We start from the raw sequence: 72,089 nt of genomic DNA, 5'->3' as shown, positions 1-72,089 counted from the left end.
GACAAATGGGCAAGCTGAAGTCTCTAATAGAGAACTAAAAAGAATCCTAGAACGGACTGTAATTACCCGTAGAAGGGATTGGGCAAAAAGCTTGGATGATGCTCTGTGGGCATACAGAACAGCATTTAAGACTCCTATAGGAACCTCTCCATACCAGCTTGTGTATGGCAAGGCCTGTCATCTGCCCGTGGAACTGGAGCATAAGGCCTACTGGGCAACCAGATTCTTAAACCTGGATGCTAAGTTAGCTGGAGAGAAGAGATTGCTCCAGTTAAATGAGCTAGAGGAATTCAGACTCAAATGCTTTCGAAAATGCAAAAATTTACAAGGAGAAAGCAAAAAGGTGGCATGATAAGAAACTGTCATCCAGAGTCTTTGAACTAGGACAAAAGGTTCTGCTGTTTAACTCTAGGCTCAGATTATTCCCCGGGAAACTGAAATCCCGGTGGAGGGGACCATATGTGATTACAAGTGTGTTAGCATATGGCTATGTGGAGCTTCAAGACATTGATTCTAATAAGAAGTTCATTGTTAATGGACAGAGAGTCAAGCATTATCTTGAAGGCAATGTTGAGAAAGAATGCTCAAAGCTGAGATTAGATTAAAAGCTCAGTAAGGTCCAGCTAAAGACAATAAAGAAGCGCTTATTGGGAGGCAACCCAATTTTTACTTATCTATGTTAATTTTCTATTTTCCATTTTTATTTTATGTTTTCTTTAGGATGATGATCATGTGGAGTCACAAAAATCAAAGCAAAATCAAAAACAGCATTAAAAATAGCTCACCCTAGAGGAAGAGCTTACTGGCGTTTAAACGCCAGTAAGAAGCATCAGACTGGCATTTAACGCCAGAAAGAAGCATCAAGCTGGCGTTAAACGCCAGAAACAAGCATCAACTTGGCATTAAACGCCAATAAAGGGAGAAAAGTTGGCGTTAAATGCCAGAAACAAGTAGCAACCTAGCGTTTAACCCCAGGATTGCACTCTATGGGCATTTTGCACGCCTAAATGGAGCAGGGATGATAAGTCCTTGACCCCTCAGGATCTGTGGACCCCACAGGATCCCCACCTACCCCACCTCTCTCTCTCTCTCTCTCTCTCTCTCCCCCACCTTTTCATAACACTCTTTCCCAAATACCCCTCACCACTCCTTCATTTTCACACATTATAACCACTACTTCTACCCCTTGGCCGCACCACATATCTCCCTCCATCTCCTCTGTTTTCTTCTTCTTGTACTACTTTCTCTCTTCTTTTGCTCGAGGACGAGCAAATCTTTTAAGTTTGGTGTGGTAAAAGCATTGCTTTTTATTTTTCTATAACCATTAATGGCACCAAAGGCCAGAAAAACCTCTAAAAAGAGGAAAGAGAAGATAATTGCTTCCACATCCGAGTCATGGGAGATGGAGAGATTCATCTCACAAGCCCATCACTAAGAAAAGGATGGAGCAAACAAGAGAGCCCACTCATGGACCTCAACAAGAGCATGAGAAAATTTCTCATCATGAAATCCCTGAGATGCCTTAAGGGATGCACTTTCCTCCACAAAGCTATTGGGAGCAAATTAACACCTCCCTAGGAGAATTGAGTTCCAACATGGGACAACTAAGGGTGGAGCACCAAGAACATTCTATCGTCCTCCATGAAATTAGAGAAGATCAAAGAGCTATGAGGGAGGAGCAACAAAGGCAAGGAAGAGACACTGAGGAGCTAAAGCACTCCATAAGATCTTCAAGAGGAAGAACTAGCCGCCATCACTAAGGTGGACCCGTTCTTTAATTTTCTTGTTCTTTATTTTTCTGTTTTTCATTTACTATGCTCTATGTTTATTCATGTTTGTGTCTTTATTACATGATCATTAGTGTTCAAGTGTCTATGTCTTAAAGCTATGAATGTCCTATGAATCCATCACCTTTTTTAAATGAAAAATGATTTAATTACAAAAGAACAAGAAGTACATGAATTTTGAATTCATCCTTGAGATTAGTTTAATTATTTTGATGTGGTGACAATACTTTCTGCTTTTTGAATGAATGCTTGAACAGTGCATATGTCTTTTAAATTTGTTGTTTATGAATGTTAAAATTGTTGGCTCTTGAAAGAATAACGAAAAATGAGAAATGTTATTGATAATCTGAAAAATCATAAAATTGATTCTTGAAGCAAGAAAAAGCAGTGAAGAACAAAGCTTGCGAAAAAAAATAAAAAAAAATAAAAAATAAAAGAAAGAAAAAGGAAAAGCAAGCAGAAAAAGTCAATAGCTCTTTAAACTAAAAGGCAAGAGCAAAAAGCCAGTAACCCTTTAAACCAAAAGGTAAGGGCAATAAAAAGGATCCAAGGCTTTGAGCATTAATGGATAGGAGGGCCCAAAGGAATAAAATCCTGGCCTAAGCGGCTAAACCAAGCTGTCCCTAACCATGTGCTTGTGGCGTGAAGGTGTCAAGTTAAAAGCTTGAGACTGAGTGGTTAAAGTCATGATCCAAAGCAAAAAGAGTGTGCTTAAGAACCTTGGACACCTCTAATTGGGGACTCTAGCAAAGCTGAGTCACAATCTGAAAAGGTTCACCCAGTTATGTGTCTATGGCATTTATGTATCCGGTGGTAATACTGGAAAACAAAGTGCTTAGGGCCACGGCCAAGACTCATAAAGTAGCTGTGTTCAAGAATCAACATACTAAACTAGGAGAATCAAAAACATTATCTGAATTCTGAGTTCCTATAGATGCCAACCATTCTGAACTTCAAAGGATAAAGTGAGATGCCAAAACTGTTCAGAGGCAAAAAGCGACTAGTCCCGCTCATCTAATTGGAGCTAAGTTTCATTGATATTTTGGAATTTATAGTATACTCTCTTCTTTTTATCCTATTTGATTTAGTTTGGTGTTGTGATGAGCGGATAATTTATACGCTTTTTGGCATTATTTTTAGGTAGTTTTTAGTAAGATTTAGTTAGTTTTTACTATGTTTTTATTAGTTTTTATGCAAAATTCACATTTATGGACTTTACTATGATTTTGTGTATTTTTCTGTGATTTCAGGTATTTTCTGGCTGAAATTGAGGGACCTCAGCGAAAATCTGATTCAGAGGCTGAAAAAGGACTGCAGATGCTATTGGATTCTGACCTCCCTGCACTCGACATGGATTTGCTGGAGCTGCAGAAACCCAATTGGCGCGCTCTCAATTGCGTTGGAAAGTAGACATCCAGGGCTTTCCAACGATATATAATAGTCCATACTTTGCCCAAGTTTTGACGACGCAAACAGGCATTCAAACGCCAACTTCTTGCCCTATTCTGAAGTTAAACGCCAGAAACAGGTTACAAACCAGAGTTAAATGCCACAAACAGGCTGCAACCTGACGTTTAACTCCAAGAGAAGCCTCTACACGTGTAAAGCTTAATGCTCAGCCCAAGCACACACCAAGTGGGCCCCAAAAGTGGATTTCTGCACTATCTATCTTAGTTTACTCATTTTCTGTAAACCTAGGTCACTAGTTTAGTATAAAAACTACTTTTACAGACTTACTATGTACCTCATGACATTTTACATCTGAAATTGTATCTTCTATGGTATCAGTTTCTAAACTCCATGGTTGGGGGTGAGGAGCTCTACTGTGTTTCGATGAATTAATGCAATTACTACTGTTTTTCATTCAATCACGCTTGTTTCTATTCTAAGATATTCACTTGCACTTCAACATGATGAATGTGATGATCCGTGACACTCATCACCATTCTCAACCTATGAACGCGTGCCTGATAACCACCTCCGTTCTACCTTAGATTGAGTGTGTATCTCTTGGGTTCCTGGCTCATACGTTTGATTGCATCTCCTGACAACAGAGCATTCAAATCTGTGAGATTAGAGTCTTCGTGGTATAAGCTAGAATCAATTGGCAACATTCCTGAGATCCGAAAAGTCTAAACCTTGTCTGTGGTATTCCGAGTAGGATCCGGGAAGGGATGACTGTGACGAGCTTCGAACTCATGAATGCTGGGCGTTCGTGTGGTTGACGCGATCGTGTGAATGGCATATTTTGTAAAACGACGCGGCCGCGTGGGGCACCCAGTCGCGTGGTAGGGCTTGTGCTACCAGCACCATTCCAGCCACACTCCATCATAACTCTCTGCCATACACCTCTTTACGTCGATTTTGCAGGGCCACGCGGTCGCGTGGGAGGCTCTTTTTCAAAATGACGTGGTCGTGTGGGTGACGCGATCGCGTGGGCATGCTTGTGCCTAAGGCATGCCTCCAGCCGCGCTTTCGCGTGACTCTCTGCTTCTTTCTTCCTTTTCACGAATGCACATATGACGCGTACGCATCGCGTGCATTTTTTTTATGCAGAATGCAAATGCAAATGCAGATGAATATGCAGGAATTATGAATGAACACTAATAAAAATAAAATAAAATAAAAATAAGAAATCAACAATTTAAAATAAAACTAAGACTGAAAGAGAACGATCATACCATGGTGGGTTGTCTCCCACCTTGCACTTTTAGTTAGAGTCCTTAAGTTGGACATTTGGTGAGCTCCTTGTCATGGAGGCTTGTGCTTGAACTCATCCAGGAATCTCCACCAATGTTTGTAATTTCAATGGCCTCCGGGATCCCAAACTAGGCGTAAAGAGCCTTCAAGAAAGTTAAAGCAAGTGACAAGGCCCCAAGAGTGTTGATTGCTAGAATGAATTCTGGGATCCTAGACTTTGCTTTTACACCTGTCTTCTTGTTGATCATCATTTTTCCACTTGGGTGGTGAACAGACTGAATTCTTACGGAGACATCCAAACAATTTTCTAAACCCATTCAGTTGAGCTTTACACCAACCTTTGCATTTAAACTTTGAGCTTTCCACCATATTGAATCTTGCATGACGACTCCTACTACTAACCATCTCCCTCTTACTCTTAAAGCCATAAAGAGCTCTAAGTTGACCATCTGTCTCAAGTAAACCATATTCAAGTGGAATGAGAAAGCTAAGGGATATGAGTTTTACCCACTTGAATGTTGTATTGGATGGTAATGGCTTTGGGGGGAGGTCTCCAACAACTTTGGCAAGGTGATTTCCAGCTCCATTCCCTTGAGCTCTTCCTTGACAACTTCCAACTCCTTGCAAGCTTCTTCAATTTCAACCTCTTCCTCTTGGTAGCTTTCTTCCAATTCGATCTCTTCTTCATTACTTACCAAGGGCATGGGAGGTTGTGCTTCTTCTTCTTTGATCTCCATGTCTAGTCCAATGGGAGAAGGTTTAATTGTAGATAAGAATTCCTCAATGATTGAATCCATCTCTTGATCATCCCCTTCAAAGTCTTCAACCATGATATACCTTGGAGGTTGTACACCCTCCTCAACATCAATTTCAAACGTCTTGGAAGGAGGCTCTTGGACTTGACTTTCCCATGGAGGTTCAGCATTTCCTAAGTCTTCAACCGCTTCTTCCTCTTCAATAATTATGGCTTCCTCCAGTTGTTCTAGTACAAAATCAAACTCCTCCTTGATGTCTTCCATATTGGGTGGTGGTGCACCAGAGCTTGAGGACTGAGTATTCGAGGTAGAGGATTGGTCCATGCGGGATATAAGAGATTGAAGAGTAGAGGTGAGACTAGTGATAGAGGCAAGTGTGGTATGAAGCTCTGTTTGCCCTTGGTGAATAACACCAAGGGTGTTGTCATCCAGTGGAGGTTGGGGTGGATAAGGACTAGGGTCATGTGGAGGTGAATGGTGTAAAGGGGCTTGTGAGTATGGTGGTTCAAAGCTATCTTGAGGAGGTGGTTCATTGGCATATGATGGGGCTTGTTGGTAACTACAAGGGGGTCGACCATATCTATCATCTTGGTACGCACCTTGGAATGGCTCTTGACCATAGTAATTTGGTGGAGGTTGGTTGTCACGGAAAAGTCCACCATAAGTATTGTCTTGGCATGCATTGTAAGATGGTCATTGTCCATGGTACCTTGGAAGGTGTTGTTGCCGAAAGGGTTGATCAGATCCTCGTGGCTCCTTCCATCTGTGATTATTTCGACCTTGACGCATGTTCTTGTTACAGCTTCCATTCCTTACAACAACATTAGAACCAAACTCAAAGCGACGGGGGTGAGAACTCATAGTAACTAATAAAAATTAAAAACAAAAAAATAAAAAGAAATAAACAAGCAAAGTAAAATATTTACAATAACCAATAATAAGGCACACATTTGTAATTCTCCGGCAACGGCGCCATTTTGACGAACTGATTTCTATCGGTAAAGAATTTTATAAAATATAATCGCATTGTAAGTATAGTTTCTAAACCAACAGAGAATCCTTTCGTACAAAAGTTTTTGTTGTCACAAGTAACAAAACCCAATAAAATTTATAACCGAAGTATTCAAACCTCGGGTCGTCTCTCAAGGAATTGCATGGAGGTATGATTTATTATTGGTTATGGAAAAGGTATAATTTTGTTTTGGGTTTTTAAAATAAGGAACAAGTAATTTAAATGACAAGAAAAATAAATTAATAATTAGAAAATCTCTTGGCAAGGTATGAGAACTGGAAATCCTATCGTAGTTATCCTTATCAGGTGTGATAAGAATTGGATTTTGCTCCCACTTAGTTAACCCTTACTAAATAAAGGAAAGTCAAGTGGACTAATTAACTTGATTCCTCAAGTCCTAGTCAACTCCTATGGAAAGACTAGCTTTAGAGGAATCCAAATCAATCAGCAATCCCAATTTCCAATCAACTGCTGAGTTTGATAACTCAAGTGTCACCAATTACTCAACCAAAGCCAAAAGGGAAGAAAATCTACTCGAATGAAAATAATTTGGATTAGTTAGAAGCATCAATAACATATATTAAAAAAAGCAATCATAAATCTAAAATACCTCAAATTATATTAAATAAAGAAATCAATTCTAACATGGAGTTCATAAACCAATATTAACAAACTAAAATAAAATAATAGAATAAATAAAAGTAGAAGAGAAATTAAAGTAAAGGAACATTGAACCTATAATTGAAGAAAAGTAGCCTAATCATAACAGAAATCCTAATCCTAAATCCTAAGAGAGAGGAGAGAGCCTCTCCTCTCTAAAAGCTACATCTAAACCTAAAATTATGAATTATGAATGTTGTATCTCTGTTGAATGAATGAATGGATTTTCCCACTTTATAGCCTCTAATCTGTGTTTTCTGGGCCGAAAAATCGGTCAAAAACTGCCCAAAAATCGCCTTCAACGATTTCTGGTACGTACAGGTCGCTGCAAAGTCACGCGGAAGCGTCGTCCACGCGTTCGTGCGGATTGGATTTTTGCCAGGTCACGCGTCCACGTGATCCACACGTTTGTGTCGCCTAGCTTTGAGGCAGCTATGGCAAATTATATATCGTTGCAAAGCTCCGGACGTTAGCTTTCCAACACAACTAAAACCGCATCATTTGGACCTCTGTAGCTCAAGTTATGATCGATTTAGTATAAAGAGGTCAGGCTGGACAGCTTTAGTAGTTCCTTCAGTTCCTTGTATTCCTTCCACTTTTGCATGCTTCATTTCCATCCTCTAAGCAATTCCTGCCCTATAATCTCTGAAAACACTTAACACACACATCAAGGCATCGAATGGTAATAAGAGAGGATTAAAATTAGCAATTTAAAGGCCCAGGAAGCATGTTTTCAATCATAGCACAAGACTAGGAAGGAATTGTAAAATCATGCAAATCATATGAATAAGTGGGCAAGGACTTGATAAAAACAACTCAATTGAGCACAAGATAAACCATCAAATAGTGGTTTATCAATTAGCTTTTAATTTTCTATTCAATTAATAAATAAAATAAAAACAAAAATATTTTAATTTAGTTTCTCTTTTTACTTCTTAAATTTTTGAATTCTTTTTCTCATTCCTCTATCTTCATTCTTCTTTCTTCGTCACATCTCACAAGGATTTCTCTATCCTTTGATATAGAAACTCCCATTTTCTTTCCTTCTTGTTCTTCTTTTTCTTTTTTATGAGCAAGAACACAGAAAATGAACTGCTCTTTGATCCTGATCCTTAACCTAAGAGGACCTTAAGGAAGCATTTGCAACAAGTTAAAGCACAACACTCCAGAAGAGACCTCATAGAACTTTTTGAACAAGAAATAGAAAATACAAACATGGCAGCCGAATAGAACAATGGAGGAGATGTAAGAAAGGCTCTTGGTGACTTTACTGCTACTGCACCCACTTCTGACTTCTATGGAAGAAGTATCTCCGTACCTACCATTAGAGCAAATAACTTTGAGCTTAAGCCTCAACTAGTCTCTCTAATTCAACAGAATTTCAAATTCCATGGACTTCCACTGGAAGATCCACATCAATTCCTATCTGAATTCTTGTAAATATGTGATACTGTTAAGACCAATGGAGTGGATCCTGAGGTCTACAGACTTATAATTTTCTCTTTTGCTGTTAAAGCCAGAGCTAGGATATGGTTGGATTCTCAACCTAAGGAAAGCCTACACTCTTGGGAAAAGTTGGTCAATGCTTTCTTGGCCAAGTTCTTTCCACCTCAGAAAATGAGCAAGCTCAGGGTGGAAGTTCAAACCTTCAGACAAAAAATAGGTGAATCCCTCTATAAAGCTTGGGAAAGATACAAGCAACTGATCAGGAGATGTCCTCCTCACATGCTCTTAGAATGGTCTACCTTAGGTATCTTTTATCATGGTCTATCTGAGATGTCCAAAATGTCATTGGACCATTCTGCTGGTGGATCATTCCACTTGAAGAAAACGCCTGAAGAGGCATAGGAACTCTTTGAAATGGTTGCAAACAACCAAATCATGTATACTTCTGAGAGAAACCCTGTGAACAATGGGGTAGCTCAGAAGAAAGGAGACTTGGAAGTTGACACTCTGAATGCCATATTGGCTCAGAACAAGATCTTGACCTAACAGGTCAGAAAAAAATAGAGCTCAACACCAAAGCTGTCAATCTGCTAAATTGTGCTGTCAGCTTCGAAGAATACTGACGGGTATCAAGATGCACAATAGGAAAGAAAATCTGGGACAAGCTCCAAGTTACTCATGAAGGCACAACACAAGTCAAAAGATCCAGAATAGACATGCTAAACAGAGAATACAAAATGTTCTCAATGAAGGAAGGAGAAATAATTGATGAAATATTTAAAAATTCAACATTATCATCACTGGCTTGGATGCTATGGGAATCAGACATTCAGAATTTGTGCTTATGAGGAAAATCTTGAGATGTCTCACTAAAGAGTGAGAAACCAAGGCTATAATAATAGTTGAGAGTAGTGGCATTGATGAAATGACCTATGATGATCTGAGATGAAACTTACTTGCTTTTGAAAATACTTATTTGAAAAAAGATACAAAAAATAAAGGAGTTGCTCTCAAATCTGTCACTGAACCTCTGGATGGTTAATCCAGTGATGATTTATCTAACGATCATTTTGTTTTGTTTTCTAAGAAATCCAGGAGAATGATGAAGTAAAAGGAACAAAACAAAGGAGGCAATTCAAGGAAACCTAAAAGGGATTTAAGCAAGGTCATTTTTCACAACTGCAGAGAAGCTGGGCATTACAAGTTTGACTGTCCAAAATAGAAGAAAGAGGACAAGCCGAAAAGGAAAAAGAAGAAGGGACTCATGGTATCTTGGGAAGACTTGGAAAATGACTTTGAAGATGAAGATGAATCTGAGACTAAATCCCAAACTTGTCTCATGGCCAACCACATTGATGAGGTAACCTTCAATGAACCCTCTAAGGAAGACCTTCATCTTATGATAATTCATCTCAATGAAAAAATCTGATGCATCTTAAATGAAAACTATGATCTTGAATCTCAAGTTACCATTCTAAAGGAAGAAAATAATTTTCTCAAAGATAAATTAAGCAGTTAAAGGCTAAAATTAAGAGCTATGAATACCATCATTCTGTGATTACAAATCTAAATTATTTTGAGGAAAATGAAATGTAGCATAAAGAGGTAAAAAGACTAAAAGAAGACCTAGCTAACTTTGCTCAAAGTTCTAAAAAGTTGAATCAACTTTTACCTAGTTATGACAAAGCTGGTTTGGGTTTTCATAAAAATTCAAAAACTGTTTTTGAAAAATCTCCTTTTGATAATTGATGAGCGGATATTTTATACGCTTTTTGGCATCATTTTCATACAGTTTTCATTATGTTTTATTTGAGTTTTATCATATTTTCATAGGTTTTAGTGCAAAATTCATATTTTTAGATTCTACTTTTAGTTTGTGTTTTATGATGATTTCAGGTATTTTCTGGCTGAAATTGAGGAGTTTTGGCAAAGTCTGATTCAGAGATAGAGAAAGGACTGCAGATGCTGTTAGATTCTAACCTCCATGCATGCGAAGGAGCATTTCTAGAGCTATAGAAGTCCAAATCACATGCTCTCAATGGCTATAGAAAGCTAACATCCAGGGCTTTCCAGAAATATATAACAGTTTATACTTTGCTTTGGAAATAAAGGCCCAAAACTAGCGTTCAACACCAGCCACCATCCCCATTCCTGGCGTCCAACGCCCAGAAGGGAGCAGCTAGAATCCAAAGCCCATTCAGAGTCTAAAGCTAGCGTTAGATGCCCAAAAGGGAGCATTAGCTCGTGGCTTCACTCAAGCTCAGCCCAAACACTCACCAAGTGGGACCAAAAAGTAGATTTTCGCACTACAAGACTAGTTTATCTTATTTCTATAATTCTTAGTTGCTAGATTAGTATATATAGACAAGAGCTCACCCATGTTAAGAGCTCTTTCCCACACTATACAATTTACATTACCTTTTTGTATAGTATGAGTCACTAAACTCCAAGGTTAAGGTTAGGAGCTCTGCTGATTCTTATGGATTAATGATATCACTATTCTTTTTCAATCTATTCTTGATTCTATTCTAAGATGTATCTTTGTTCTTCATCCTAATGGATTGGGAGTGTAACTTGACTGTCATCCCTATTCATATGAGTTCTTGCGAGTCCTTGACGGGATAGTATTGAACCACAAGCTTGATTATACATCTCTTAGACGGCTAATCTACGACTTCATTGGGGACTTCTCGAGACATCAGTTCAGTCGAGGTACGGAGCGATTAGGGCTTTGTGGTATAGGCTAGAACCAAAGAAGCAGCATTCTTTGATCCGAAAGATCTGACCTTGTCTGTGGCGTTTTGAGTAGGATCACCAAGGGAATGGACTGCTAGAGCTTCACCCCCATTCAGATTGGATGACCGCTGAGCCGGCGTTTGATCTGAAGCAGAGGAGATTAATTACCCCTGACCCGGCGTTAATCATTTACAGCCTGCTATGGAAAGAATCAAATCGGAAGTTAGAGTAGATGGTGAGAAAAGTTGATCCAGAAGGAAGAAGTATCTCTGAAGCTTCAACCGTTCTCATACCATTGATTTCACACCTATCTAGTAATGTTTTATTTATTTGTTTGTTTTATACGTTTTCTCGTGGCAACTATATTTTCTATCTGCATGACTAAGATCTAGATAACCATTGCTTGCTCAAACCAACAATCTCCGTGAGATCGATCCTCACTCACCTGAGTAATTATGATCTCTCAGCATCTGATTAGAGTGCAAGCTGTAGCTGGCAGCACTCAAGACACCTCCTATGATGGAGATGCCTATGATCTAGATCAACCCATAATGGAAGAGATGAATTACATGGGAGAACCCTATGGAAACACCTACAACTCCTCATGGAGAAATCATCCTAACCTTTCATGGAGAGATCAATAGAAGCCTCAGTAAGGCTTCAACAATAATCAAGGTGGAAGAAACCAGAATAGGTTTAACAGTAATAACCCATTCCCATCTTCTCAACAACATGTGGAGACTTCTAAGCAGAGCCTTTTTAACTTAGCAACAATAGTTTTTGAACTCTCTAAGACCACTCGCAGTTTCATAACAGAAACTAGGTCCTCCATCAGAAATCTGGAGGTACAAGTTGGTCAGCTGAGTAAGAGAATCCCTGAGACCCCTTCCAACACTCTTCCTAGTAACACTGAAGTGAACCCAAGAGAAGAGTACAAGGCCATCACAGTGGACGTTGAAGCCGAATCTGAAGGGGATGATCTGGCATTGAACACCAGTAAGGAACTCCTTACTGGGCGTTCAATGCCCAAAGAGGAGCCATCACTGGCGTTGAACGCCAGTAAGAAAGTCCTTGCTGGCATTCAATGCCCAAATAAGCACCATCACTAGCGTTGAACGCTAGTAATGAAGGCCTTACTGGGCGTTCAATACCCAAAGTGACACAAAAGCTGGCGTTGAACATCAGTAATAGGGGAGCTGGGCGTTTGGTGCACGAAATTGTGATACCTGAGGTTGTAAAATTTGTTGTTCGTTCTCTCCTTGGCAATGGCGCCAATAACTGGTGCATAATACCATGGTCCAAATATAACTTCACAACTTCGCACAACTAACGAGCAAGTGCACTGGGTCATCCAAGTAATAAAACCTTACGTGAGTAAGGGTCGATCCCACGGAGATTGTCGGTATGAAGCAAGCTATGGTCACCTTGTTAATCTCAGTCAGGCGGATATCAAATGGTTATGGATTTTTCGAAAATAAATAATAAATAAATAGAAAATAAAGATAGAAACACTTATGTAATTCATTGGTGGGAATTTCAGATAAGCGTATAGAGATACTTTCATTCTTCTGAAATTCTACTTTCCTGCTGTCTTCATCCAATCAGTCCTACTCCTTTCCATGGCAAGCTTTTTGTAAGGGCATCACCGTTGTCAATGGCTACATCCCATCCTCTTTTGAAAAAGGTCCAAATGCTCTGTCACGGCACGGCTAATCATCTGAGGTTCTCGATCATACTGGAATAGGATTTACCCTCCTTTTACGTCTGTCACTATGCCCAGCACTCGCGAGTTTGAAGTTCGTCACAGTCATTCAATCCCTGAATCCTACTCGGAATACCACAGACAAGGTTTAGACTTTCCGGACTCTCATGAATGCCGCCATCAATCTAGCTTATACCACGAAGATTCTGATTAAGAGAACCAAGAGATATTCATTCAATCTAAGGTGGAAAGGAAGTGGTTGTCAGGCACGCGTTCGTGGGGGAATGATGTTGATTGTCATGTTCATCACATTCATGTTGAAGTATGAATGAATATCTTAGAAGTGGAAAAAGTTGAATTGAATAAAAAACAGTAGTACTTTGCATTAATTCATGAGGAATAGTAGAGCTCCAAACCTTAATCTATGGAGTGTAGAAACTCTACCGTTGAAAAATACATAAGTAAAAGGTTCAGGCATGGCCGAATGGCCAGCCCCCAAACATGATCAGTATGATTCAAAGATGAACTAAAAATCATAAGATGTCTAAAAGACTAGTAAAAAGTTCTATTTATACTAAACTAGTTACTCGGGTTTACAGAAGTAAGTAATTGATGCACAAATCCACTTCCGAGGCCCACTTGGTGTGTGCTTGGGCAGAGCTTGAAGTTTACACGTGCAGAGGCTTCTTCTGGAGTTGAACGCCAAGTTGTAACGTGTTTTTGGCGTTCAACTCTGGTTCGTGACGTGTTTCTGGCGTTTAACTCCAGACTGCAACGTAGAACTGGCGTTCAACGCCCTTTTGCGTCATCTAAACTCGGCCAAAGTATGGACTATTATATATTGCTGGAAAGCCCTGGATGTCTACTTTCCAACGCAATTAAAAGCGCGCCATTTTGAGTTCTTTAGCTCCATAAAATCCACTTTGAGTGCAGGGAGGTCAGAATCCAACAGCATCAGCAGTCCTTCTTCAACCTCTGAATCTGATTTTTGCTCAAGTCCCTCAATTTCAGCCAGAAAAAACCTGAAATCACAGAAAAATACACAAACTCATAGTAAAGTCCAAAAATGTGAATTTAACATAAAAACTAATAAAAACATCCCTAAAAGTAACTAGATCCTACTAAAAACATACTAAAAACAATGCCAAAAAGCGTATAAATTATCCGCTCATCAAAACACCAAACTTAAATTGTTGCTTGTCCCCAAGCAACTGAAAATCAAATAGGATAAAAAGAAGAGAATATTCTATAAATTCCAAACTATCAATGAAACATAGCTCCAATCAGATGAGCAAAACTTGTACCTTTTTGCCTCTTGAATAGTTTTGGCATCTCACTTTATCCATTGAGGTTCAGAATGATTGGCATCTATAGGAACTCAGAGTTTAGATAGTGTTATTGATTCTCCTAGTTCATTATGTTGATTCTTGAACACAGCTACTTCATGAGTCTTGGCCGTGGCCCTAAGCACTTTGTTTTCCAGTATTACCACCGGATACATAAATGCCATAGACACATAATTGGGTGAACCTTTTCAGATTGTGACTCAGCCTTGCTAAAGTCCCCAATTAGAGGTGTCCAGGGTTCTTAAGCACACTCTTCTTTTGCTTTGGACCTTGACTTTAACCGCTCAGTCTCAAGTTTTCACTTGACACCTTCACGCCACAAGCACATGGTTAGGGACAGCTTGGTTTAGCCGCTTAGGCCAGGATTTTATTCCTTTAGGCCCTCCTATCCACTGATGCTCAAAGCCATGGGATCCTTTTTATTTACCCTTGCCTTTTGGTTTTAAGGGTTATTGGCTTTTTGCTCTTGCCTTTTGGTTTTAAGAGCTTTTGGCTTTTTCTGCTTGCTTTTTCTTTTTCTCTTTTTTTTTCGCTATTTTTCTTTTTCTCTCTTTTTTTTGCAAGCTTTTCTCTATTCACTGCTTTTTCTTGCTTCAAGAATCATTTTTATGATTTTTCAGATAATCAAATAACATGTCTCCTTGTCATCATTCTTTCAAGAGCCAACATATTTAACATTCTTAAACAACAACTTCAAAAGATATATGCACTGTTCAAGCATTCATTCAGAAAACAAAAAGTATTGTCACCACATCAATATAATTAAACTAAGCTCAAGGATAAATTCGAAACTCATGTACTTCTTGTTCTTTTGAATTAAAACATTTTTCATTTAAGAGATGTGATGGATTCATATTCACTACTTTAAGGCATAGACACTTAAATACTAATGATCATATAGTGAAGACACAAACATAGATAAGCACTTAACATAAGAAAATGAAAAATAGAAAATTTAAGAACAAGGAAGGAGTCCACCTTAGTGATGATGGCGTTTCCTTCTTGAAGAACCAATGATGTCCTTGAGCTCTTCTATGTCTCTTCCTTGTCTTTGTTGCTCCTCCCTCATTGCTTTTTTTATCTTCTCTAATTTCATGGAGGATGATGGAGTGCTCTTGATGTTCTACCCTTAATTGTCCCATGTTGGAACTTAATTCTCCTAGGGAGGTGTTGATTTGCTCCCAAAAGTTCTGTGGAGGAAAGTGCATCCCCTGAGGTATCTCAGGGATCTCTTCATTTGCAGTCAAATGTTCTACTACTGAGCTATAAACTCTTGAGATGAATCTCTCCATCTCCTATGACTCGGAGGTGGAAGCTTTTGTCTTCCCTTTCCTCTTTCTAGAGGTTTCTCTGGCCTTAGGTGCCATCAATGGTTATGGTAAAAAAAAAGAACTATGCTTTTACCACACCAAACTTAGAATGTTGCTCGCCCTCGAGCAAAAGAAGAAAGAATAAAAAAAGAAGAAGATGTGGAAGAATCTAAGATTATGAGGAGGGAAGGTGGGGATCCTGTGGGGTCCACAGATCCTGAGATGATTCTATGAGGTCCACAGATCTTGAGGTGTCAAGGATTTACATCCCTGCACCAATTAGGCATGTAAAATGCCTTTGCATGCAATTCTGGCGTTGAACACCAGTTCTATGCTTGTTTCTGGCGTTCAGTGCCAGCTCCATGCTCTGGTCTGGCATTGAATGCCAGCCAGATGCTCCTTACTGGCGTTTAAACGCCAGTAAGATCCTCCTCCAGGGTGTGATTTTTCTTCTGCTATTTTTGATTCTGTTTTTAATTTTTTGATTTATTTTGTGACTCCACATGATCATGAACCTAATAAAACATGAAATAACAATAAAAATAAATTAAAATTAGATAAATAAAAATTGGGTTGCCTCCCAACAAGCGCTTCTTTAATGTCAATAGCTTGACAGTGGGCTCTCATGGAGCCTCACAGATGTTCAGAGCATTGTTGAGACTTCCCAACACCAAACTTAGAGTTTGGATATGGGAGTTCAACACCAAACTTAGAGTTTGGTTGTGGCCTCCCACACCAAACTTAGAGTTTGACTGTGAGGGCTCTGGTTGACTCTGTTTTGAGAGAAGCTTATTGTACCTCTTTTTCATAGTTACAGAAGGATGTCCTTGAGTTTTAAACTCAAGGGAGTCCTCATTCAATTGAAGGACTAGTTCACCTCTGTCAACATCAATCATAGCTCTTGCTGTGGCTAGGAAGGGTCTTCCAAGGATGATGGATTCATCCTCATCCTTCCCAGTATCTAGGATTATGAAATCAGCAGGGATGTAAAGGCCTTCAACCTTTACTAATATGTCCTCTACTTGTCCATAAGCCTGTTTTCTGGAATTGTCTGCCATCTCTAATGAGATTTTAGCAGCTTGTACCTCAAAGATTCCCAATTTTTCCATTACAGAGAGTGGCATGAGGTTTATTCCTGACCCCAGGTCACATAGAGCCTTCTCAAAGGTCATGGTGCCTATGGTACAAGGTATTAAGAACTTTCCAGGATCCTGTTTCTTCTGAGGCAGTCTCAGTTGATCCAATGCATTTAGTTCATTGGTGAACAGGGGAGGTTCATCTCCCCAAGTCTCATTACCAAATAAATTGGCATTCAACTTCATGATTGCACCAAGGAACTTGGCAACTTGTTCTTTAGTGACATCCTAATTCTCTTCAGAAGAAGAATACTCATCAGAGCTCATGAAGGGCGTAAGAAGGTTCAATGGAATCTCTATGGTCTCTAGATGAGCCCCAGAGTCCTTTGGTTCCTCAGAGGGAAACTCCTTATTGATCACTGGACGTCCCAGGAGGTCTTCCTTCTTGGGATTCACGTCCTTCTCCTCTCTTGTGGGTTTGGCCATGATGGTTAATTCAATGGCCTTGCACTCTCCTTTTGGATTCTCTTCTGTATTGCTTGGGAGAGTACTAGGAGGGGTTTCAATGATTCTTTTACTCAGCTGGCCCACTTGTGCTTCCAAATTTCTAATGGAGGACCTTGTTTCATTCATGAAACTCATAGTGGCCTTAGATAGATCAGAGACTAAGTTTGCTAAATTAGAGTTATTTTGTTCAGAGTTCTCTATCTGTTGCTGAGTGGATGATGGAAAAGGCTTGCTATTGCTAAACCTGTTTCTTCCACCATTATTAAAGCCTTGTTGAGGATTTTGTTGATCCTTCCATGAGAGATTTGGGTGATTTCTCCATGAGGGATTATAGGTGTTTCCATATGGTTCACCCATGTAATTCACCTCTACTATTGTAGGGTTTTCAGGATCATAAGCTTCTTCTTCAGCAGATGCCTCTTGAGTACTGTTGGATGCAGCTTGCATTCCATTCAGACTCTGAGAAATCATATTGACTTGCTGAGTCAATATTTTATTCTGAGCCAATATGGCATTCAGAGTATCAATTTCAAGAACTCCCTTCTTCTGAGGCGTCCCATTACTCACAGGATTCCTCTCAGAAGTGTACATGAACTGGTTATTAGCAACCATGTCAATGAGTTCTTGAGCTTCTGCAGGCATTTTCTTTAGGTGAATGGATCCACCTGTAGAAGTATCCAATGACATCTTAGCTAATTCAGACAGACCATCATAGAATATATCCAGGATGGTCCATTCTGAAAGCATGTCAGAAGGACACTTTTTGGTTAGTTGCTTGTATCTCTCCCAAGCTTCATAGAGGGATTCACCTTCTTTCTGTCCGAAGGTTTGAACATCTACTCTAAGCTTACTCAGCTTTTGAGGAGGAAAGAACTTGGCTAATAAAGTCGTGACCAGCTTATCCCAAGAGTTCAGGCTATCTTTGGGTTGAGAGTCCAACCACACTCTAGCTCTGTCTCTTACAGCAAACGGGAAAAGCATGAGCCTGTAGACTTCAGGATCTACTCCATTAGTCTTAACAGTATCACAGATCTGCAAGAATTCAGTTAAGAACTGAAAAGGATCTTCAGATGGAAGTCCATGAAACTTGCAGTTTTGTTGCATCAGAGAAACTAATTGAGTTTTCAGCTCAAAATTGTTTGCTCCAATGGTAGGGATGGAGATGCTTCTTCCATGTAAATTGGAATTAGGTGCAGTAAAGTTACCAAGCATCCTCCTAGCATTATTATTATTTTCGGCTGCCATCTCCTCTTCCTGTTTGAAAATTTCTGTAAGGTTATCTTTGGATTGTTGTATTTTAGCTTCTCTTAGTTTCTTCTTCAGAGTCCTTTCAGGTTCAGGGTCTGCTTCAACAAGAATGTTCTTGTCTTTGCTCCTGCTCATATGAAAAAGAGGGAACAGAAAAATAATAATAATAGGGATCCTTTTTACCCAGGTATAGAGGTTCCCCTGTGTGAGTAGAAGAAGAAAAGAATGTAATGTAAAGAAGGGAAGAAGAGAAAATTCGAACATAGATGGAAGAGGGGGTTCGAATTTGGGTGAGATGAAGTGTTAGTAGATGAATAAATAAATAGAAGGAGATGAGAGAGAAAGAGGATTTTTGAAAATAAAATTTTGAAAAGGGGTTAGTGATTTTCAAAAATTAGGAAAAAATTAAAATTAAAATTAAAAATTGAAACAATTAATTAATTAAAAAGAATTTTTAAAAAAAAGGGAAGAGATTTTCGAAAATTAGAGAGAGAGAGTTAGTTAGGTAGTTTTGAAAAAGATAAGAAACAAACAAAAAGTCAATTAGTTAGTTGAAAAAGATTTGAAAATCAATTTTGAAAAGATAAGAAGATAAGAAGTTAGAAAAGATATTTGAAAATTAAATTTTTGAAAAAGATAAGATTTTAAAAAAAAAGATATGATAGGAAGATATGATTAGAATTAGTTTTAAAAAAGATTTGATTTTTAAAATCATAATTAATGACTTGACTCACAAGAAATCACAAGATATGATTCTAGAATTTAAAGTTTGAATCTTTCTTAACAAATAAGTAACAAACTCAAAAATTTTGAATCAAAACATTAATTGATGATGTGATTTTCGAAAATATGATATAAAATTAAGAAAAAGATTTTTGAAAAATATTTTTAAAATTTTTGAAAATAAATAAGAAAAATAAAAAAGATTTGATTTTTGAAAATGATTTTGAAAAAGATAAGATTTTCAAATTGAAAATTTGATTTGACTCATAAGAAACAATTGAATTTTTAAAAACTTTTGAAAAAGTCAATCCAAATTTTCGAAATTTATGAGAGAAAAAGGGTAAGATATTTTTTTATTATTTTTGAATTTTTAATGATGAAAGAGAAAAACATGAAAAATGATGCAGTGCATGAAAATTTTGGATCAAAGCATGTGATGAATGCAAGAACACTATGAATGTCAAGATGAACACCAAGAACACTTTGAAGATCAAGATGAACATCAAGACTTATTTTTGAAAAATTTTCAAGAAAAGAAAACATGCAAGACACCAAACTTAGAAATTTTTCATGTATAGACACTATGAATGCAAGAATGCATATGAAAAACAAGAAAAGACACAAAACAAGAAAATATGAAGATCAAACAAGAAGACTGGCCAAGAACAACTTGAAGATCATGAAGAACACTATGAATGCATGAATTTTTGAAAAATGCATACAAAATTTTAGAAAAAATGCAATTGACACCAAACTTAAAAATTGACACAAGACTCAAACAAGAAACACAAAATATTTTTGATTTTTATGATTTTATGATTTTTTTAGATTTTTTCAAAAATTAGTGTGAAAAAGAAAAATAAGGATTCCAAAATTTTTAATATGAATTCTAGGAATCTTGCACTCTTAGTCTAAAGCTCCAATCTGAGGGTTAGACATGGCTTAATAGCCAGCCAAGCTTTAGAAGATACAAATCAGGCATACAACAGCTGAAACTTCATCCAACTTCATATACTTATAAGTGGAAGCCTCAGTCCAAAAGAATTAGACATGGCTTTACAGCCAGCCAAGCTTCTATATGCTTCATGAAACACTAGAATTCATTCTTAAAAATTTTGAATAATTTTCGAAAACAAAAGGAAAATTTTTTTGAAAGATTTTTTTTTTTTGAAAAATTTTTGAAAATAAAACAAAAAGAAAATTACCTAATCTGAGCAACAAAATGAACCGTCAGTTGTCCAAACACGAACAATCCCCGGCAACGGCGCCAAAAACTTGGTGCACGAAATTGTGATCCCTGAGGTTGTAAAATTTGTTGTTCGTTCTCTCCCTGGCAATGGCGCCAATAACTGGTGCATAATACCATGGTCCAAATATAACTTCACAACTTCGCACAACTAACCAGCAAGTGCACTGGGTCGTCCAAGTAATAAAACCTTACGTGAGTAAGGGTCGATCCCACGGAGATGTCGGTATGAAGCAAGCTATGGTCACCTTGTTAATCTCAGTCAGGCGGATATCAAATGGTTATGGAGTTTTCGAAAATAAATAATAAATAAATAGAAAATAAAGATAGAAACGCTTATGTAATTCATTGGTAGAAATTTCAGATAAGCGTATAGAGATACTTTCGTTCTTCTGAACTTCTGCTTTCTTGCTGTCTTCGTCCAATCAGTCCTACTCCTTTCCATGGCAAGCTTTCTATAACGGCATCACCGTTGTCAATGGCTACATCCCATCCTCTTGTGAAAAAGGTCCAAATGCTCTGTCATGGCACGGCAAATCATATGAGGTTCTCGATCATACTGGAATAGGATTTACCCTCCTTTTGCGTCTGTCACTATGCCCAGCACTCGCGAGTTTGAAGTTCGTCACAGTCATTCAATCTCTGAATCCTACTCGGAATACCACAGACAAGGTTTAGACTTTCCGGACTCTCATGAATGCCGCCATCAATCTAGCTTATACCACGAAGATTCTGATTAAGAGATCCAAGAGATATTCATTCAATCTAAGGTGGAACGAAAGTGGTTGTCAGGCACGCGTTCGTAGGGGAATGATGATGATTGTCACGTTCATCACATTCATGTTGAAGTACGAATGAATATCTTAGAAGCAGAATAAGTTGAATTGAATAAAAAACAGTAGTACTTTGTATTAATTCATGAGGAACAGCAGAGCTCCACACCTTAATCTATGGAGTGTAGAAACTCTACCATTGAAAAATACATAAGTGAAAGGTTCAGGCATGGCCGAATGGCCAGCCCCCAAACGTGATCAGTATGATTCAAAGATGAACTAAAAATCATAAGATGTCTAAAAGAGTAGTAAAAAGTTCTATTTATACTAAACTAGTTACTAGGGTTTACAAAAGTAAGTAATTGATGCACAAATCTACTTCCGGGGCCCACTTGGTGTGTGCTTGGGCTGAGCTTGAAGTTTACACGTGCAGAGGCTTCTTCTGGAGTTGAACGCCAAGTTGTAACGTGTTTTTGGCGTTCAACTCTGGTTCGTGACGTGTTTCTGGCGTTTAACTCCAGACTGCAGCGTAGAACTGGCGTTCAACGCCCTTTCGCGTCATCTAAACGCGGCCAAAGTATAAACTATTACATATTGTTGGAAAGCCCTGGATGTCTACTTTCCAACGCAATTAGAAGCGCGCCATTTTGAGTTCTGTAGCTCCAGAAAATCCACTTTGAGTGCAGGGAGGTCAGAATCCAACAGCATCAGCAGTCCTTCTTCAACCTCTGAATCTGATTTTTGCTCAAGTCCCTCAATTTCAGCCAGAAAATACCTGAAATCACAGAAAAACACATAAACTCATAGTAAAGTCCAGAAATATGAATTTAACATAAAAACTAATAAAAACATCCCTAAAAGTAACTAGATCCTACTAAAAACATACTAAAAACAATGCCAAAAAGCGTATAAATTATCCGCTCATCAGCGTTCAACACCCACTAAAGACTTTCCTATTAAAGAACTGAAGGCCACTAATTCTCATGAGGATACCATAGAAGTTCCATTTAATGCCTTGTTGTGAATCATGGATTATGAGGATCACTCCTCCTCTGATGAGGAAGAGAAAACTAGGGAAAAGCAAGTTGCTCGGTACCTAAGAGTCCTCATGAAGCTAAATACCAAGTTATTTGGAGCAGAGACATTAGAGGAAGAACTTCCAATGCTCACCAAGGAACTCAATGCCTTGGTTCAACAGAAACTACCTCAGAAGCTGCCGGATCCCGGGCGCTTCCTAATTTCTTGCACCATATGCACCATTACCTTTGAGAAGGCTCTGTGTGACTTAGGGTCAAGTATAAACCTCATGCCACTCTCTGTAATGGAGAGGCTAGGAATCTTTGAGGTACAAGCTACAAGAATCTCATTAGAGATGGCAGACAAGTCAATAAAAAAGGCTTATGGTCTAGTAGAGAATGTCTTAGTAAAGGTTGAAAACCTTTACATCCCTGTAGATTTTATAATCTTGGATACTGAGGAGGAAGAGGATGAATCCATCATCCTTGGAAGACCCTTCCTGGCTACTGCCAATGCCATTATTGATGTAGCAAAGGGAGAGCTGATTCTACAGTTATGGGAGAACCACATCTTGTTCAAGATGCCTTGCCCTAACTCTCCTCTGACAAAAGAGAGACAATTGTGCAACAGTTAGTATTCCAACCCTCTCTCTTAGTGCAAAGCTATACAGAGCCCCCAGATACCAATTCTAAGTTTAGTGTTGGGCAGCCATCATCAAGCGCTGAGAATAAAGGTACTAAGAAGAAAGTACCTAAAGGCTGGAGGGACAAAAATATCCCTACTGAAGGCCCCTCACCTGGCATGAGAGTTGTCTTCACTGACAACCCAGCCGTTCTATACACAGTGAACAAGATCCTATCTCTAGAGGATGTGGAGCTCATCCATGAGAGCATAGGCAAGAAGTTCACTGTAAGGGGCAAAATTCTAAGCCCCTATCCATCTTCGTAAGGAGCTAACCATCAAGCTAGTGACGTTAAAGAAGCGTTTGTTGGGAGGCAACCCATCAATAATTAAAGTTTTCTTATTTTTCTTTAAGTTAATTTATTATATCAGTATTTCATATTTGTTTCTTTAAGTTTGTGATCATGTGTAGTAGTTAGAACAGAAACAGAAACAGTCAAAGTTGGAAACAGAACACCCTGGAGCAGGTACCTTGCTGGCGTTGAATGCCAGACAAGGGGGCCAGAGTGGGCGTTTAACGCCCATGAGAAGCAGCATTGTTGGCGTTGAATGCCATCCAGGGAGCATGAAGTTGGCGTTGAACGCTAGCCAGGGGGTAGAGACCTGGCATTGAACGCCAGAAAAAAACCCCCTAATAGGCGTTTAACGCCCTAAAAGGAGCACATAGCTGGCGTTGAATGCCATCCAGGAGCAGAAGCTGAGCATTCAACGCCCACAATGGGGTACGGAATTTGAATTCCCTAGCCGCTTAGGATTAGTGGGTCCCACAGAATCTCCACATACCCCCACTTTCTTCTCTCTTCTACTTTTACTCTTCTACACACACACTTTCCTATAAACCCTCAACCAATCACATCCATATCTCTTCCCAAGACCATCATAACTCCCACCAACCCCCCACCCACTTCAAATTCAAAATTTTCCACCCAATTTCCGCCCATTCATTCGAACCCTACCCCCATCCCACCCTTATTTTAACTCTTCAACACACACTTCATACACACAAGCCCACTTGGCCGAATCCTCCTCTCCGCCTTTCTCTACCAAATCTCTTCTTCTTCTACTCTTTTTTTCATATTTTTCTAGAAGACGAGTAAAGCTTTTAATTTAGTGTTGGAAAATCCTTGCTTTTTTTCTTTTCATTTACACTTATGGCACCCAAAGTCAGAGAATCCTCTAGAAAGAGGAAAGGGCAAGCAGTCGCTTCTACCTCCGAACCTTGGGAGATGGAGAGATTCATAACCAAAGCTCATCAAGACCACTTCTATAGAGTGTGGCAAAGAAAAGGATGATTCCTGAAGTCCCCTTTAGGCTAAAAAAGAATCCGTACCTGAAGATCGGACGAGAAATCTGAAGGAGAGGTTGGGAAGTCCTAACCAATCCTATCTCGGAAGTTGGAATCTTGATGGTGCAATAGTTATATGCTAATGCATGGGTCACTAAAAACCATGACACTAGTATGAACCCACGTCCCAAAAATACAAGCACCATGGTCCAAGGGCGACCCTTGGATTTCAGCCGAGAGAGTGTAAGGTTGGCGCTCCATTTGCCAATGATGCAAGGAGATCCACATCCTTACACCAGAAGTGTCAATTTTGACCAGAGGCTGGACCATGTCCTTTTAGACATTTGTGTGGAAGGAGTTCCGTGGAAGAGGAATACTCAAGGCAAGCCTGTCTAACTAAGAATGCTTGACCTCAAGTCCGTAGCTAAATGATGGTTAGAATTTATCCAATGCTCTGTCATCCCTACTAGCAATCGGTTAGAAGTGACCATTGATAGAGCCATCATGATTCATTGCATCATTATTGGGAGTGTGGTGGAGGTACATGAGGTAATAGCTCAAGAATTGTACAAGAAAGCTGAAAAGCCTTCCACCTTAGCAAGGTTGGCTTTCCCCACCATATATGTCACTTATGTAATTCAGCTGGAATTGTTATAGAAGGAGAAATTTCTATTAAGGAGGACAAGCCCATCATTAAATGAAGGATGGAGCAAACTAGAGAGCCTACACATGCACCTCAACAAGAGCATGTGGAGCAGCCTCAACAAGAAATCCCTGAGATGCCTCAAGGGATGCATTTTCCTCCCCAAGGCTATTGGGACCAATTGCATACTTCTCTTGGAGAATTGAGCTCCAACATGGACCAGCTGAGGATGGAACATCAAGAGCACTCCACCATCCTCAATGAAATAAGAGAAGATCAAAGAGCCATGAGGGAAGAACAACAAAAGTAAGGGCATGACATAGAAGAGATCAAGCAGTCCATTGGCTTCTCTAGAGGGAGTAAGAGTATGATTCTCTACTACATGGTAGCTACAACATGTGAGGGAGAAATCATTATAAGCAAAAGGCATATCAACTGATACTTTATGCAAGAGTAAAGTTAAAGTATGAAGAGTGTGTTGAGCATCAAGTTCAAATGAGAAGAAGTGGGTCATGAAAGACAAGATGAGGTCATATCAATGCACAAAGACACAAAAGTCATACAAGATGAAGCATTGAGTTAAAAGTTTCATCACCCAACAATATCAAACAAGTCAAGAAGCACCAAAATAATGTAAGAAAGTCTCAACAATTGAGTGAGAGAATTCAACACCATTATTAAAATGAGAAATTTAGAAAATAAAATGAGAACAAATAGAATTAAAATGCAAAGAATAAAAGTATGCAAATGTAATAGACAAAAGGAAATGGAAGAAGAGAAAAAAATTTTTTATTTATATTTTTAATTTTTTTAGTATTTTATTTATTTATTTATTTATTATATTTTTTTTTATTATTAAAAAAAAATTTTCTTTTTTTTTATTTATATTAAAAGAGAAAAGAAAATAAATCTTTCAAGAGAGGAAGAAGAAAAAAAAATGAGAAAGAAAGAAGAAGAGAAGAGGAAAGAAGGAGAAAGGAGGAAGGAGAAAAGCAGGGTGCAAATCCGCGCGCGCGCGCACAGCGCGCTCACGCGTGGATGCAGCAGGGACGATCCGCGCGCGCGCGCACAGCGCGCTTACGCGTGGATGAGCTTGTGCTCTCAGCACAATGCTGGCACAAAGCGCGCACAACTCTCTGGTTTTTGTACTGGAAGTTGCAGAAGTGCAATCCGCGCGCGCGCACAGCGTGCTAGCGCGCCGATGCCCTTTTTTTTTCTTTTTTTTTTTTTTTGCCCAAAAAATAGAAAAAATGCCCAAGAGCTCCCTATAATGTCCAAAACTCTTCTTTATTCAATCAAATATCAAACAATTCACAAAAATGCAATTTGATTTTAGGATTTATTCATCTACTACTAATGAATACAACATACTAACAACCAATCTTTACAAACAAATCAATATGAAATGAAAATCTACCTACAATGGCAACTCAAATCACTTATTAAACAAAACTAAAAGAGGATGGAAAGAGTTTACCATGGTGGGGTGTCTCCCACCTAGCACTTTTAGTTTAAGTCCTTAAGTTGGACATTTTGAGGAGCTTATTGTCATGGTGGCTTATGTTTGTACTCATCCTTGAATCTCCAAGGATCTTTGCCTCTCAATTGGTTGACAGAATATCCAACCGTCTTCACCAAGATTGGGCAAAGTTCAACCCAAGATATGAGTCCCCATAGTTGGTCTTCATTCAGCGAGCCGGGGTCCCATATCTTATCTTCGCACCCCTCTTCAATTTGATCTTCATACTTTTTCTTTCCGGGTGGTTGACATATAGAATTCTCTTTAGCACACCTAGCCTTCCGTCGAGACCCATGCAAAGTGGTATTCTTCCAATCATCGTTCCTATACCTTGAAGCTTTGACCTTAATGAGCCTAATTCCCAACTCGCAACCACTACACAACTCATTCTTGCTTTTAATTCCACAAAGAGCTCTAAGTTGTCCATCCGTTTCAATCAAACCATATTCAAGCGAGAAAGTAAAGCTTATGGATAAGAATTTTACCCACTTGAATGTTGTGTTGGATGGTGACTCGGGAAGGGAGACCTCCCCACACTTAGACAATGCAAGGTCTACTTCCTTGTGCTCTTCTTTGTGTATTTCCACCTCTTTGCGAGCTTCCTTGATTTCAACCTTTCCCCTTTTATCACATAGCTTGGTGTTGTCTTCAAGAACTTTGATTTCTTGCCTAATGGGAGGTGGTTCAATTTTGGATAGAAATTCATTGATGAATAGATCCATTTCTTGGTCAACCTCTTCATATTCTTCAATTTCGATATACACCATGCCAACGTTTTCCTCTTGGTAGCTCTCTTTCTCATTGCTCACCAAGGGTATGGGAGGTTGTGCACACTCTTTTATACTTTCAACTCCATGTCCAATGGGAGAGGATTCCATTGTAGAGAGAAATGCATCCATGATTGAATCCATCTCTTGATAAGCCTCTTCCAAGTCTCCAACGATGATATGCCTTGGGGGTTGCGCACCTTCTTCAACTTCAATATCAAGCTCCTTGGAAGAGTGCTCCATGAGACTACATTCCCTTGGACTTTCAACATCTCCTAAATCTTCACCCACTTCTTCCTTTTCTTCAATGATTATAGGTTCCTCTAGTTGCTCCAATACAAAATTTGACTCCTCTTTCTCCACCGAATTTTCCAATTTCTCCTTCATACTTTGCTCTTCTTTTGACTTTTCACATGTGGTCACGGAAGTACCTTGAGTATTCAAGCATTGGTGGGCTAAAGTGTGCACCACCTTGGTCAAATTGGTCACAAACTCAAGTGTATCCCGCTTCATGGCTTCTTGTCCTTGGAGTAACAAAGTGAGAGGATCGTCTATTGGGGCTTGGGGTGAATAGGAAGGTTCATTATTTTGGAGGGAGGGTTCATGGTAGGAAGGTGGTTCTTCTTGGTAAAGGTATGGAGATGATGAGTATTGAGGTGGTTCTTGGGAGTAATCTTGATATGGTTGTGGTGATTCTAGAGGTTCTTGCTCATAATGGCCATAAAAATATGGTATGGATGATTGGTTATATGATGGATATGGATCATAGGGTGGTGCTTGGTGATGAAAGGCTTGTGAGAATGGTTAAGGTTCATGTTGAGGATGAGATTCATAGGCATATGATGGTGGTTGTTGAGTGTCACAAAAAGAATCATCATAGCCGCTAAGTTGGCATGCATTAGGATGGAAATTATACCTATAAGTATCCGGAGGTTGTTGCCAATAGGAGTGATCAATTCCTTGAGGCTCTTCCCATCTTTGTTGGTTCCATCCATGGTACATGTTGCCATTAAAGTCCACATTTCCTACAACGCACTTAGAACCAAACTCAAAGCCAAAGTGGTGAGAATTCATAATGAGAGAACAAAATAAAACTAACAAAAATTAAGAAACAACAAAAGATAAACCTATTCACAATATTCACATATGTACAATAACCAATAACACAACACCATTGCAAATCCCCGGCAACGGCGCCATTTTGATGAACAGATTTTTGACGGTTTAGAATTTCACAAATAAAATCTCGTTGAAGTATAGTCTCTAAACCAACAATAATCCTTTCATGCAAAAATTTGTTTGTCACAAGTACAAACCCCTAAAATCTATAAACCGAAGTATTTAAACCTCGGGTCGTCTCTCAAAGGACTTGCAGGGTAGTATTCTTGTTATTGGTTATGGACTTGTTTATTTTGGGGTTTTGGATGAGGAATGTGAATAGTAAATGGTAGGAAAACTTTATTCACAAAATGGTCTTGGCAAGGTTTGGTTGTCAAATGTCTTCATCATTATCACTAGCCACAAGTATGGTAGTTGCAAGGATTAATCCCACTTAGTCATCCTTAAATCGATTAACAAAGGAAAGTCAAGTGAGTTATATCAATCCTAGTCCATAAGTCCTAGCTTTCCACTAATTGGATTAATGAAGGCTAGAGTTAATGGCTATCAACTATCCATCAATTGGACACTAGTGACTCAAGAAATCCTAAGTTACCTTCTCAAGCCAAGAACATAAAATTCTAGTCTAACATTCTTCCAAGCATTTAATCAAACACTTGGAAGGCACAAAAGAAAAGTATAGTCAATCACAACAAGAATGAATTCTAACTACAATTGAATGTAAAGAATTAACAACAACAATCAAAGAAATCACAATTATCATGAATTACCTCAAATTGCATTATTGAAAGAAAATAGAGAGAACAAGAGTATCTCAATTACAAAACCTAGAAACAAAATAAGAGAAATTACAACAAGAGAATAGGGATAGAGAGAAGAACCAAAGTGTGGCAATCATCAATTGAAGGTAGAAGTAGAAGGAGACTTGAATTAAACCTAGAACTCTGAGATCCTAATCTAACCCTAATTCCTAATCCTAATTCTAGAGAGAAGGGAGAGCTTCTCTCTCTAACTCTAACAATTTCTAAAACTAAACTATGACTAATGATTAAAGTATATTGATCCCCCTTCAATCCTTGGCTTAAATAGCATCAGAAATGAGTTGGATTGGGCCCACAAGGCTTCTAAAATCGCTGGCCACGTGTTGCATTAAGTGAGTCATGTGCCACCAACGGCGCGTCCGCGTACTGTGCGCGTGCGCGCCTCTATGCACGATGCAACTATGGCAAATCTTATATCGTTTCGAAGCCCCGGATGTTAGCTTTCCAACCCAACTGGAACCGCATCATTTGGACCTCTGTAGCTCAAGTTATGGTCAATTAAGTGCGAAGAGGTCAGGCTTGACAGCTTTTTTGGTTCCATCATTTCTTCATGAGTTCTCAAACTTTACATGCTTTTTCTTCATTCTCTTAATCCAATCTTTGCCTCCTAAATCTGAAATCACTTAACAAACATATCAAGGCATCTAATAGAATCAAGGTGAATTAAATTTAGCTATCTTAAGTCCTAAAAAGCATGTTTTCACTCTTAAGCACAATTAAGGGAGAAGTTATAAAACCATGCTATTTCATTGAATAAATGTGGGTAAAAGTTGATAAAATCCCCAAAAATCAATACAAGATAAACCCTACAAATGGGGTTTGTCAGCAGTCGCTGTCACTAGGGTGGATCCGTTCCTTTTATCTCCTGTTTTGCTTATGTTATTTTTTTTGTTTTTCATGTATTTTATCTTAATGTCTGTTTCTAGTGCATGGTCATCTTTATTTTTTCTGTTTTCCATATATCTCTCACCTTGCTTAAAAGAAAATTTTAATTGAAAAATAAAAGTGAGATACTTGAATTTCGAGTTATATATTAAGAATAGTTCAATTATTTAATTTGGTAGCATTGCGTTTGCTTTCTGAATGTATGAATAAATAGTGCATATTTGATATTGGAGTAAAGAATGTTGGCTCTTGAAAGAATGATGATGAAAGTGAAGTGTTATTGGTAATCTGAAAAATCCAAAAAATTGATTCTTGAAGCAAGAAAAAGCAGCAAAAAGCAATAAAAGAAAAAAATATATGTATATGCAAAAAAAAATAGAAAAAAAAAACAAGCAGAAAAAGAAAGAAAGAGAAAAAGCCAATAGCTCTTTAAACCAAAAGGCAAGAGCAAGGATCCAAGGCTTTGAGCATCAATGGTTATGAGGGCATAAAGAAACAATTTTGGCCTAAAAAGTTCAAATGAGTTGCTTCCCTAACCATATGCTTGTGGTGTGAAGGTGTCAAGTGACAAACTTGAGACTGAGAAGTTAAAGTCGTGATCCAAAAGAGTGTGCTTAAGAACTCTAGACACCACTAGCTGGGATTCTAGCAAAGGTGAATCACAATCCAAAAGGGTTCACCCAGTTAAGTGTCTGTGGCGTTTATGTATCCGGTGGTAATACTGGAAAACAAAGCGTTTAGGGTCACAACCAAGACTCAAAAGAAGCTGTGTTTAAGAATCAAAAAGAGCTTAACTAGGAGAATCAATAATATCATCTGGATTCTAAGTTCCTAAAGATGCCAATTATTCTTAGTTTCAAAGGAAAGTGAGATGCCAAAACTATTCAGAACCAAAACGCTACTAGTCCCGCTCATCTAATTGAAACTGAGCTTCATTGAGAATTCTGAGATTTATTGTATCCTTCTCTTCTTTTTTTATCCTACTTTGTTTTTGGTTACTTGGTGACAAGAAACAGTTTAAGTTTGGTGTTCTGATGAGCGGATATTTTATACGCTTTTTGGCATCATTTTCATATAGTTTTCATTATGTTTTGTTTAAATTTTATTATATTTTCATAGGTTTTAGTGCAAAATTCATATTTTTTTATTCTACTTTGAGTTTGGGTGTTTTATGATGATTTTTCAGGCATTTTCTGGCAAAAATTGAGGAGTTTTGCAAAGTCTCATTTAGAGACAGAGAAAAGACTGTAGATGCTGTCAGATTCTGACCTCCACGCACTCGAAGGGGTATTTCTAGAGCTACAGAAGTACAACTGGTGCGCTCTCAATGGCTTTGGAAAGCTTACATCCAGGGCTTTCCATAAATATATAATAGTTTATACTTTTCTTTGGAAATAAGGGCTCAAAACTGGCATTCAACGCTAGCCACCAGCATCACTCCTAGCGTCCAATGCCCAGAAGGAAGCAGCTGGCGTCCAACGCCCATTCAAGAGTCCAAAGCTGGCGTTGGACACCCAAAAGGGAGCATTAGCTCGTGGCTTCACTCAAGCTCAGCCCATACACTCACCAAGTGGGCCTAGAATGAGGATTTTCGCACTACAAGACTAGTTTATCTTATTTCTGTAATTCTTAGTTGCCAGATGGGTATATATAGACAAGAGCTCACCCTTATTAAGAGCTCTTGCCCACTCTACAGGTTTTACATTACCTTTCTGTACTATATGAGTCACTAATCTCCTAGGTTAAGGTTAAGAGCTCTACTGATTCTTATGGATTAATAATATCACTATTCTATTTCAATCTATGCTTGATTCTATTCTAAGATGTATCTTCGTTCTTCATCCAAATGGATTGGGAGTGTAACTTGACCGTTATCCTTATTCACATGGGTTCTTGCGAGTCCTTGACAGGATAGTATTGAACCACAAGCTTGATTATACATCTCTTAGACGGCTAATCTACAATTTCGTTGAGGACTTCTCGAGACATCAGTTCAGCCGAGGTACAGGGCGATTAGGGCCTTTGTGGTATAGGCTAGAACCAAAGAAGCAGCATTCTCTGGTCCGGAAGATCCGACCTTGTCTGTGGTATTTTGAATAGGATCACCAAGGAAATGGACTGCTAGAGCTCCACCCCCGCTCAGATTGGATGACCGCTGACCCGGCGTTTGATCTGAAGCAGAGGAGATTAATGATCGCTAACCCAGCATTAATCATTTACATCCTGCCATGGAAAGAATCAATCAGAAGTTGGAGTAGATGGTGAGAAAAGTTGATCCAGAAGGAAGAAGCATCTCCGAAGCCTCAACCGTTCTCATGCCATTGATTTCATACCTATCTAGTAACGTTTTATTTATTTATCTATTTTATGCGTTTTCTCGTGACAACTATATTTTCTATCCGCCTGACTAAGATCTGCAAGATAACCATTGCTTGCTCAAACCAACAATCTCTGTGGGATCGATCATCACTTATCTGAGGTATTACTTGGATGACCCGGTACACTTGCCGGTCTATCTGTGCAAAACTTACGGAGTCAGTTTTGTGCACCAATAATATGGCTTCCACTTCGGATGACATAAGATTTCAAAACCCAACCAATCTGAACAAACAGAAACCTAAAAGGTTTTGTAGATTATGCAATCGGAATGGTCACTTTCCCATTCAATGCTTCATAAGTGAAAGAATAATTGGAGATAAAATTTATAAGATTGTTGGTAAATATAATGGCTTGGGGCAAAGAAGATGGTTTGACATAAAAGGATCCAAAAAGATTTGGATACCTAAGGTCACTTAAGCTTTTTGTAGGTTTCCCTAGCATCTAAGAGAAAAGACAATATGTGGTATATGGATAGTGGATGCTTTAGCCATATGACCGAAAAGTCGACATTCTTCATCAAGCTTGATGAGTATGATGGTGGCTTTGTTACTTTTGGTGACAATAGAAAAGGAAAAATTGTGGCCATAGGTAAAGTAGGTAAGAACTTTTCTTCTTTCATAAATGATGTCTTGCTTGTTGATGGGTTGAAGCATAATCTTCTAAGCATTAGCTAACTTTTTTATCTTGGGTATTGGGTTATTTTTAGAAAATTGGATTGCTTAGTCATTTGTAAAAAATCTGGTGATGTACTGTTTGAGGCAAAAAGATGCAACAATGTGTAAGGACTTACTCTAGAGGATTTAAAAGATCAAAAAGTAATATGTTTTACCTCTATTGAATCTGAAAAATGACTTTGGCATAAGAAATTCAGACATGCAAGCATGTACCAAATTTCTAAACATTAATTTTGACAAAGATATTACTTGTGAAGCTTGTCAATTAGGCAAACAAGTAAAATCTTCTTTTAAACCCAAAGATGGAATTTCTACTAAAAAGCCATTAGAAATGTTGCATATTGATCTTTTTGGTCCCACTATAACTCAAAGTTTAGGAGGTAAACACTACGGTTTGGTAGTGGTTGATGACTTTTCAAGATTGATGCCAGGGCATTTTAGCCAGTTTCACTGACCTTTTCTTTATTGTTTTAGGGTAGTTTCATGCACTTTCTTAGGAAATAAGCAAGTTTTGGGTAAATAATCACTTACATCTTGATTCAAGCAAACATTGTGAATTTTATATGGTTTTATGAGAATTATGCATGAATTGAATGATAAAATGAATGATGCATGATCTCATGGGTTAGAACCTAGCTTTGATGCACTTTATTTACTTGATTTCAGGACAAAGGAAGCAAGGAAGATGCCACGTTAATAGCCACGTTAGTCTAACTAACGTGACCATTAACGTGAAATGGGAGCTAGCTTGCAACGTTAATGAGAAAAGTGATCGCCAATAACGCCTTCGTGAGCCATCATAGCCCACGTTAGTTGCCACGTTAACTACGTTAACGTGGAAGCTAACGTGGAAGAGGAGTAAAGCTCCAACGTTAGTGGTAAAAGTGAATGCCACTAACGTTGGAAAAAGGGGCACACCTAGCCACGTTAAGAGTCACGTTAAGTACATTAACGTGAGCTCTAATGTGGAAGGAACAAAGAAGTGCCAACGTTAGTGACACTCACCTTTGTCACTAACGTTGGACTAAGCCACTATTAGCCACGTTAGTTGCCACGTTAATTGCATTAACGTGGAGGAAAAGAATAATAAGCCAACGTTAGTGACACTCAGCTTTGTCACTAACGTTGGAGATGGCTATCACTACCAAGTTAGAAGTCACGTTAACCTAAGTAACGTGAACTCTAACGTGGGAAGAAAGGTGTTTGGAGCGTTAGTGACAAAGGTGAGTGTCACTAACGCTCTCGAGGCTAAGGCATGCCCGCGTTAAGAGCCATGTTAGTTATACTAACGTGGACTCTAACGTGAGAAAAGGGGGTTAAGAGCAACGTTGGTTAAAAAGGTAAACCCCAATAACGTTCACGAAGGATCAAGAGGCAACGTTAGTGGTCACGTTAGTGCCACTAACGTTGAAGTTAACGTGAACCATCTTGGGCTAGAAACATTAGTGAAAAAGGTGATTGTCACTAACGTTCTCAAACCCACATTTTCACTTAAATGTTAACAGCACTAACGTCCTAGCTAAAATCCATGCCTACTTTACACTTTCTCTGCAAGTAAAGCTGAGCCCACTGAAGACTCCAAACTGCTTCAACTCAAGATCCAAAGGCCCATATCCAAGACTTGAAGAGCCAACTAGAAAAGCAGAAGAGTAGTATTTATAGGAGTAATTTTAAACTAGAGAAAGCTTTTTGGGATTGGGAGAACTACTCTCTGTATAATTTTACTTTCTCTGCAACTTCTAGTTTTACTTTCAGAATGCATTCTCCATCTTTGTTTTCTATTCTCAGAGCTATGAACAACTAAACCCCTTTCATTGGGTTAGGGAGCTCAGTTGTAATTTGATGGATCAATAATAGTTTTCATTATTCTTCCTCTTTCTTTTCTCTTGATTTTACTAGAAAGCTTTCAATCTTCATCCAATTGGGTAGTTATCTTGGAAAAGAAACTATTCATACTTGGATCTCTTCGGAACCTTGGAAGAGGAATGAAGAGATCATGCTAGAAATGCTTTCTCATGTTGGACCAAATTGGGGTTTGGATGGATATAGTGACATATAATCCTACCAATACTTTGATTTGGAAATACATGTGGTATAATCAGTGACCATACTTCATCTCTTCTTATGAGCAATTAGACCAAGGAATTGGCTATTGATCAAGATTTGAGAGATTGAATTACCAAGGAATTGGAATTCAATCACTTAAGATTGCCAAGGAGATCAATGAATGTATTGATTGAGGAAGAAATGAAAATGAACTTGATTCGGAGAATGCAACATCTCCTAAACCCAATGACTTCCCCATTTCTGATCTCACCCATTCTCTTTAATTTCTGCAATTTAATTTTATGCTCATCCTCCAAAATCCCCATTTAACATTCTGTAATTTACTTTCCGCCATTTACATTCATCTCTTTATTTCTAGTATTTACATTTTCTGCTATTTACTTTCCCGCCATTTAATTTCCTACAACTCTCACATTGAATTCTGCTTAGCTCAACTAGAACGTTCCTCTAATTAAAGTTGACTGACCAATCAATCCCTGTGGGATTCGACCTCACTCTATTATGAGTTTTTACTTGACGACAATTCGGTATACTTGCCGAGGGAAATTGTTGAGAGACAAGTTTCTGTGCATCAAGTTTATGGCGCCGTTGCCGGGGATTGATTTTGTATCAACAATGATTAAATTGGTGGATAACTAGATTGAGCATTTTTTTAATTTTGTTTGATTTCATTTGAGTAATTCACTTTCAGTTTAGCTATTTTCTTCCTTTTTCCCTACCTTTTTCTTAGTTGTTTACAATTCAGTTCACTAACCCACTAACTGTTTGATATATTGCATCACTCACACTAACAGCAATTCTAACAAGAATACTCTCTGCATCTACTCCCTTCTTACTTTTGCTTTGTTGGTTGTATGACAGGTAGAAGAAGTGGGGCTTCAACTTCCTTTGATTCTGAACCTGAGAGGACCTTCCTTAGATTAAGGAGGGAAGCAAAAGGAAAGAGAGTAGTTGGTACGGAGGAAGAAGAGGAGTATTTTGAACCAGACATGGATGAGAATATGGAGAACCATCATGAAGAAGAAGCTCACAACCATGGCAGAGAAGGCCTAGTGCATCATGCTGGGTAAGAAAGAAGAGTTATGGGATCCTACAACAATCCAAACCCAGGAAACTGTGGAAGTAGCATCCAAAAGCCAACCATACAAGCCAATAACTTTGAACTTAAGCCACATCTCATCATCCTTGTTCAGAACAACTGTTCGTTCGGAGGGGGTGTCCAAGAAGACCCCAAGCTTAACAACCTGGGAAGATGTGGTGAACAAATTCTTGGCGAGATTCTATCCTCCTCAAAGAATCAACAGGCTGAGAGCTGAGGTTCAAACTTTCAGGCAACAAGATGGTGAGACTCTCTACGAAGCATGGGAGAGGTTTAAGGATCTGACAAGAAGGTGCCCACCAGATATGTTCAATGAATGGGTACAGCTACACATTTTTTATGAAAGCCTTTCTTATGAATCAAAGAAGGCAGTAGACCACTCATCCGGGGGATCTCTGAACAAGAAGAAAACCATTGAAGAAGCCATAGATGTCATTGAGACTGTAGCCGAGAATGACTACTTCTATGCCTCTAAAAGGGGCAACACTAGAGGAGTAATGGAGCTAAACAATGTGGATGCACTGCTGGCCCAGAACAAGCTGATTACCAAGCAGCTGGCTGACCTTACCCAGAAGATGGAGAGGAACTAAGTAACAGCTGATGTAGCGGAAAACGATCCGACACAAAACTCACCGGCAAGTGCACCGGGTCGCATCAAGTAACAATAACTCACGGGAGTGAGGTCGATCCCACAGGGATTGAAGGATTGAGCAATTTTAGTTTAGTGGTTGATTTAGTCAAGCGAATCAAGATTTGGTTGAGAGATTTGTGAATTACAGAATTTAAATTGCATAGAAAGTAAAGGGAATGGGTAAATTGCATGAAATTAAAGAGAACTGAAATTTAAAGTGCTGAATCTTAAAGAACAAGAAATTAAATGGCAGAAACTTAGAACGCAAGAAATGTAAATTGCAGAATCTTAAAGTGTAAGAAATGTAAATGGCTTGAATTGTAAAGGGAATTGGAAATTGGATTTGCAGAAATTAAACAAGGAAAAGTAAAATTGCAACAAACAGAGAAATAGAAGAAGACTTGGATTGAATCGGATCTAAAAACAGAATTGTAAATGAGCATGAAAAGCGTTAAATAGAGAAAGTAAAATGAGAATTTAGATCTCAGGACTCAAGAGACTAGATAACCAAGTCTAGATCTCAATGCCTTCCTAGATCCAACAAGAGTAATTGCAAAGGAAATGTAAATTGCAGAGAAAGTAGATGAGAGAGCAAGTAACAGAAACTGAAATTCAATTAAGCAGAAAATTTAAACAAGATCCCAAGGTGAGATTGAAACAGAAGTTCTTCAATTCTCCAACCCAAGATCCAAGACAATTGTAATTGAAATTGAAAGCAAGAAAACTAAGAGGAAGGGAATTCAATTCTCCTTCCCCGAGACTTAGAAATTAAAATTCACTCAATACCCAAAAGCTCTCCGAAAACTCTCTATGAAAACTAAAAGGGAAAGCTCCCCGAAAAACTTAAATCCTATGCTATTTATACACTTTCTTCAAATGGTCTTCAAGCCTTCAATTGGTCCTTTGCTCTTGATGGAATTGGGTTGATAGAGGCCTTGGTTGATTGCTCTTGGAGTTTGGAGAAAAACCGAATTGAACCGGGTTTGGAATCATGAAAGCTTGAGTAAAAGTTTGAGGCAAACTTTTACTCCAACTTTTCACATCAGCCACCCTCTTTTGCTGATACCAACGTTGGGGCAAAAGTTAGGGGTCAAACTTTTGCTCTAACGTTGGCCTCCCCTTGCACACTCATGGCGCCAACGTTTGCCAAAAAGTTAGAGGCAAACGTTGGCGCAAACTTTTGCTCTCCAGGGTGTGTTGTTCATGCGCCAACGTTTGCCAAAAAGTTTGAGGCTAACGTTGGCGCAAACTTTTGCTCTCCAGGGTGTTGATTTGTGATGCCAAAAGTTTGCCAAAAAGTTTTAGGCAAACTTTTGCTCCAGCTTTTTGCCCAAAAGTTTGCACAAAAGTTTGAGGCAAACTTTTGGTCCAGCTTTTTGCTCCCTGGTTCATTTTCACTTATTCCAAAAGTTTGAGCTAAAGTTTGAGGCAAACTTTTGCTCAAACTTTTTGTCCTCTCTTCCTCCTAGCCATTCCTCCTTGCTTCAACCTTTCTTCCAGCTTTCTTCACCTATCATTAATCAACCAAACACATCAAAGCTGTGCTCAAAATCATGAGATATTCATTCTTTCATAATATGTGACAATTATAGCATAAAACCTCATGAAATTGCATTAATTCATACATGGTTGATTAAATCAAAGGAAACATGAAAATCTACCCAATTGGCTTGCTTATGGCTCAAGAAAGTGCATAATTCAATTGAAAACAAAAGAAAAAGGCTAGTGAAACTAGGCTAAGATGACTTGTCATCACAACACCAAACTTAAAGCTTGCTTGTCCCCAAGCAAGAAATGATTTATGCTCCAGGGTTCTTTCAATTAAGACGGATTGAAGAACAACTTGTAAAGTCCTGTGAGTGAAGTGATCAAGTAACAGTGGGGTGAACTCTAAATTATATACTCATACAAGGGCTTCAGTGCTTACTAGTCCCTACATCTTGGGAGTCTTAGGTCTTAGGATTTTCATCCAAATGGTATCATGGAGATCTCTTTATATGTAGTCACCTTGAAGCAGCTTATAGTTTCTGTGCTTTGGCCTTGACTCTAAGTGTCATGTCTCAAAGCGGCTCTTTAGATAAGCTTTCAATCAATACTCCTAAACCAGTTGGTTTTAAGGTATTAGGTGTTGAAGCACCCCTAAGGATTTACTTGCTCAAGCCTCTTTCTTTGACACAACTCAACCACAAGCATTTACTAGGCTAACAACTCTTTGAGTCATTGTTTCTTCTTTCTTTTCTGCCTAGTAATTGATGCTCAGAGCCTTGGGCCATGTTCTTTTTTTTTTGTATTTTCTTTATTTTCTTTTGTTTTGTTTGCTGCTTCTTGGATCAATGGATTTTTGAGAATCTCCACAATACTTCTTTGAACTTCATGTCCTGCCTATGAGCTCCCATGCAAGTTTTCACAAGCATGCAACCTCAATACACAATCATACAACTAGAACCACCACTTCTCCTAATCTTTTGCTTTCCTCAAAAATTGTTTAATTCCTCAATCCTTCTTTTCAAAGAACTTTCATGTGATGCAATTCTTGAATCATTGAGTACAAACAAGTTTTGAAGAGAATAATGTTGTGAATAATCAAGCATCTTGCTTATTGAATTACAGAAAAACTATGCTATGCAGACAGATAATCAGGGAAACAAAACCACTCTCAATCATAGCAGTGTTTGATGTAAGATAATCACTTAACAATACAACCTTTTGGAGTTTACTTGCTCTACTCCTCATCATCATCATCACTGATCCACACATTCCTCTTTCATCTCTTTGGTTGATGATGCTTAATCCTTCCAAAAGCTTGTACGATGCTCTGCAATGATATTGAAAGTTGCTTGTTCCCCAAGCACTTGAAAAATGGTTAGCATGCATGATTTATTTGTAGGCCTTTGAACTTACTTTGGTGTGGGAACACCAAACTTAGTACCTTGCCAATGGTTTTCATGCATCAAATTAACCATGTGTGATAATTTTTTTCTCTTCTTTTTTTTTTTTCAAAAGTGACAAAACTGGAAACTAAAGAATAGCAAAATAGTTAACTAGTTTATCTAGCTGCTTGAAGCTAGCATTATGCAGAAAGTGAGAATGCATTTCATGATGAGATTTTGGTGGAACACCAAACTTAGAATCCTTCATTCTCCCTTAGAATGTTTTGGTGTGCAACACCAAACTTAGCTTCTTACAATATAGATAAAATTAATTAACCTTTTTATTAAAATAGCTATGAAAAGAAAACTACCTCAGGTTGGGTTGCCTCCCAACAAGCGCTCTTTTATTGTCACTACCTTGACATCCTTCATTCTTTGATCATGGAAGTTGAGGCTTCTGTTGCCTTAGGTTTCCTCCTCTTGCTATGGGCTTCCTTCCCTCTGTTTCTCTTTCCATAGCCTTCTTACTTTCCTCCATGACTCCCTTCTCTTTCAACCCAGCATCCTTTTCATGGCTCTTTGGGTTCAGAGTCCCCTTCTTCTCACCCAATTCAGCAAGGTTTTGAACCAGTTGTTCCATCTGCCTTTCAAGTCTTCTGAGTGAGGTCTCTTGGTTCTTGCTTATCATCTCTTGATGTTTCTTTATTTCTTCCTGCTCTATTGCCATCATTTCTTGAATTTTCATGAACCTCTCCATCAGCATTTCTAGAATATAGATTCTTTGAAAGGTTGGAAGTGGTTGTGGCTGTGTCAATTGTGGTGGTCGACGAAGGTCATTTTGGGCGAATGGTGAGGTAGGACGGGGTTGGAAGTGTGTGTGATTGTTGTTGTGGGGTGTGTTTTATGTTGATTTTTGAAGCTGGGATTGTTGCAGTTGAAGTCCATTGGTCTTTGGTTTTGGTTCTCAACCCCCCTCCCATTAGAATGAGTTCTCCAAGGTGGATTGTACACATCATTCTGAGGCCTGTGTTGGAGCACGCTAGAGTGATTGCTTGGAGATTGTAGTTGCTCATAACTTTGTTGCTCATGGTTAATGACCCCAAAACTGTGTTCAGCTTGATTACACCCATATGAGCTTTGAGTCAGGTTGTATGTATGTACTACAGCATGTCTCAACTCAGTGATTCTTCTGGCCATCATGTCTAGTTGTTGTAGAGTCTGCTGATGCATCTGCTTGTTTTGGCTTATGACTGCACGAGCACCTTCAATCTCTTTCTCTTGTGTGACTGGATGCACTTCTGCCTCTGGCTTAACAACTCTCTGTGATGGGTTCAACTTGACTAGGAGTTCACTCATTAGTTCTTCCCATCCGATAATGCTTCCTTGTGGAAAAGCTTCAAACCATTGGGCAACATCATTCATGGCTATGGATAGTTGCTTCGAACTATGAGTTACATTATCATCCAAGGTGGGGATATTACTCTCATGATTGCTAGAATTTGTTGAGTTCCCCTCCATGATCTGCACAGTCACAAACAATTCAAGTGATGATTGAATATTTTCAAGCTCAGAATGTGATTCAGAAGGTTAGCTGGCACCAAGTATCAAACAGTTGATGGACTTGGGAGATTCGTGGCAGAAATTGCTTCTCTTGTGTAAGCAAGAGCATTGCATAGAGCCAGAAATTTCTAGGAAAACTTCACTTTGTTGCTAAAGCAAAGTTTCAGTTATCTCAGGTAAAAATTCAAACAGTTAGTGGGTTAATCAAAAATTAGAGAAACATGAAATAAAAATGCTAGATCTAGATCACCACCTCACTTAATCATTGTCAATCTAATCAATCCCCAGCAACGGCACCAAAAATTTGATGTAGCGGAAAACGATCCGACACAAAACTCACCGGCAAGTGCACCGGGTCGCATCAAGTAACAATAACTCACGGGAGTGAGGTCGATCCCACAGGGATTGAAGGATTGAGCAATTTTAGTTTAGTGGTTGATTTAGTCAAGCGAATCAAGATTTGGTTGAGAGATTTGTGAATTGCAGAATTTAAATTGCATAGAAAGTAAAGGGAATGGGTAAATTGCATGAAATTAAAGAGAACTGAAATTTAAAGTGCTGAATCTTAAAGAACAAGAAATTAAATGGCAGAAACTTAGAACGCAAGAAATGTAAATTGCAGAATCTTAAAGTGTAAGAAATGTAAATGGCTTGAATTGTAAAGGGAATTGGGAATTGGATTTGCAGAAATTAAACAAGGAAAAGTAAAATTGCAACAAACAGAGAAATAGAAGAAGACTTGGATTGAATCAGATCTAAAAACAGAATTGTAAATGAGCATGAAAAGCGTTAAACAGAGAAAGTAAAATGAGAATTTAGATCTCAGGACTCAAGAGACTAGATAACCAAGTCTAGATCTCAATACCTTCCTAGATCCAACAAGAGTAATTGCAAAGGAAATGTAAATTGCAGAGAAAGTAGATGAGAGAGCAAGTAACAGAAACTGAAATTCAATTAAGCAGAAAATTTAAACAAGATCCCAAGGTGAGATTGAAACAGAAGTTCTTCAATTCTCCAACCCAAGATCCAAGACAATTGTAATTGAAATTGAAAGCAAGAAAACTAAGAGGAAGGGAATTCAATTCTCCTTCCCCGAGACTTAGAAATTAAAATTCACTCAATACCCAAAAGCTCTCCGAAAACTCTCTATGAAAACTAAAAGGGAAAGCTCCCCGAAAAACTTAAATCCTATGCTATTTATACACTTTCTTCAAATGGTCTTCAAGCCTTCAATTGGGCCTTTGCTCTTGATAGAATTGGGTTGATAGAGGCCTTGGTTGATTGCTCTTGGAGTTTGGAGAAGAACCGAATTGAACCGGGTTTGGAGTCATGAAAACTTGAGTAAAAGTTTGAGTAAAAGTTTGAGGCAAACTTTTACTCCAACTTTTCACATCAGCCACCCTCTTTTGCTGATACCAACGTTGGGGCAAAAGTTAGGGGTCAAACTTTTGCTCCAACGTTGGCCTCCCCTTGCACACTCATGGCACCAACGTTTGCCAAAAAGTTAGAGGCAAACGTTGGCGCAAACTTTTGCTCTCCAGGGTGTGTTGTTCATGCGCCAACGTTTGCCAAAAAGTTTGAGGCTAACGTTGGCGCAAACTTTTGCTCTCCAGGGTGTTGATTTGTGATGCCAAAAGTTTGCCAAAAAGTTTGAGGCAAACTTTTGCTCCAGCTTTTTGGCCAAAAGTTTGCACAAAAGTTTGAGGCAAACTTTTGGTCCAGCTTTTTGCTCCCTGGTTCATTTTCACTTATTCCAAAAGTTTGAGCTAAAGTTTGAGGCAAACTTTTGCTCAAACTTTTTGTCCTCTCTTCCTCCTAGCCATTCCTCCTTGCGTCAACCTTTCTTCCAGCTTTCTTCACCTATCATTAATCAACCAAACACATCAAAGCTATGCTCAAAATCATGAGATATTCATTCTTTCATAATATGTGACAATTATAGCATAAAACCTCATGAAATTGCATTAATTCATACATGGTTGATTAAATCAAAGGAAACGTGAAAATCTACCCAATTGGCTTGCTTATGGCTCAAGAAAGTGCATAATTCAATTGAAAATAAAAGAAAAAGGCTAGTGAAACTAGGCTAAGATGACTTGTCATCAGCAGCAATCACCACCTCATCAGTAACTCAAGAAGGAGTAAATGCAGAGGCAGAGGGTGATCAGGAACAAGCCAACTACATTGGAAACTCACTCAGGCAGGTACATGATCCATACTCCAAGACTTACAATCCTGGTTGGAGGAACCACCCAAACTTTGGGTAGGGAAACCAACAAGACCAAGGCCAAGATCAGAGACGTCACAACCCCAACAACAATGCGGGTCACCAACATTCCACACAGAGATCATATCAACACCTACCTAATAACACACCTCAACATCCATACCAAAGCCAGAATGGCCCTTCTCATCACTCCAACTCCAACCCACCATCATCCGAGGACAGACTCTCAAGGATTGAGACTCTACTTGAAGGCATATACAAAGAGATTCAAGATAACAAGGTGTTCAAAGAGGAGGTGTGAGCTAATCTCAAAAACCAGGGAGACACCATTCAGAGGCTAGAATTTCAAGTAGGATACCTCTCTGAGAAGATTCCCAAACCCACTGACAGCTTCCCAAATGACACAGAGAAAAACCCGAGAGGTGAAGCAAAGAAAGTAAGATGGGAAGACTGCAAGATAGTCACTACAAGTGATAAAGGGACTGAGAAAGAGCCGAACAAACCATTAGAACAACCTAGAGATATATCAGCAGAGAAACAGGAAGAGGGTCACCAAGAAACCAAAATTACACAGAAGGAGCTGCTGAGGCTCTATGCACCTTTTCCCCAAAGACTCAAGGGTGGTGTAGAAAAGAGAATATACTCAAAGTTCCTTGGCATATTTGCATCTCTCCATGTGAACATACCATTCATCAAGGCTCTCCAACAAATGCCCTCATACATTAAGTATATGAAAGAGTTGCTGACCAGGAAAAGCTCACTCAAGGGAGGGCAAATAATAGTGATGAATAAGGAGTGCAGTGCTCTCATTCAACCAGAGTTGCCTACAAAAAGGAAGGACCCAAGGAGTTTTCACATCCCCTGTGCCATAGGAGAAACAATGTTTGACAAAGGACTCTGTGACCTGGGAGCAAGCATCAACTTAATGCCTTTATCCCTTATGAAGAAGCTGCAGATCAAGGAGCTAATGCCCACAGACGTAGTCATCAGGCTGGCTGACAAAACTCAAAAACAAGCAGTGGGAGTGGTCGAAAACGTGTTGGTAAAGGTTGGGAACTACTTCCTTCCTACAGACTTTGTCATATTGGAAATGAAAGAGAGTCACCTTCACCCAATCATATTGGGAAGACCATTCCTAGCTACAGCCAGAGCACTCATAGATGTGGAGCGAGGAGAGCTAATATTGAGGATACATGATGAACAACTCGCATTCAATGTCTTCAAACCCTCACAAGAAGCAAATCAGAAAAGCAAGGAACCAAGGAAAGAGCACGACAAAGCACTGGTGGAAGAAACAAGCATTGAAGCACAGGGAATCCCTTTGGTTGATGAACAAGATAATCAGCAGATGTCACAGCTCAAGAAAAATCAGGAGGAACCTAAACCACCGGAGTCATATGAGACCAGCAACAAAATCTCCTTAAAAGAAGAGGCCACAAAGAGCAAGGCAACATCAAAAGGAACAAAGAAGAAGGCACCAAGGGGATGGAGGAACAAGAAGATCCCTACAGAGGATTTCTCTCCAGGGGATAAAGTGATCTCAGCTTATTTCCTAGTTATCCCACCTCATCTCCCCACCATCCCATCTCAGCTACCTAAAGTTTTCACCATCAACAGGATTCTCTCTTTAGAACATGTGGAGATTCTTGATGAAGCCAATGGAGATAGATTTACTGCGAGAGGGGATGATCATTTACTGCGAGAGGGGATGATCTGAAGCATTACCAACCATCCTGACAAAGGCAGAACGTCAAGCTAGTGACGCTAAAGAAGCGCTTCATGGGAGGCAACCCATGTTTTATATGCTTTTAAAAGTATTCAATAATGCAAGTTTCATGAAGTCCAAATCAACTTTGACATACACTTGACTAAATCTTTCCTTTTTGCAACACATAGTGAAGAACAAGTTTGGTATTCAAGGCACACTAAGAGAACATGAATGCAATTCATATCATGTCACTCTTAGAACCTTGAACAATTCCTCTTACACCGCATGGCCACAAACTAAGTTTGGTGTCACCAATGTTGCATATATGGACAATCAATTAGTCAGTAGGTTTGTACTCATGAATAGTACTTAGTTAGTTAACAACAAAAAATTTTAAAAAGTAGTTACTCTTTCTTTTCTTTTAAATTTTGCCGCCACTTCCCACAATTTCATTAATCACATCCCTTTATTTGTAGGAGAATTGATGGGACAATTGAAGGAGGAGGTTTCGGCCACTTCAAAAGAAGGGGACTATACACATGTCTCAAGGGGGAATGCATTGGGAAATGTTGCCATGCAACATTGGAAGAAGAACACGCTTGGAAACTGAACTAACCCCATCATAAAGTTGATGATCCTTGTGCTCATCCCATGCTAAACCCCATCCGTCCATCATACACCCACTCCATCAATCCACACCTTTCATTCACTCACCCCTTCCCTATATAAGCGGTTCTCATTCTATACTCCCTTTCACATTCCAATTTCCATCCTTTACACTTCCCACTTTTGGCACCCAACTCCTCTTACCCCACCTTAACCGGCCGAATAATTCTCAACACCTTCACATCTCAAAAGTCACTTATGGCATCATCAAGTTCCAAGAGGCAAAAGAGGAAGGAACCAGTGGAGAGCATCCCTTTCGATGAAGGGAGATTCAAAATTGCATTCCATGAACTTGAATTTGAACGGATAAAGCTCAAAAAGATATTGCCTGAGTTAACATTCCAGTTCAATGAGGATGAGTGCCCACAAATTCAAGAGAAGATTGAACAAAGGGGTTGGCAAAGGCTCACGAACCCAGAAGCAAAGATAAATGCAAACCTCATCAAAGAGTTCTATGCAAATGTGGTCAGAGAAGACAAAACCAAGGCCCCCACCATTAAAAGTTATGTGAGAGGAACAGAGGTGGACTTCAGCCCCAATGCCATAACAAGGACTCTTCAGCTGAAATCGCCACATTTTGATGAGCCCAGTTATCATGTAAGAATAAGTAATGGCCCCGACAATGATGAACTTGAAGAAATTGTGAACGATATGTGTGTTATAGGATCTGACTGGGAAAGGTATTCGGATAGGAGACCCCGGTTCATCAGGAGAGGAGACCTCATCCCGGAAGCCAAGGGATGGTTTGAGCTTGTGAGGAGATCTATCCTCCCAACTGCAAACAATTCTGAGGTTAACACTACTCAAGCTACTATGGTACATTGCTTAATAAAGGGTGGCGGCATCAATGTGCACGAGATTATAGTTGAGGGGATTCAAGAGTCAGCCGAGAAGAATGATCCGGGTGCTAGACTTTGGTACCCCAGCACCATCCTTAGACTGTGTACGAAAGCCAAGGTAGTCTTCGAGGACAGCAATCCAAGTTGGGTCAACCCTGGGAGGTCAGTTACACTACAGCGTATAACTTATGTGGCACCCGCCCAACAACAAAGAAGGCCTCAAATAAGGAAAAAACATCACAAGAGGGACCCCACCGAGAAAAATCTCATCAAGAAGAATACCATCAAGAAGAGTACTATGATCCAACCAACATAAACTTGAATCACATTCACAGAGCTATTGAGGAGCTAGCAAGGAGTTATATGGAGGGACAAGAACAACAACTGCACATTCAAGCTCAAAGGATGAATCGTCAAGAAGAACTGCTCTCTAATTGGATGGTTCAGCAGAGGGAGTGGCAGAAGTAACAAATGGAGCAGCAACAGGAGCAATACTCCCAGCTCACTCAAGCCATCAATCAAGTGACTGAAAGGCAAAAACGTCAAAACAAACGCCTTCAAGAACTCAACCACCGTCAGCTAGCTCAAACAAAAGTATTCAATGAGTTCAGCGTGCTCAATAAGGGACGACAACTACATAGGGAAGAGTTCAACATAAACACTCAAGCCAAGTTGAACTATATGTCTGGGCATATGCATAATTTGCACTCTACAATCCCTAGGTATGATACAGTCCAAAAAGATCTAACAGAACAAGAGGAAAGGAAGGTGAAACAACAGAAGAAAACATTGAAAAAAAAAGATGGAAGATGCTGACTTCTGGAAAAAGTTGATTGGAAAAGGCAAGGGAAGTGGGAGTTCAAGCACTCAAGAAAAACACAAAGAGGACAAACAAGAGGGAGAGCATGAGCAACCCCATGAGTAAAAGGTGGTGGAGTTCCCCCTTTGTTCCATCTTTTTCAAGTTTTAAATAAGGAAAATCATGTATGAAATAGAACATGCTTCCATGGTAATTTAGGATTTTAAATTCTGTCTTTAGTATTTTCATTGCTTAGGTCTATGCTAGCTGTGCCAAATGATCTGCTGCATTTTCACCTTGCTTACTTGTATGCTTGTCCTTTTGAATCAAATAAAAAGAGAATGTATGCTATGAAAGACCAGAGTGATGTTCATATTATGGAGTAAGTTCCTAAGTTTGTGGTGTGGTAATAGATTAGCTAAGTTGGTTCACCAACAAGGTGGGAAGGCAACTATCTGTCCTGAATCATATGCTTGAAACACACCCCATGAGACTAGCTACATAACAAGATCCTAATAAGAAAAGGGGAAAGAAAAATGAAAGTTGAGAAATAAAGAAAAAGAGTAAGAAATAAGGCTAGGCACCAAGGGTTGAATCTTAAGGCATGTGTCTGTGGTGCTCCTGTGCAAGGGATATACTTGGATAAATAAGCTCTCAGGGGTGCCTTATCACTTGGTAACTTGGGTTAACTAACCCGGGATTATCAGCTGAAAGTCCACTATCAAGAGTAACCCTTGCTATAGAGCACTTAGTAACCCAAAGAGGTGCTGGACACCAAGGTCTCAAGAATAAAAATAACAAATCATGTGCCTGTGGTGTGAATGTATGGGGGAAAGAGACTTGAGGGAGTAAGTCCTTAGGGGTGTCTTAACACCCAGCACCTTGGACCAACTGGTTCGGGAGTACTGGCTGAAAGCTTATCTTAAAGAGTCGCCCCCTTACAAAGCACCTAGTCTAAAGAACACAATCAAACCCTGAAAAGAAAAAAAAAGGATCAATAAATAAAAGTCTCATAGGGTGCAATCAAGTGAGTATTCCATGGCATGGTAAAGGTCTAAAAGCCAATAAAGGAATGAACCTAAGTTGCTATGCATGAAACCCCATAAAACCAAGGACATGACTTCCACAATAATGATTCATTTCTCTTGTCATTTTATTCATCATTCTCTTGTTCTGGTACTTGCTTAGGGACAAGCAAGCTTTAAGTTTGGTGTTGTGATGCCAGGGCATTTTGGTCAGTTTCACTGACCTTTTCTTTATTGTTTTAGGGTAGTTTCATGCACTTTCTTAGGAAATAAGCAAGTTTTTGGATAAATAATCACTTACATCTTGATTCAATCAAACATTGTGAATTTTATATGGTTTTATGAGAATTATGCATGAATTGAATGATAAAATGAATGATGCATGATCTCATGGGTTAGAACCTAGCTTTGATGCACTTTATTTGCTTGATTTCAGGACAAAGGAAGCAAGGAAGATGCCACGTTAATAGCCACGTTAGTCTAACTAACGTGACCATTAACGTGGAATGGGAGCTAGCTTGCAACGTTAATGAGAAAAGTGATCACCAATAACGCCTTCGTGAGCCATCATAGCCCACGTTAGTTGTCACGTTAACTACGTTAACGTGGAAGCTAACGTGGAAGAGGAGTAAAGCTCCAACGTTAGTGGTAAAAGTGAATGCCACTAACGTTGGAAAAAGGGGGCACACCTAGCCACGTTAAGAGTCACGTTAAGTACATTAACGTGAGCTCTAACGTGGAAGGAACAAAGAAGTGCCAACGTTAGTGACACTCACCTTTGTCACTAACGTTGGACTAAGCCACTATTAGCCACATTAGTTGCCACATTAATTGCATTAACGTGGAAGCTAACGTGGAGGAAAGGAATGATGACCCAATGTTAGTGACATTCACCTTTGTCACTAACGTTGGAGATGGCTATCACTACCACGTTAGAAGTCATGTTAACCTAAGTAACGTGAACTCTAACGTGGGAAGAAGGGTGTTTGGAGCGTTAGTGACAAAGGTAAGTGTCACTAACGCTCTCGAGGCTAAGGCATGCCCACGTTAAGACCCACATTAGTTATACTAACGTGGACTCTAACGTGAGAAAAGGGGGTTAAGAGCAACGTTAGTGAAAAAGGTAAACCCCAATAACGTTCACGAAGGATCAAGAGGCAACGTTAGTGGTCACGTTAGTGCCACTAACGTTGAAGTTAACGTGAACCATCTTGGGCTAGAAACATTAGTGAAAAAGGTGATTGTCACTAACGTTCTCGAACCCACATTTTCACTTAAATGTTAACACCACTAACGTCCTAGCTAAAATCCATGCCTACTTCACACTTTCTCTGCAAGTAAAGCTGAGCCCACTGAAGACTCCAAACTGCTTCAACTCAAGATCCAAAGGCCTATATCCAAGACTTGAAGAGCCAACTAGAAGAGCAGAAGAGTAGTATATATAGGAGTAATTTTAAACTAGAGGAAGCTTTTTGGGATTGGGAGAACTACTCTCTGTATAATTTTACTTTCTCTGCAACTTTTAGTTTTACTTTCAGAATGCATTCTCCATCTTTGTTTTCTATTCCCAGAGCTATGAACAACTAAACCCCTTTCATTGGGTTAAGGAGCTCTGTTGTAATTTGATGGATCAATAATAGTTTTCATTATTCTTCCTCTTTCTTTTCTCTTGATTTTACTAGAAAGCTTTCAATCTTCATCCAATTGGGTAGTTATCTTGGAAAAAAAACTATTCATACTTGGATCTCTTCGGAACCTTGGAAGAGGAATGAAGAGATCATGCTAGAAATGCTTTCTCATGTTGGACCAAATTGGGGTTTGGATGGATATAGTGACATATAATCCTACCAATACTTTGATTTGGAAAAACATGTGGTATAATCAGTGACCATACTTCATCTCTTCTCATGAGCAATTAGACCAAGGAATTGGCTATTGATCAAGATTTGAGAGATTGAATAACCAAGGAATTGGAATTCAATCACTTAAGATTGCCAAGGAGATCAATGAATGCATTGATTGAGGAAGAGATGAAAATGAACTTGATCCGGAGAATGCAACATCTCCTAAACCCAATGACTTCCCCATTTCTGATCTCACCCATTCTCTTTAATTTCTACAATTTACTTTTATGCTCATCCTCCCAAATCCCCATTTAACATTCTGCAATTTACTTTTCGCCATTTACATTCAGCTCTTTATTTCCAGTATTTACATTTTCTGCTATTTACTTTCCTGCCATTTAATTTCCTGCAACTCTCACATTGAATTCTGCTTAGCTCAACTAGAACGTTCCTCTAATTAAAGTTGATTGACCAATCAATCCCTGTGGGATTCGACCTCACTCTATTGTGAGTTTTTACTTGACGACAATTCGGTATACTTGCCGAGGGAAATTGTTGAGAGACAAGTTTCCATGCATCAAAGATATGGGTGGGTTCTTTTTTTGGCTCATAAAAATGTTGCCTTTCATGCCTTTTCTTCACTTTGTAAAAAGATTCAAAACGAAAAGGATTTAAAAATTGTCCACATTAGAAGTGATCATGGAAAAGAATTTGAAAATCAAAATTTTGAAAGCTTTTATGATGATTTTGGAATAGCTCATAACTTTTCATGCCCTAGAACACCTTAACGAAATGGGGTTGTTGAAAGAAGGAATAGAAGCCTTCAAGAAATGACAATGGCAATGCTTTGTGAAAATGATATTCCAAAATTTCTGTGGGCCGAAGCTGTAAATACAGCTTGTTACATCCTAAATAGAACCATCATTAGAAAAGGCTTGAAGAAAACCCCATATGAGCTTTAGAAAGGAACTCCCCCTAATGTCAAGTATTTGTATGTTTTTGGATGCAAATATTTTGTTCTTAACAACAAAGAAAATCTTGGTAAATTTGATCCAAAATCATATGAAGGAATGTTTGTAGGGTACTCAACCACTAGCAAAGCATATAGAGTATACCTTAAAGAACATAGAACTATTGAGGAGTCCATACATGTATCTTTTTGTGATGTTAACTCTATACCCAGTGCTATTTTAGATGATGATGTAAGAAGTGCTGCTGAAGCAAGCCCTCAAGAAAATCAAACAAATTCTAAATCTGTTCCAACTATTGAAACTGTCAGTCCAGAAATTTCTCCTCAGAATGGAGAAGACATTTCCATTTTGTCTCCTGAACAAGCCAGAGAATCTAGAACAGAGAACTCATTTGAAACTTGTCAAGGCAAAGCCTCCTCTCAAAATCCTCGAGAATGAAAATTTTTGAAGGATTACGCTCATGAATTCATCATTGGTGATCCTTCACAAGGCATAACCACAGGATCCTCAAGAAAGAAGCAAGTGAATGCAAGCAATGTTACTTTCTTGTCCCAATTGAAACCTCTCAATGTGAAGCAAGCTCTTGAAGACCCCTCATAGGTTAAAGCCATGAAAGAAGAGCTATCTCAATTTGAAAAGAATGAGGTTTGGACCCTTGTACCGAATTCAAATGGTAAAAAGGTAACTGGTACAAAATGGATATTCAAAAATAAATTGGGTGAGGATGGAAGTGTTGTTCGTAACAAGACTAGACTAGTGGCCCAAGGTTATGACCAAGAGGAGGGCATTGACTTTGATGAGTCATTTGCTCCGGTAGCAAGAATGGAAGCAATTCGGTTGCTTCTTGCCTATGCTGCCCATAAGGGCTTCCAAATGGATGTTAAATGTGCCTTTCTAAATAGTTTCATTGATAGAGAAGTATTTGTAGCTCAACCCCCCGGTTTTGAAAGCAAAGATTTTTCAAATCATGTTTTTAAACTTTATAAGGCTCTTTATGGCCTTAGGCAAGCTCCAAGTGGTTGGTATAAAAGACTTATGGCTTTCTTATTGGAAAATAAATTTTAAAGGGGTACTACGGATACTACTTTATTTATAAAGGAATCTAATGATGACATCTTACTTGTTCAAGTTTATGTGGATGACATAGTGTTTGGTTCGGCAAATGAATCCTTGTGTGAAGAGTTTGAAAAACTAATGACTAGTGAGTTTGAAATGAGTTTGATAAGAGAATTAACTTTCTTTCTTGGTCTTCAAATCAAACAAACTCCTAGTGGTATTTTTGTCCACCAAGGAAAGTATGCCAAAGAATTGATTAAGAAATTTGGTTTAGAAAATGCCAAACCAATGGAAACCCCCATGTATCCAAACACTAAACTTGACAAGGATGAAAATGGCAAAGATGTTGATGAAACAAAGTATAGAGGAATGATAGGATCTCTCATGTATCTTACATCCTCTAGACCGGATATTGTTCAAAATGTGGGTGTATGTTCTAGATTCCAATCTCACCCAAAAGAGTCATATCTTTCAGCCATTAAGAGAATCATTAGATACATTAAAGGCACATATGATCTTGGCTTATGGTATCCAAAATCTAATGAGTTTTTTGCAGTAGGGTTTTTTGACGCAGATTATGCGGGAGATCGAGTGGATAGAAGAAGCACTTCCGGAACGTGTTGCTTCCTTGGAAGTTCACTAAACATGTGGTCAAGCAAGAAGCAAGCCACTGTTGCACTATCCACAGCTGAAGCTGAATATATATCTGCGGCCGCTTGTTGCTCACAATTAATTTGGTTAAAAACTCAATTAGAGGATTACAAACTGAATATTGATAGTATACCCTTGTTTTGTGACAACATAAGTGCAATAAACATTTCAAAAAATTCTGTGTTGCACTCTAGAACCAAGCATATTAAAGTAAGATATCATTTTATTCAAGAATATGTGCAAAAAGGTACTATTGATATTCAATTTGTAAAATCGGAAGAACAATTGGCTGACATCTTTACTAAACCCTTGTGTGAAGACAGATTCTATTTGCTGAGAACCAATCTGGGGATGACAGATTTAAATTTTGTTGAATGAATGCTGTGTTTTCATGTCTCTATTTGTTTTTGTCTCGTAGGCAGCAGGGAGACAAATCTGGACAAGTGATGAACAATTCGTAAAAAAAGGGAAACAAGAAATCTGGTACTTTGGACCTAAGCCAGTTCAACCACCCCTGGGCCTATTCTATGATACGGGCTCATTATTTTTTGGTTTCATATGTTTTTCTTATTTTTAATTTTAAAAGAGGCTTTCGCATCATATCTTTTAAAAGTTTTGTCAAAATCAACTTCTTCCCTCTTTACATGAAAGAGTTTTTTCGGTTATCATGATTCAATTTTAAATTCCTTCATTAAAAACCGTTTCATTAAATGCTATTGCTTTAAAAGAGGTTTTTTTCACTATGCATTTATGACAGTTTTCACTAACCTCTCTCTCCACTTTCCTTTCTCTTCGCCACTCCCTCCATCTTCTCTGTTTTTATTTCATTCTATTAAAGATGAGAAAGAAACTTTCCACAAGAAGAAGCAACCGAACTCCAATCCCTACCAAAAATCCTCCATCATCCAAATAACCACAAACTCATACTCATATTCACATACACTCACACTCCTCTTCTTCGCCCTTTTCACAGTCCTCTGAGTCTATGGCACATAAGGTTATTCATCCAAAAGGTTCAACACCATGCAAGGAAGCGACATCATCTCAAACAAAAAGATCAAAGGGAAATGGGCCTATGAATGAAGAAGATGACTCTCTATATCCACCTTCTCGCCGTTCTCCACCTCCACAGTGCTCTACTCCGCATCCCTCCGATCGCTCTGCCCCCTCTCAACGCACTAGGCATTCTGCTCTTCATCCTACCCGAGAGCCTCCAAATCTCGACCTCCTGGATTTCAAGAACAAATTTGGTAAAAATCATTCTCACTATGATTCCTTTCGCTTCATATCTTGTGCAGCCTATGAGTTTCACTTTCATATTTTGGTAAACTAAAAGTTGTGTGCTTCCTTTGTTGTTGATCTTGAAGCACTTGCTGAAAAAAGAATTAATTTTCAATCTTGTTTTTGTGATTTAAAATGGACCCCCATTTTCAAAATAAGAAAACCGGTTTATCCAAATTTAGTGCGGGAGTTTTATGCCAATATGATTTTCCATGAAGGAGAACTTCACTCATATGTCAAAAATACTCATTTCACTTTAAGTAAGGAAACAATTAGTGCTGCACTTGGTTATCAGGACGTAGGGTTCAGGGCTTTCATGACAGGAAAATGGGATAGCCATGTTGGTATTTCTCATCAAGAAGCCCTGGTTCATGTCTGTGAAAATTTCTGTGCTTTGGATGGAACCAATCTTACACACAAGGCCCTTGGACCTATTAGGGCTCTGTTATATCGAATCATTACCCACATAATCATGCCACAAAGTGGTTCTTATCAAAGGGTGACTGTTTGTGACACCCTAGTGCTGTATGCCATTCTTAATTCTGTCCCTATTTCTTTTGCCTATCTGACGATCCGGCATATGTGGGAGTGTGTTCGCAGTGATAAAAAGAGCAATCTGCCTTATGGCATGTTTTTAACGTGTGTTTGAGTATTTTTATGTTGATCTCAGTAATGAGCCTGTGGAGAATAAGGTCTCAATGATCAAAGGTGGAGGTGTACCCGAATCTGCCAAAGGAAAAAGGCCAAAGGTTCAAAGGCATCTGTGTTTTCTGAAAGTGAAGATGAAAGTCTTTCCTCTGCCTCTGAAACTTCTGAATCATACAAGCATCACTTTTTTGGAACGGTAAAAAATGTTCTTTTAGAATTCTCAACCATGTCCAAGCTGATGGAGAAATCATATAAAGATGCAAGGAAGCAAGCCTTTGAAAATGAAAAAGCTTGGAAAAAGACTCATGAAAGGCTAAATCTACTCATTAAGCATTTGGAGAAGGACATGGATCATTCTGAAAAAGAAGAGGACATTCTAGATTTTGATGCTGATTCCTCTGATGCCTAAAATTTGCTTCCTGATATTTCTGCTACTGAACACTTTATTTTAGCTATCTTTGAACTTGTCTCTGTTGAACTCTTTTCTTCTACTTTATATGACTGTAACTCCTAATTTTGATATTGTTTATGATTAAATTATTATGGACTGCATTTTTTTATCTACTGTGCTTGCAAGTGTCCCTTCTTAATGACAAAAGGGGGAGAAAAACAAATAACAAAAGGGGAGAAAAAGGGCTGAATTAAAATTATTTTGTTTCAATAATCGGCTGCCCAGTTCTGATGAATTCTGTTTCTTATTTTGTGCTCTATTTATACTCTGCTTTGGATCTTTATTTTGAGCACTTTAAGTTAATGGATTAACTTGAGCCTTGATTATTGATAAACTTATTTGCTCAAGTGCATATGTGATGTCTGGATTGTGGAAGTTTATTAAAATGTTTTCTAAATTTTTTGCCTCTGTTTTAAAGGTTCCATTTTTTGAAATTTTTAGGGGACCATTTTGTACCAAAAAAAAAAGTTGGGGACGAAATCGATTTTCGGCCTCTACGTTGGGGATCAAAATCATACTTAACCTAAATTTTTATCTTCTTGGAACTCTTTAGAGCTTGTATACAGGTGATGGCTCCCTTGAATATCTTGTTGAATCAGGCACACATTAAGGGGGAGCACATTGAACAAAAGAAATGGGAAAAAATTTGCAAATCTTCAAAGGGAATTTTTCTACCCTAATCTTTTCAATTTAGTTTAATAATGTTTGTCATCAAGGGGGAGATTGTTGAGTTTGAAAAACTTATATGATGATCAAACATTATTAAAATATAAATTAAAAAATTATTAAAATTATTATTAAGTGTTTTATTTAATAATTTCCAATAGATTGTTTGATATTTTTTGTTCAAGTGTGCAGGAAGCAAATTAGTTTCTACAATGGGCCAAAAACCTACACTAGCCCACTTTGGTCATTGAATTAAGTTTGCCTTGTGCAAAATTATTAATGGCTGAAATCCAAAGTTGGCCCAAGAAACTAATAAAAAACCCAAGTAAACTCTTCTCTTGGTCCAACATCATCATTGATCCGAACTAAAAGAAGAAAGAAGTGGATCAAGGCATGCTTCGGTTACCTACTCCATTTGTTACTGGAATTCAAATTCCAATTCAATTAATTACATCCATCGGTAACTGATGAATCCATATTTTATGGTATTTAATTGCTCTAATTGAGTGGATTTCACCAACATTTCTTGCACTTATCCATTGAAATAGCATAGTTTCATGATTTCTTCCTAAATTGTGCTTGAAAGTGAAAACATGCTTTTTAGGCCTTATAATTGCTAAATTTTATCCACTTTAATTCCATATGATGCCTTGATGTGTTTGCTAAGTGATTTCAGGTTTCCAAGGCAAGTATGGGTTGAAGAAGTGAGAAAAAGAGCATGCAAAAGGGAAGAAACCGTGAAGAAATGGAGTTTGGAAGTTCAGTGATCCGTGCGTGCGCACAAGCACTGTGTGCACATGCACAAGTGTGAGCTAGGCGACGCGTAAGCGTGACCCACGCATACGCGTGGAAGTGAATTTTGCCAGGCAACGCGTACGCGTGACCCGAGTCACATGAGCTCATTTAATGCAAATCGCTGGGGGCGAATTCTGGGCCTCCAAAACCCAATCTAACTCGTTTCTGAAGCTATTTCAACCCCAATTCAAGTGGAAACAAGGGGGGACAATTAGGTTTAGCTTTTGTTATGTTATTCTCTTAGTTTCTAGAGAGAGAAGCTCCCCCCTCTCTCTAGAATTAGGTTAGGTTTAGTTAATTTCTCTTTAATTTCTGTCTTTAATTATTGTTTTAATATAGTTTCCTTTATGTTTTCATACCTTCTTGTCTTTATCTTCTTTATTTCTCTTGTAATTTCCTTTATTTTGTCATTTTTATGTTTATGGATACTTTGTTAATTTCAATTTCAATTAATGCCATTTATGTTTTATGTTCATTTAATGCTTCTTTTATTTGTTGTTATCATTTTCTTGCTTTTGGTAGTTAGATTTTATTTTTAATGTATTTTGATATTATTTTATTTTCATGCACACCAAGTGTTTGATAAAATGCTTGGCTTAGTTTCTACTTAGTTTTCTTTCACTCTTGGTTTGGAATTGGGACTTTGGTGATCCTTGAGTCATTGATGTCCATTCTTGTTTGATATATTAGAGTAGTTAGCTGATTTGGTCTCCCTTAACTCTAAGTGACCCCTTAGTGTTGACTTAGGACTTAGGAATTGAAATTAACTATGCCTATTTGACTTATCCTCGATGTAGGGTTGACTAAGTAGGATTAACTCTTCATAATCATCATGTGTTTGTGGTCAATGACTAGGATAGGTAACCTTAGCTCTCAATCACTTGCCAAGAGGATTTTTGTATTTGAAGTTTAATTGCTTTGACTTTTATTGCTTTGACTTTTATTGCTTTGACTTTTATTGCTTTGATTTTTAGTTTCTTGCAAGTTTAGCTTTTCACACTCTTGGTTGAGAAATTAGGTGTTTGGGTGGCATTGAGTTGTGGATGTCCATTCCGAATTCTGTGAAGATTGTTAATTGGTTTAGTTTTTCTTGACTCTAAGTGACCCCCTAGTGTTGACTTAGGACTTAGGGATTGGAATCAATTATGCCCTTTTGACTAATTCTCAAGTAAGATTGACTAATTGGGATTAATTCCACACAATTGTCATGTTTGTGATCCACAACTAGGATAGGAATCCTTAATTCCCTAATCCTCACCAAGCGCTCTTTTTAGTACTTAATTTTCCAATTTTCATTGCCTTTACTTGCTTACATTTCATTACTTGCATGCTTGTTTCCTTCCTTGCTATTTACATCTCTTGCAATCATCCAAACCTCCATTTTCCTCTCATAGCCAATAACATGACATTTTATTGCAACTCCTAGGAAAAATGACCCGGCGTTTAATTACTCTCGGTTATTTTGTATTTGATTTAATATTTGATCTTGAGAATTCATTGTTGGTTTGGACTATGCTACCAATGAATTGATTATTGTTTTGATTGATTCTAAACCGGAAATAATTCTCTTATCAGTAACCAAAAGTCTTACACGTTACTTTATGTCTTGGGTAATGCAAGTGAGAATTCAATTTGGTTTAATTCCATTCAATGCTTCCACTAAAAGCTTTCTTCCCTCTCTCTTCGCTCTCCTCTCTCTTGCTCTCAATCACGCCAATCTATCAGAGAAGAAGATAGAAGAAATAAGAAGTCACAGAAAAGCCTTTGAAGAAGAAAGGCTAAGGAAGATATTTGCTACAGAAGGACAGATTTGAAGAAAGGCATCAAGATTTTCTTTGCCAAGAAAGGAAGATATTTGCCTCGGTTACGAAGCAAATATATCTTGGTAAAAAATTTATTTCCGTTTTTGTACATCAAAGAAGAAGATAGCCTCTGAGTCTCTGGTAGGGAAGAAGCAAAAATAGAAAGCTTGAAGCTGTCTAGAGTCAGAAGTCCATCAATGATCAGAATCCATTTTTGGGGCCAAAGTCAAGATCAATGGCCAAGATGGAAGAATCTTGAAGAAAAAGGGTGAGAGTGATGAGGTAAGCTTGTATGCATCAGCCTCGGTTTTCTCAACCCTTTCTGATGAAGCCGCTGCTACCCTTTGGTAGGAGAAGACGTTACTGGGTTAGGATTTCAGTTTTGGAAGCTTCCCCTTCTATATTAAGGGTGAACGGCCAAAGGTTGAGATCAAGGAGAAAAAGTAAAAGCACAGAGTTCTCATAGCTACCCGAACTTCTTGAGTTCTTCTCCTTCAATGGACACTATTTTGTTTTCTTTTTCTTAGTATTGTCTGTCTCAGTCTCATGGTAAAAGGTAAACATGGCGAGGTTTGTAACAAAAAGTTAGTGAGAGGAAAAAGGCAGTGAGTAATATTAGAGAAAAAGCTATAGATGTCTCAGAGTTTCTTTGTACATCTTTGTGTTGTGTTTCATGATCCTATGGAGATTCTCTTGCAAGTTGGGTTAGCACTTTGCAGTTGAAAAGCTTGGTTTTAGTCCAAGTCAAGTTCAAATTGGGGTTAGAATTTGGATTTGTCCCAAATAGGATTGGGTAGATCCTAGGGAAAGAAATTGATGATTGTAATCTATTAAAGATAGTGAAATTTCGTCACTGTTGTGATGGAGACTGGATGTAGGCTGCATTGCACTTAGCAGCTGAACAAGGATACATCTTGGTGTGATTCTCTCTTCTCTACTTCTTCTCTATTTCTAGTTCTCAGCAGACAAAATATAAAATGTCTCTCAACTTGTTACGAGACAAAAGAAAAATGTCTCTTAACTTGTAACGAGACAAAAAGTGAAAATATCTCCTGACGTTCATTGAAAAAGTAAAAGTTATACTCTGCAAAAAGGGAAGCTAAGATTCAACCCCCCTCTCTTAGCCACTGATTACCATCAAGAGATAAGGTAGAAATGACACCTAATAGAAAATTAGGTTGCGGCAGTAGGGGAAACGTGTTGCACGGCGGTGGAAGCTTGTTACAGCGGTGGCGGAAGCAGGTTACACGGCGGCGGAAGCTTGTTTCGCGGCAGCGGAAGCTTGTTGCGGTGGCGGGTAAAGCAGGTTGCGGTGTCGTCTGAAGCGTGTTGCAGCGGCGAGGATAAGAGAACGAGAGAGACCACAGAGGGAGAGGAAGAGAGAATGGCAACAGTGATTGAAAGAGGGACAAAAATCCTAGCAGACCAAATGTCTCTCTACTTTAAATCTGAAATTAAAAGAAAAAATTTGTAAAAAGAAAATAATTAGAGGGGTCAATATCTAATTATTAATTTTTTCAAAAATAAAAAAATAGGGTTCCTTTTATAATTATTTTAGTGTTGGCTAATTATATTCCAACATAAAAGTGGGAGTAAAGAATCCTTAGTCGTAAATCTAAACTTACTAAAATTACTAACTTGTGTAATTAAGAATTATTTTGACTCTTTATTAGAGAATTCATTTTTGATCGATAGTCTCAACTAATTCTTTTATTTTGGAACTTTTATATTCACATTCTCTCCTCTCTCTCTCTCTCTCTCTCTCTCTCTCTCTCTCTCTCTCTCTCTCTTCTTTTTATTATTTTTTGAGTAATTACTCAAATCAATCCTCAAAGATTTTAAAAGCAGATATTTTAATTCCTAGAAAAAATTAATACACAAAAACATTCTCAAAGTTTTACTCTAACAAATAAATCAGTCTCCAAGAATTTTAAAAATAAATATTTTAGTCCCTAAAAAATATTAATACACAAATCAATCTCCAACATTTTTCTCCGTCAGACAAAATAGTCATCCATCTATTTTTCGACGTAACTCACTAAATTTTTCAAGTATTTATTAGAAAAAGAATATTAGTAGATATTATAATCAAATTAATTTTTAAGATGAAGTTAAAACCTATTTGATTTTTAATATGGTATTTTTTTCAAAAAAAATTATTATTGAACCATCCTCGTTATATACACAAAAAAAGTAAAATAAAATAAAATTATTATTATTATTATTATTATTATTATTATTATTATTATTATTATTATTATTATTATTATTATTATTATTATTATTATTATTATTATTAATTACACAATAATATTGTACTATAATTTTTTGCATATTTTTAGACAAAAATAATGATAAATTTATTCATTAGATTTTTATGTATGTATTTATAATATAAAATGATTTTTTGCATAAAAAATATAATATATATTGTCACTCAATAATAATAATAATAATAATAATAATAATAATAATAATAATAATAATAATAATAATAATAATATTGTTTAATAAAGTTATTAGATTATTCTACAAAGAAACTCAATGTTAAAACTATTTGGTATTTTTGTATTTAATATAATTTAGCTTGGTGTGATAACTAGGAATTAAGTATCAAAGTTATTCTTCTATTTTCACTTAAATCTCAACTTGATCACCAAAGTATCGATTAACTTAAAAAGCTAACTGAATTTCTACTTCATAATTAGACTAACTTAACATACACATCCATGTGGCATATGCATATTATTTTTCTTTGATTTATAATATGTGCAAAAACTATATTAACAAAAAGAAAATGTGTCAAATTTACAATTTAACTGTCACATTTGCGACTTTGTCTCAGCATTCTTTGTTAGTGAGTCACGCTTGAAAATGCACGAAGGGCTGTTATCTCTGACAGAAAAAAATATTAGGGATTGATCTGTATATTATTTGTTTGGGACTAAAATGTTCACTTTTAAAATTCTTGGGGATTAATTTGGGTAATTACTCCGCCAAAAAAATAGAGTAGGGACTGATTTGCCTGCTGGAGTAAACTTTAGAGATGTTTTTATGTATTAATTTTTTTTTAAAGATGAAAATGTCCACTTTTAAATTCTTTAAAAACTAGTTTGAATAATTACTCTTAGTTTTTTTATTGTCTTAAAATCACTTATATTACCACCAATACTATAATCACATCTCTTACTTACCACCAACCAATGGCCATACGACCATCTACTTGGGATCACCCTCTGATGGCCACCTACCTTCCGACGGCTGTAAACCCCGTAAAATTAGTAAATAATTAGTCAATAAATTAAACCTTAATAAGAAAAAATAAAAAGGTGAATTTTATAGTTTTATAAGATAGAGCTAATTAAAATAAAAATTTTAACACTAATTTCAAAGAATTTGGCCCAAGATTAGGCCAAATGGGCCGAATCATTCAAACCGGGCCTTTGGGCCCAACCAACTCATTAAACAAAATGAGCTGGAGCTCATTTTCTTCCCTTAAATCCTCATGCACACTGGGAAACATTTTGGAAAGGAGGAAGCACAAGAATCAATCCCAAACCCTTGATTTTCATTCAAATCCACACAACTCCTCACTCCGAGTTCCGATCGCCGCACCGTTTGCAGCCACGCGTCCAGCACATTGAACTCTACAAAGCTTGGTACCCAATTTCGGTAAGAAAACTCATCTCTCATATCAACCTCTCAATTCCCATGATTTTAGAAATTTTAGGGTTTAGTTGTTAAAACTTGATGTCTTGATGTTTAGACTCAAATTAAACATGATGGATTAGCGGGTTTTTGCTCATTTGAGGCATGGGTGAGGTAAGGGCTCTCTAAACCTTGTGGATTCTTGGATTATTGTGTGCTAGGTATTGAAAAATTTGTATATGAATGTGGTAATGTGCATAGGTAGTGTGTAATTGTGTTTTGGAGCACCATTGAGGATATGAAGACTTGATTGAGTCATTGAATTGCTGATTTTAGTGGTGAAATTTTAGATCTTGCCTATTTGTGTTGCCTTGAGGTTTGAGGTTTTTGTGTAAAATTGATTTTTAGCCGAACTTCGGCGAGCCATAACTTGGCTTCCGGACCCCCAAATTATTTCCAACTTATTTCATATTAAAATTGGGTCCGTGAAGTTTATGTTGTTTGAAGAATGGATGAAAATATTTTAAAACGAGGAAGTTATGCGTGTTGAAAGTTCATAATGTAAATCTGAAATTTTGCAGACTTAGCCATTTTTGACTAATCTGCACTATATGCGTACGCGAACCCCTCCATATGCGAAGGTTCGTCTCTGTCTGGCATGTATGCGTACGCGAACATGTGTATGTGTACACAAACATGGGCAAAGAGACCCTTGCATACGCAAACATGGGGCTTCATACGCGGATGTTTCCTTTGTACATCGTAATGCATAGGCGGACAAGGCTATGCGTACGCGAGATGGGCTAAACTGCACTCCCACGCATACGCAAGGCTCACGCAAACACGTGGTACCTATTGCAACAAATGTGGATTTATGTTTTAAAGCATAATTTCAAACCTCTAAACCTCTATTTTCATCCTTTTAGTCCTAGATTTTTATAGTATGCCTAGTAATGTGATGAAGTTAGGAAAAAATGGTAACTTGGGGGTGAAGTAAGATTGAAGAATGATGATTTAAGCATGAAAAATGCAGAAAATGGAAATATATGTATGTCATGGCTGTAAAGAATGATTGTGCAATTAATTATGAATTATTACGAATGTTTATTGGCTTATGCACTCAATTATCTGAGATACGAGTTTTCCTGGGTAAAGTACCGTGGCTTGCCACTACGTGTTCCAGGTTGAGATTCGATACTCTGTTGACATTACGACGTAAGATGTGACTGAGAACTTATAAATTCCCAGGAAGGTTCCCCCATTAAGCAATTATATATAAATGAGAAAAAGCTATGCATAGACTCTTGGGGATGCGCGTCGGGAGACAGTCCAGGGTTTAGCAGCCGGACATGTCGGGTTGACTTGATAACCGATAGATGAGACTCATCAGCCATAGAACAGGCATACATCATGTGCATATTGTTTGAATTTCTTGCTTGTGCATTAATTGGGAATGCCTAATTGATTAAAATATGCTAATTGTTATATTTGCTATCTGTATTACTTGTATCCTACCTGTGTTTGTCATTGTCTGCTTGTCTGTCTGTGCAAATTCATCAGAGATGGAGGAACGGAGGAAAGGTAGAGAGATTTAGTGTTCTAGTTAAGTTTTAGTTAGGTTTAGGAATCCTTCGAAGACCACTTGTTTATAGTTTCTGTTTTAGCCCTTTAAGTTTTATAATTTTGAGTGTCGGCGTTCTAGGATTCCCTTTGGCATTCCTAGGACCTTATATCTTATGTACGTGAAACCTTTACTATGATGAGAACCCCCGGCTCTCATCCCATACGATATTGTTGCTTTTTAGATGCAGGTCGAGAACCACTTCGCTAGGCGTTTGGAGTTCTGTAACGAAGTGGATATTTTGGGACTTTACTTTTGATCTATTGTTATATATGTATAGACTCTCCTCATGTATATACTTGTTTTACTTTTGTACCTCTTAGAGGTGTATGGAGAACTAGGACTTTATGTATGTATTTTGGATTGTGGGTTATATATATATATGTATGTAAATATCCTCCGGCTAGCCTTAGCATCGCAAGTTGAGTTAGGGGTTTGTTATTTTGTACTCTTGACCCTCTATTCTTACTTTCTATATATATATATATATATATATATATATATATATATATATATATATATATATATATATATATATTTATGAACTCCAGCTTTCTTCGTACGCAAGTAATCCTTAATCTTAAGTGTTGCACTTTTAATTTTACGATTTTGTTTTACCCATTCTTCAAGGCTCCTAGTATACTACCTTCTTTCAACTATTATACTTATATATATATTATTTTAGAGATCGTAATACCACACTACTTCTGTTTTATGACTTAAGTGTCAAGCTTTGTATGGTAGAGTGTTACAACAGCCACTTGGCCAAAAGTTAAATTATTAAAATTAAATTAAACATTCAAATTTTAAAAAATTCTAAACCTAATATACATCCAAAAATTTTTATACTATCATCTAAAACATAATACTAGAAGAACATTTCTGAACAAAAAAAAACCCAAAATTCTATTTAAAAGAATATTTCAAAAGTTAATACCTATGTCAAAACATTTAAAACATTTAAATTCTAGAATCATAAAAGAAAAAATACATCCAAAATTTTATATAATCAAACATCTAAAAGTCCATATAATCGAACATCAAAAAATTTATATAACCAAACATCCAAATCCCATATAATTAAAGATCTAAAAGTCTATATAATCGAACATCCAAAAATTAATCCAGACAACATCACCAAGTCAAATTCATTTATGTTAGGTTAAATATTAAGTTTAAAAAAAATCTAAACTTATTAACACACATTAAAAAAATTCCAAACTATCAACACACTACAAGAGATGCGCTACTTACCGGTGGTTTTTTTCATGATTGGCGGTGGTTTCTAGCAACCGCTGGTATAACCGCTGCTAAATCAATATTTTATGGCAATGAATTTAGCTGCAGTTTTAAACCGCCATGATATATAAGTATGAGAATTTAGACCATTTTTACCAGCAGTTCGATGTTCTTACGTTTTTTTAATTTAGGACTAGTTACGACGGTTATAAAACCGCCGCTAATTTCAATACAAATTTTAAAAAAAATATTGGATTTTCCTTTTAAAAAACGCTGATTTTTTTTTGTTTAATTTCAAAGATATATTTTTTTGCCTTTATTTTTTAGATTTTTTAATAATATGAATCTTAATATTTTCATCTATTAAATCTAAACTTACGGCAAAAATAATAAAATTAACTGAAAAATAAAATAATATATTTATAAAAATATCAATATAGTAAATCTCTTGCTAAGAACTAATGAAGTAAAACCGCAAGCATAAACCATGTGAAGCATGTTTAGTTACCCTCAATCAGATGCATCACACAGGCTTTATATATACTCTCCCATACTTTTATAAGATATTATGAATCTAAACATGAACTAGGTGAGATACTAATGATGCATGTATATTACTTTTGTTAATTATATTTCTATCTCACTCCCAGGATCAACTAATAACCAAGAACATTGTTCTTATTGGATACAATATATAAATTTCCTATGTACAATGATGGAAACAAAGGAAAAATAAAAGAAAACAAAAAATTTAAAGCTCACTACTAAGACAAAACTACACACATATTACAATATTCGTGCATTTTATGCTGTAGCCAAACAAGAAATGCAAACTTCATGTGGTAATAGAGTGGAAAGCAACCCCATCTCCCTGTTCTCTGCACAAAACACACAATTGTTACTTTCCTTTCAACTTTAAAGTATAGCATAAATTTACCTTGCCCAAAAAGTAATGAAAGCTAGAGAGCATCATTTTTCTTTCCTGAAATACTTAAGCATCAATTTGACAAAATGACAGCACAAGATATAGTTAAACAGATTGAGAAGATATTTTCTTTCAAAAGTTACTATTTTTATTTTAACTTATTATAAAAGAAGTAAAAACAATTCGAGAAATGAAAATCGAATTGTATTGCTTATCATATCAGATGCCAGGTTTGTTAATACACTCATGGATAAATAAGAGATGATAAAATCACTATCTAATGAAATGAATACCCTGGGTTGACAAAACAAAACACACAAGAAGAAAGATAAACCATACTGAAATTTTGAGAAACGTGCAAAGCATATACATTCCCCCTGGAAAACTTTGGTCAGCAATATAAGTATTGCAACTGAATGAAAAATTGAAAACAATAGCCCAACCTACCAACATTTGGAGTATTTGAGAGACAGAGACCTGGATTTCCCCCTGGTTGTTGAAACCCATAAGCGACTGCCATGTACATTAAAGCCCTTGCGATATCCCCTCTAACCTAAGGTTAATTAGTCTAACTTTAGATGTATATCCAAAACAAAATTTGAATAAATATGTCCATATGAATTGACATCACATGCTCATAGCTAATTGGAACACAAACTAATTTAAGTACTTAATTCCCACCATATACCTATATGATCATCCTTTAACATCTGATATTAGCTCTCCAGGTACCATTCGAGTTACTCATGAACATTATTATAACGATTTTAATAAAAATCTAATGTGTCCAACTAAAATGGCTAAGCTCAGGTGCTATAATTCTGAAGTGACAAGAGTATAGTGACATACGGGATATGACTGTACTGCCAAGTCATATCTCTTTTCAATTCATTGCAGGATTAGAGATTAGCTACAATTGGCTTGAAAAATACATAAAAGATTACCCTTGCAGGCGGTGCCCACCTCTACTTGTCTGTTTCAGTGTCCAATGCAGCTTCTTTGTTTGCTGGACTCAAACATTTGTTTGAGCTAGTCATGCATTCACCATAATACTTATTTTCCCTTGATGAATTGACTGCAAGAAACTTGTAATATAAAATGAAATGGCAATATTGATTTTTTAAATATCGAGCAGTGGATTTTCTTACCATTGACAATAGAAGGGTGAATATTGTGTAAATCAGTCAAAGCAGGACCTGCCATCAACCCATAAGAACGAAGCCATAGATGCTCTCATGTAAAAGCTTTAATGTCAATGAGTGGATTGATCCCCCTCCCCCCAAAAAAACACTCAACCAATAAATAAATAAATAAATCTTCTTGAGCACAAAAATTGCTAGCTATAAGGGCGCTTGATCAAAATGCATGTATATTTACCCTATGGTATCATCAAGAGAGAACAAGACAAGCTACAAAAAGCACTAAAGAGTGAAAAGACATTACTAAATGAAATTACAAAATGTTAAAATATAAAAGCAAAATAATCAAAGCAAGATAGAAATTCTCAATATAATTGGTTCGAGGCATTAGGAGAGCATTAATTGTGGAAGATCACAAGAAGAAAACATTGGAAGCAAATAACAAGAAAACATAGAACTAGCTACTTTAACTATGAAGACCTGAAATAAGCTGGAAAGATCAGTGTCAATACACATACCCATTTTACAGATAAAACCATCAACTCAATGAACTCTTACAAAAAATATAAATAAAAAATAAAATATGCAGAATAGCAAGTTCAACTAAGTAACCAAAAGGACTAAAAACTTAAACTCGCACAGAAGATTATCAAAAGTTATTTCCACTCAGTTGAAAATTCTTTCAACATTGTCAATCAAATTCGAATGATACAACACAACTAATTATTATAACTTATAAGCACTAACAATTATAAGATTTTAGGACAAATATATGACAGGGATCAATGTAAGCAATTTCGGATCCATTGAGAAGGAAGAAAAATTAAGAACCTGCTCAATACAATAACCAATTGTGCTGGTCATTTTTGTCTTTACTCTCAATAGCCTTAAAGGTGGAGTAAAGAATGTGATGAAAGTAAGTGGAGAAGAGATTAGGGATTTCGTGCACCGTGGAGGGGGAAGCAGGGGTTTCACGGACTGTGGAGGAGAGGTGAAAGGTCAACGCCGGGGAGATAAGGATGGATGGCAGTCGCACTACTCCATAACCACACAGATGCGAAGGGTAGAGCAGATCTTAGGGATTTCTCGCACACCGTGGAGGATGGAACAGGGATTTCACGCACTGTGGAGGAGGCACGAAAGGTCGACGCCAGAGAGAGGATGATTGGGTAGCAGTGGCGCACGGTGGAGCAGCAACTTCAGGGTTTCGGGCACTTCCAATCTATTTTCGCAGGTTTCTGGAGCTGTAGCTGTGGGGGAAATGGTTGGTTATTAGATAAAATAAGATTGAATAACCGAGTTAATTAGGATAAAGATCTTGATTACCGGCGGTTCTTCATACAGTGGCTGCTATTCAAGTAGAAATTGCAGCGACAGAGTAACAATCGCTTGTATCTCTGTTAGCTGCAGTGGTTGGATTAAAGGCCGGCAATTTTTTGCTGCTATCCTCCGCTTTTGCTGTAGTGACATGAACACCCAAAACTTAAAACGAACTAGAAGAATATAAAAAAGTGGGATAAAGGTATGGGAACATCCAATACTAAAAAATTGTAAGACTTATTTATGTTGGATTAAAGATAGAAAATTTGAAAATATTAAAGTTATAAAAAAGACAAAAAAAAACCCCACACACACAAATACAAAGAAAAATATCCAAAACTCATATAATCGAACATTTAAAACCCCATATAATCAAACATCCAAAGCTCCATATAATTGAATATCTAAAATACGTCAAGTTTAGAGAGAGGATGGTGACGGTAAGATAGAGGAAAAGAGGAAGGTGATAGACTAAGGATTAGGTTGACAAGGAAGAAGTGAGAGAGAAAAATATTTTTAAAGAAAAAGAAACAAATTAAAGTTGGGCCAAATTGCCTATAAAAAGTGATTTACTTTCTTACAATAATTATTAAAAAGTTAAAATGATCGATATCTTAATATTTTAATCAAGCATTCCAATTGAGTTTAAGGAGTAAAGTACCAAAACTATCTATGAAAGAATATACCTTCAATAAATATGTGGAAGAATTAAAACTATCTTGTAATAATATTAAATGGACTTCTATAAATAAAATTATCCAAATCCTAAAATACTATAAAAATTATTAAATTACCTATCTAACCTAACCTAATCAATCCCAAGCTTTAATCCTACCCATCCTCAATCTCCAATACTCTTCACCATCACTCTCAATAACTCCATCAACTCATTATATCTCTCATCATAAGCATCATTACTCTACTTTTTTTTGCGAGAAAAGCTATGTAACTTCCCAACACAACACCCTTCACCAAATAATTTGCCTTCATAGGAGCTCTAAAACTCAGATTCTGATGAAGTGTACCCACCAGAACATGGCTTGCAGCAAGGGCAAATGTTAAAACAACATTTGAAGTTATATTTGTTGAGGTTTAATCTTTGGCTGTACCAATTTTTCTTATATGATTTATAGCATTTGATTCTTTCTTAAGGAGTAGTGGCATTTACCTTGAAGGTGTCAACGTGAGATTGAGAAGAATTATTGTTGGTGGTGAAAGTTATAATAGTGTTGTTGTATAAAGATGTTGTTATTGGTTGAAGTGGTTATGTCATCAGTTTGAGAAGTGACATTGGTAGATCTAGAAGAAGAAGTGTTGGTGAATGGATAAGGAGGGTAAAAAGAATTGCTGTTAGAGTTAATACTCAATTTGGTCCCTGAACTTACACGTGAGCCTCAATTTAGTCCCTGAGGTTTCAATTGCCTCTATATAGTCCGCAAACTTTGCAAATGTGCCTCACAGTAGTCTCTAGGACGCTTTTTAGTACAAAAATATAAATGAAGCACTGAAACCTATAAAGATGCAATTTTGGTTTTGGCATTCAAATAGCCAAAAAATGACGTCGTATCACTTGTTTTGTTAGGTAAATTAAAGTTTCAATAAACACTACTTACGATATTATTTTTAGGTTATCTGAGTGCCAACAGTAAAATGACATTATTTTACATAGTCTAGTGTGGCAACCTGCTGTCCACGACAATGTTCCGCTAACGTCTGTACGTTAAAAATTGTTTCAAGGACTAGCATGAGTCATGTTCGCAAAGTTTGAAGACTAAATAAAGGCAATTAAAATTTTAGGGACTAAATTGAGACTCACATACAAGTTCAGGAACGAAATTGAATATTATCTTTTGTTATTATTATTAGAAGAAGAAAAAGTGGTGTTAAAGAAGTAAGAGAAAAGGAAGATAACTGATCTGTGCATGGGAGGTAGGAGTGGTGGAAATAGTAAAGGATGATAAGATGCTAGTGAAGCAAGGAAAGGAAGCATTTTGAGAAGGAGAGGAAGCAAGAAAGATAGTGATGTCAAAAAAAAAGATGTTGAAAGAGTAGGCAAAAGTGATGGCTCTTATGGTCTTCAGAATGGGGCAGAGAGTCTTGAGGTCGGTAGCAAGATTGAGGTTGTTGTTGGAAACAGCACTAATGGGAGGGTACCTGGTGGTTTCAGTCATGGTGATGATAAAGAGTATTGGAAAAAGATTTTGAAATGACTACATACGATTGAGGCTATATTTATTCAACTATGATATATATACATTAAAACTCGGCCATTAAATTAATTATTGATATAAAATACATGTCAAAATATAAAATATACATTAAAAATAAGTTAAACAATACATTTATTTCACTTGATTTTTGATATTGTCGAATCAAGTTTGTATCAAAATCTGAGTTCGGGGAGCAAATACGACTCCTCTGAAAAAAAAATGAGCTCGACCCCAAAATTACTTAATATTTGTGTCGAAAATGCAAAAAATGTACGAAATGATTGAATTGTGGCAAATTAAATAACAAAAAATTGCAATAAAAGAAAATAAATAAAGCAAATGAAAGCTTTAAATAAATGAAAGCGTAACTTAGAATTGAAAAAAAAAAGAAAAATAACAACAAAATATTGAAAGAAAATAAATGAAAGTGTACAAATCGAAATTGAAAGAAAGCAAAACACTTGAACAAAAGAAGTATAAATAAAATGTGTAAAGCAAATAAATGAAAAGAAAACAAATAAATGAAAAGAAATGAAAAAAAGAAAATAAAAGTGGACTTCAAATACTCACATGAACTTATACTCCATTGGCTTTCGTTGTGTTGCAGAGACTGAAAATTTTGGCAGAATTTTGATGTGATGATCTAGTGTTTTTTATTGAAGTCCCATAACTCTTCTGGGTTTCTTTTATTTAGAGACTATGAAGATAGTCTTATTATGGAGAATCTTTGTCCACAATCTTACTTCCTCATTTTTCTCAGTCACGACCTTGCCTTTACCATAAAGAATTTTAACTCCCAAATTTTGATACTTACATTTTTCTTGATCTTCAAATCCCACGTTTTCTTCAGCTTGTTCCTCAAATTTCGCACTCATGTTTTCCACCCATCTTAAAGGTCGAGTAACAAGTCTTGATATTTAAAGAAAGATAATAACTGTCTTTCAACTTTGACGTTCTTTGCACCATCTTTTTTCGACTTCAGCTTATCTGTTTCTACTTCTATAATCATTCTATTATCAAAATTATTGGCAGTCAAAAACGCCCTTTTGTCAAAAAAAATTCATTTTTTAAACTAATATTATACATAAATATATAATATCTGATTTTTAGTATGCACTTGATAATTCTTATATTCATAGCCTATGGTTTAACTAGTTAACTCTAGTTGCTTTAGAACTTCCGAGTGGTACCCGTCTGGGCTTGCGTGGCTTACGGGTTATGAGAACCCAGAAGTTATATTTGTGGTCATTTTAGTTTCGGCTTTTATAGGTCTAAGTCTATATAGCGAAAATTATATGAGATAATAATCCGATCCCAAACATTAAACACTAGGAAAACGAACACTTGTATCCATCACTATAATCTATATTTGCAAGGAAAGAATTCTTTGGCAGAACAATTCCATACGTTTAGAAATTAAGTCATAGGGGAAATGGAAGAAAAAGCAACCCAAGTTGTTTGATGCAACAAATCATATTTACTATCGTGTTGAAATATCATTCATATCGCCATGT

At 37.5% G+C, this 72,089-nt stretch overlaps 2 non-coding genes across 2 annotated transcripts; one reads left to right on the top strand and one right to left on the bottom strand.

The window, feature by feature from the left end:
* The first annotated feature begins 17,778 nt into the window (after window positions 1-17,778).
* Window positions 17,779-17,886, top strand: LOC148563984 (small nucleolar RNA R71). Its single transcript, XR_015883998.1, has one exon. It is a non-coding gene; the product is annotated as a small nucleolar RNA R71 (small nucleolar RNA).
* An 18,300-nt stretch (window positions 17,887-36,186) lies between these two features.
* Window positions 36,187-36,293, bottom strand: LOC148563983 (small nucleolar RNA R71). Its single transcript, XR_015885163.1, has one exon. It is a non-coding gene; the product is annotated as a small nucleolar RNA R71 (small nucleolar RNA).
* Between the last annotated feature and the right edge of the window lie 35,796 nt (window positions 36,294-72,089).

The sequence above is a fragment of the Arachis ipaensis genome, chromosome B5, assembly GCF_059453495.1.
Source record: "Arachis ipaensis isolate K30076 ecotype BB chromosome B5, ASM5945349v1, whole genome shotgun sequence".
NCBI lineage: Eukaryota > Viridiplantae > Streptophyta > Magnoliopsida > Fabales > Fabaceae > Arachis > Arachis ipaensis.
The sequence above is the reverse complement of the archived record's forward strand: the minus strand, read 5'-3'. Positions and strand labels throughout refer to the sequence as shown.